Source organism: Erythranthe guttata, chromosome 13 (genome assembly GCF_056151865.1).
Source record: "Erythranthe guttata isolate IM_541 chromosome 13, IM_541, whole genome shotgun sequence".
NCBI lineage: Eukaryota > Viridiplantae > Streptophyta > Magnoliopsida > Lamiales > Phrymaceae > Erythranthe > Erythranthe guttata.
The window spans coordinates 11,573,057-11,635,119 of record NC_142545.1 but is presented as its reverse complement, the minus strand read 5'-3'; the positions used below and the strand labels follow the sequence as shown (position 1 = coordinate 11,635,119).

Genomic DNA, 62,063 nt, shown 5'->3' with positions numbered 1-62,063 from the left:
ATAATAGCCTCTAAATTGGCTTTAAACGGAGATTATTATTTCTCCAACTCCACGAGCATCAGGCTCGGAGTTAATCTCATAGTCTCTAAATCGACTTTCAACTGAGATTATTATATCTTTTACTCGACGAGCATCATACTCGGAATTAATATCTTGGCCTCTAAGTCGGCCCACAGATCTGTTAAAACTGGCACGTGCTTATAACACTGCTTGGGATTCACAAGCTTGCAAATATAAATTTCAACAGCAATTCAATAAATAAATAAGCAATAGATTAAGATACACGAATCCATCATATCCTTTGAGAAATGATAGCGTATAAAATACCGAAGTATTCGCTAATCAATTCTCGTTTGTCTTTACGACAATATATCGAGGATCTGGATTTTCGTAAAATAAAACATAAAGAAAATACGAAAATAACAAATCCCTATCGAGCAAAAACTCGTGCTGATAACGTGTTATAGAATAAAGCCTATAAGCTCACTAAATATAAATATGTATATTATTGGTAAGGATATGAAAGCTTTTGCAAGTATATTATGACTTGTGAGAATTATGAGTATTGTTGGCCGAAAACCTACACGCAAGTGCACGTATCGTACAAGTAATAAAGTGGATTTTTTAAGTCCAAGTATCGATCCCACAGAGAATATTTAATTATCTAATCCTAAACGCTAAATTCTACCAATTGCTATCAAGCCCACCCTACACAGTCGACTTTAGAGAGAATTAACTAAATTAAAGCAAATTAAAAAGACAAAGCAAGAACGCAAATCAAACACAAAGATTTATCAAAGTAAACAAGCCTAGGATTTTATTCTCCCCCCTATGTGATTATTACTCCCCCAATTCCTTCAATTATGCAAGCAATTAACCCGGATTATTAACATGAGATGCTAAAATAATCATAACCCGCTTCCGCGTGTATTACGATTCTAATACTCTAGATTCAATTACTATATTCCTATGCAATTAATTCTAGAACACAGCATTAAGCACAAATCTCAATAATGGATACCTAAGAGATTAACTATATTCCTATGTTAATACTACAAAGGCTCTTCTACCACAGTTCTAATTATTAACCCGATCTTCCGATTCATACGATTAACAATAACATAAAGGCGCATAAAGTGGCCAGTTTCATGAACTTAATAAAACAAGTAGAAGAAATAATCCGGAATTAAAACTTGCATAAAATCATAGAATTAAGTTCATAAATCCCACATAGGGTTCCAAATAAAATCCTAGAAATAAGACTTAGCTACTCGTGATTCTTATGATAAAGAAAATAAAATAAATAAATTAAATAAGAAAAACTATGCTTGAGTCTTCGTTGATCTTCGTTCCTCGTGTTTTGTGGTGTCCAATTTCGTAAAAAAGATCATCAATTGTGTGCTTGGCTTGGTCTTATATAGGGTGAAGAACTTGGGGAAGAAGGCAGTTTCCTTGTGCAATTAAAATCCCTTTACTGCGCAACTTCGGATTCTCGGACGGGGGTCCCACAATTTGCACTAAAACTCGGACGGGGGTCCGAGCTTTAAATCTTCAGAATTTTGATTTTTTCACTTTTGTCCCATATGTTTTCCAAAATTGCAGTTTTGACCCCATACTTTTCCAATTCCTCAATTTGTACCTAAAATACAATAAATCAACTTTTTAAGCACCAATTATCGTTAAAACACACCAAAAGCTCAAATAAAAAGGTACGATAAAGTGTAAAAATATACACTTAACAAGTATAAGTAAAAGAACCGAGGGAGATTGTAGATAGATTTGCTAATGAATAATGAAAGCTGTATCTTTCTCATTGCCAAAGAGAGTTATTTATACATAAAGAGTTATAAGCATTGTCATGCTTTATCTAAGATATTTATTCCACAAATAAGACAGGTAGCTTAGAAAACTTAGTCCACAAGACTCAATTGATTTATGGGGAAATTGGCTAGACACCCCTTATTCTGGACTTATATAGGTAGAGATCCTAGTTGCTAGATGAATATAGGCATAGGTCCTTTATCACATAAAAATAATATAAATAAAATTAAACAATTAGTATATGGACAAAAACACCCTCAATTAATAAGAAAACAAATCTCATACACTCTCTCTCTTCAATCTTACGTATCTTTCTTCCTATATAATCTCTCATATTTCTCTTCCTCTCCATCTCGTGTCTCTGGCTTTTTTCTTCTGATTTTTTTTTCTTTTCGATCAACACTTTTCGATTTTTTTTTCCGATCAACTTCTTTCTTTCTCTATACCCTTTCTCGATTACATCTGTTCGATTTTTTTTTCCTTTGGAATTCGAATTCTTTTGGATTATGTTGTAGGGAAGGAAAAAAAAAATTGAAGCTTTACATTATTAGATGATTTTTCGGTGAAAGAGTTAAAAGCGGACAACAAACATAAATCGCTCATTGCTTGCACAAGGTGAGTTTTTTTTTTCTCGTTTTGTATTTATCTATACTGAGTTTATAATGTTTGTTTGTATTTCTAATTGATTTTGGTTCAATAAAAAGCAAAAAACAAAATAATGAAACACGAAAATCAAATTGTTGTTGCAAACTGCAAATTGCAATCGATAACAGTAGATTTTGTTGCAAACTGCAAATTGCAATTTTTGCATTGATAGAATATTTATTTTAATTTTATTGTTATTTTTTGTATTTTTATGATATGTATGATATTTTTGTTCTGTATTTTTATTTTTATTATTTGCATTTAGATATTGCATATCATATTTTCATTTTATTGTTTGTAATTAGATGATGCTGATTTTTTTACTTGTTCGATTTATTGTTTGTATTTGGTGAATTCATAGGTAGTTTGTTGTTTTAAATTCAATAATGCAAGTTTTAATTATTAGTTTGCTATTTGCATTTTAGAGAGACAAAAGCGGGCGGTTGCGGCAGTGGCGCGACGTTCGTAGCGGTGGTGCGTTTTTTACAACCTGAGTTGTTACCGAACAACAAACAATTTCTAAACAGCAAACGACACGAATGCAAATTGGGAAACAACAAATCGAACGAAGGAAAAGGGAATGAAGGCAAACTGCAAACGATCTTGTAAATTGCAAACGCTCTGACACCCAAACCTATGGAAGGCTTCAAAATTTGTGGAGATTTTGGTTTTGAAAAAACAGGGAAGAATCGATATCAAGAGATTTGCAGTCCTGATTTTCGGATTTGCTGTATAATATAGGGAGAAAAATAGGGGATTTGATTTTGAAGATTTATTTTGCCATATATTGATAGGGGTATTTTTGACAAATTACAAATAATAAAATCTGCTGGAAATTAGAGTTTATTAGATGGATTTTAACACATATAATCTCTTAGAGGAGGACCTATAGCAAATTGCCCTTGATTTATATTATAATAGCAATTGGGTATTTAGTAAAAAAAAGTTAAAAAACATCGGCGGAAAAATAAAAATATTAAAGGTAGAATGAAAAAATGATTAATGCAGCTTACTTACTTAATGCATATTTTGAATTTGTTAGTGGAGGAACATTTTTTGAATGAATTTTATAAATAATATGAAACAAATGTTTAGTTGAGCTTTTCATTTATTCTAATAAGTTGTCACCAAGAATCTATATCTCAAGGCCCCATTTATTGCGGACTCCTATATTTAAGTACCTGAAATTAATATTTTATAAAAAAAAAAATTTCAATGTTCTTAAAAAATATATCATCACTAGCTCTCAATCAGTAAACATGACAATAGCTTAAAACAAAATCCGAATAAAAAAAAAAAAAAAAAAAAAAAAAAAAAAAAAAAAAAAAAGAAAATTAGCACATAACTTAAGGATGATTGAAGCAAAAATTTATTTATTTATTTATTTTTTTGAAAGGATTGAAGCAAATTGATACACTGATGAAATAAAAGGCATACCAGCGCACAGTTAATTTGCAGTGGGGCCCAGCTAAAATACAATAATTAATCTTAAAATAAAAATAAAATAAAAAAGAAAAACCCTCCATTTTCAAACTAGCCGTTGTGTATATTTGTTTTGTGAACCCAGCTCATCTCTCTACCGACGACGACGCTCTCTTTTCTCTCTCTTCTTCTGTGCCCAAATCCTCCAAGCAAGCATACATTCTTCTTATTACAGACAGAGTATAAACTACGCAAACTCCTTCACTCTCTCTCTCTCTCTCTCTCTCTCTCTCTCTCTCTCTCTCTCTCTCTCTCTCTCTCTCTGTCTCTCTCTGTCTCTCTCTCTCACCTACTGAGTGTGTGTTTGTGCGTGAAGAAATTAATCACCCATGGCTATGTTCACTGAAGGCCTAGATGAAAGCGCCATCAATTGGATCAAGAGGGTAACTTCCATTTTTCATTACCCACCATTTCATTTTGATTTTTTATTTTCTTCTCCCGAGATATTTCTGAACCTGTCTTCCAATTCATGTTAAATTCGAATGTATTTCGAGCAAGAATAAAAAAATTTGTTCAAATTCGATTGTTGGAGCCCTAATAATTTTAAAATGCGCAAGCGATTAATTATTTGTTGAATTATGTGTGCAGGGATCGGATGCAGAACAGTGCAGAACAAGATCACCGTTGTCGGAGAAGCTAGACACAAAGTACCCCCTTCCCAGATCGCCATTAGCCTACACTTCCAGTAATTACAAATCTTCCCACATACTTCCTCCTCTGAAATTTCACTCCGGTTTGCTGAAACCCCTCAACTCTCGAAGCGTCGATAGCAACGAAGAAGAAGAAGAATCGGATTACTACAATGACGATGAGAGCGTGGGCTCCGCGTCCGCCCCCGATGAAATGTGCGAGGACCACTCCGATTACGAAGATGATGAGGTGGATAGGCTGCCGACAGTTGGGGTTTTTAAAGATGGTGATATGTTCAACCTCAATTCGAGTAAGAACACGAGTGAGAGAAAATACGGGTCCACGATTAATAGAGGAGTGTTGAGAGAGGGTCTTCGAGTTGAAGTTCCGAGGAGTGTAAAGAGTTTTAGTGACGTAGGATGGGATTCGAGGGGATGTGGGCAGAGCAGCGCAGTTTCGGGTGGAAGTTGCCGGTTGAATCCTCGCAGTGCATATGTAAGTATCACATTATTTTTATTTTATTTTCAAGAACACGAATCGTCTACATGTAAAGTCTAATGGTAAAGTAATATCAAGTATGAAAATTAAACAGTTAATTTGAGAGTTCTCAGTTTAATAAGGTTAGAGTGTTTGTTTGCAGGGTACCCCAGTTGGTATATTAGGTACCCCGAGTGCACCACCATTCATGGATATTGGAAACGATCGTGACTCTGAGGTCGTAAGCGAGAAAAGTATCGATGGTCAATTAAAAGAACCCGAGCAGAGTTTTTCGGGCGATAAAAATTTTCCGGAGCAAAATCAAGAATCTGTGGAAACTGAAACAGGGATGCATAAAAGGTATGCTGACTATTAATAGCTTGGATGCGTTGGTCTTTTTTCTTTAATCATAATTGTTACATCGTTTGAGAGCCGATCATTGTAGGGACGACAAAGAAACACTTGGGGAAAGAGAAATTCCTGCGCCTATCCAGCGTGCTAGTTCAGTTGACCACATACCTTATTACCATGCCAGGTTATATGATACTAGGTTTCTTACATTTTTTTGGCATTGCTATTGTTTCATTTTTTGTCTTGCTTTCGCCAAAAAATAGTGTTCTGAAAAGCTACATTCTTTTTCGGATGACAGTGGTCAAAATGGTTGGCAAGCACTTATAGCTTATGATGCGTGCATTCGTTTATGTCTAAATTCATGGGCAAGAGGTTGTGCAGAGGCGCCTGAATTTTTGCGAGACGAGTGTCAGCTTCTTCGTAGTGCGTTTGGGTATGTCTATAAATATTCTATATTTATCTTCTATGATCTACAAGTTTTACATTTGAAACGGAACTTATGTATAAAATTTTCTTCTTTAGACTGCACAAACTCTTGCTTCAACCTCGAGGCGTACAACAAACTGAAAGGGATAACAAGATCGCTGATCAAACAATGACCTCGAAAGCGAAAAAAACTGTTGGAAAGATTCGTGTTGAAGGTTTATCCATTGTCCTTTATAACTGTTTTAAATTACTCTTTTGTGTGTGTGCCGCTAATTATTGGAGATATTAATATTAAATAATACATTTCACTAATAGCTTACGCTTTTGGTTGAGGTGGTCATTCAACACTAATAAACATGCTTGCCATTAATCTTCGATTAGTATCTAAGTACGGCAAATTTAGGTAGTCAGAGTTGATGAAAGCATTTGCTTCTGGAGAAAAGCTTGTTATATTTGATCTCTTTCTGTTGTGGCAGTGAAAAAGCTCCGCATAATACCAAGAAGAAAGCTAAAGGACACAAATTCGATGAGAAGTGCTATTTACCTTCAAGCTGGAGCTGAGTATGTTCGACAAGTTTCAACCATTGTGAAACACAGGATCAATTCTCTTAGACTCAGTCCGTTTTCGTTGCCATCCGAAGGTTTGTTATTCATCGGCAAAAGTACCTCTTACAATCAATGTTCAAACTACTAATCTGTATGTTTTTGAATATCAACAGAATCATCACTATGTATGATTCACCTGAAAAGTTCGGCAGAAGATAATGAAGTGGAATCAGTTTCTGCCATCTCTCTGCGCCCTGGAACCGGTGAATATCACGACTTGTAAGTCGGCATATTAGATTCACAGAGAAAATATTACACTGGTTGTTTATCATTAAAATGTCACAATTTTGCGGTTAAACTATGGTCTGGTAACAGTTTTCCCGAGAGCCAAGGAGATGCTCTATTACTGGAAGTCCAGGATGTAATGAAAAACGTTCAAGGTTGTGCTACAATTTCCGTTTCTTCTCTGACCGACAACCCTGTAAGCGTACACACCTTACGAGACTTAGGAGATCTTTATTTATCAATATATTTAATTTTCAGCCATTAAATGGCAACTGAACTTTTGCAGAATGATAGAGTTCGGTGGTGGCCCATTTATCACAACGATAATGAATGTGTCGGAAAGGTCTTGCTCTCCATTGGAAGCACTTTCACGAGTGACGAGACAGTGCTTATGAAGGTCCGATTTCCTTATTATTTTCTTCGCATATCCATTTTTCATTATTTTATATTCTGGTTTCGAAATGTTAAGTAGATGAGCTCATCGAGACATGATCGAGATCTCACGTGTATGTTTTTTCCTCTGTCATATATGTAATAGAGTGGATCTATAGTGGAGACCCTAGCATATGATCTACTGCTAGAGGCTGCCATGCGTGCACAACAGTTTCATGCACGGAATTTACGTATAGAGGGGCCTTGGAAGTGGATCCTCACAGTGTTTGCTGATTATTACGGAGTTTCTGACACCTATACCAAATTAAGGTATATGTTTAAATTTAGTTGGTATTTTTTTTCGATGTTTTGAATTTAAAAAAAGAAATTTAACGTCTCCCTTTGATTTATGTATTACAAATTCAGATACCTCTCTTACGTAATGAATGTCGCCACTCCTACAAAAGATTGCTTAGAGCTTTTGCACGAGTTGCTTGTGCCGGTCTTGAAAACCAGAAGTGACAGAAATTTAACACGACAAGAGGTATTCTTCTATTTACATTATTTCATTTTCAAATTACGTGAGTTGCTCGCACTTTCTTTTAACCATTATTATTACATGATTCGCACTTTCTTTTAACCATTATTATTACATGATTCGTCAATGCCCAGAAAAGTATTTTGTTGGACTGTGAGATGCAAGTAGAGAGGCTTCTCGCTGAGGTTTTTGAGAATTACAAGTCACTCGATGAAAATTCTCTGACGGGCTTAGCAGATATGTCGGCCCCACTATCGGAAACTGCAGCACCTGCTCTATCGCCAGCTGTACAGCTATATACACTTCTGCACGACATTCTTGCTCAAGATGCTCAAACCGTGCTCAGAAACTATCTACAGGTTAGTCTCGTTCGAATATCTAACAGAGTTCTTTTTCTTATTTCTTGAAATAGATTACCAAATAGATTAATAAATTAAATGGTAATTTCTTCAGACAGCAGCAACAAAAAGATGCCGAAAGCATATGCTCGAGACCGACGAGTTTGTATCGAGCAACTCCGAGGGTTTTATAATGGATGCAGAAGCAATCACTAAAGCCTATTCAAAGATGAAGATTCTATGCGTCAACATAAGCAATGAAATCAACATCGACATCAAGATCCATAGTCAGCATATATTTCCTAGGTAATTCAAATGAATCTATCATAAAATTCGTTGACAATCAAAAGTAAAACAAAGATCTTACGTAAGCATAAACATACAATTTGTCTAATTTTCAGTTCGATAGACTTGTCTACAATCACATCGGCAGTTTACAGCATAGAATTGAGCAAAAGACTACAAAGTTTTCTTGCTGCATGGCCTCCATCGAGTCCCATGCCACATGTTAATGAACTTTTAATAGCAATGTCGGATTTCGAGAGGAGTCTTGAATTGTGGCATATCAGGTTTGTTAATATAAGTGTCTGAACTAAAAAATTACTCGATAAAATCTGATTGTTTCTTAGATTTTTGACTAATGCTAAGTAAATTTATGTGGTCGGTCAGTGAGGTCAAAGGTGGTGTTGACTCGAGAAATTTGTTCCATGATTACATCATGGTCTGGATACAAGATTTACAGCTTACTTTGCTCGATCTTTGCAAAGCAGAAAAGGTACTTGTAATCATCGGTTGATAAAAGATAAATAAATAAATAAAAATTGCCAATTTACTGATATTCGGTGGATTTCATATTGCAGGTGCCGTGGTCAGGAGTGTGTACAAAATATTCGACGTCTCCATTTGCTGAGGAAATGTTTGAAAGGATGGCGAAAATGTTTAGTGAATATGAAGTTGTGATCAACCGATGGCCTCAATACACCTTCATCCTGGAAAATGTGAGTTCTTCTAGTTTTAAAATAATTTAAAATATTTAAATAAACAATTAATTATATCTTTCGATTTGAAAGGCTGCTGCAAATGTGGAAAGAGCGATAATAAAAGCATTGGAAAGACAATACCACGACATATTGACCCCTCTCAAAGACAGCATACCAAAAAGACTCGGTATGCAAGTCCAGAAACTCGCAAGAAGGCAATCGACCACCTATTATTCGATTCCTAGCCAGGTAGCTTAACTCATGCAATATTTTAAATGGTTTTATACAGCTTCATATTCTAATTAATCAATTTAGATGATGGTTAAAAAATAGTATTCAAGATAAACATTTCCCTCCTAAATAACTGGAGAAATGAGAATAATCGGGTGACAACCTGCTCCGTTTCTTTATTTCAAGGACTTGTCGTTTTGATCAGTAAATTGAAAAATAGTAACACTGCGTTTCTATTTAATTTCTCGAGTTATGCTAATTATTATACGAATGCCTTTTTTATTGTTTGGCAGCTGGGAATATTTCTGAACACTGTGAAGAGAATTCTGGACGTACTACATTGTAGGATCGAGGACAAACTGAAATCGTGGGCATCATATTTACCTTTAAATGGAGACAACAAATCGAATTTCGGGGAGCAAATGAATGCAATAACCGTTCTTTTACGGACAAAATATAAGAACTACATTCAAGCCATAGTCGTCAAGCTTGCCAGCAATGTAAGCACACACTACTCTTTCATGGAATCTCACATGGAATATTCTTATGAATAAGAAATCCCCGAGTTTCTCTAACAGTTTTATATGATTGAATTCAGATGGTAGCTAATAGGAATACGCGCCTTCAAAGAATATTGGAAGATACAAAAGAAGCCGATGGTGAAGCCCAGATACGAGAGAGGATGCAGCTGCTTAGCACACAGCTCTCCGATTGCATCTCTAACTTGCACGAAACTTTTACCAGCCAAATATTTGTCGCCACCTGTCGTGCTTTCTGGGATAAAATGGGACAAGTAAAAACTAAATAATATTTATTACCACTTCTACTTCCTTTCGTTCTTCCTAAATTTAGTTTTTTCATTCTTCTGACATGCTTCGCTATTTATTTTATTTGTTCATTTAGATCGTACTGAAGTTTCTTGAAGGCAGAAAGGAGAATCGAGTTTGGTATACGGGATCTTATCATGCTCTTGGGGTGAGTGATAAGCATTCTGACCGAAAAAAGAATAATTTTTGTTTTGCATGTATATATAACATATGTATGTATATCTTCATTTAATAATTTCTAATGAATTGATGTTATTATTATGTACAGATTCTGGATGATATATATGCATCTCAGATGCAGAGGTTGTTAGGAAATGCATTACAAGAGAAGGATTTGGAGGCACCGAGATCGATTACCGAGGCAAGATCTATTTTGTCAAGAGATACTACTAACAGAATGGATTCTTCTTATATATATTTCTAGCCGTTTTTTTTCCAACATCACACACATTTATTATTTATTACAAGGGTTTATTTATTTATTATATATATATTTTTTATTAAGTTGTATAGAAATGTAGATGATTTTATTATATGATTATTTTTGTATGTAGAACGATGATTCTTTAATAAAATTACTTGTGTAGAAATAGTTTATTTGTCTGAACTAAATTGTCCTCGTTTGTATTATGAAAGCTTATGCGTGTGAGTTACTCCTGGTTAGTTTCAAGTGCTTCAGCTGGTTCTTGTGTAACTTTTGAATTTTAACTCATATATAACCAATAAATCAAATATTTGCATTTTAAAAAATGTCGAATTAAATTTAAGAGGATATTATGCAAAAAAGAAAAAAATCTTAGAGTATATTGATTTAATCTAAAAATAAAATTTTGAACTCCTTTGGATGGAAATAGATACACAAGTATACTTTTGTATTATTAAAAAGGGAAAATTGGCTAAAAGTTTCTCTTAAATATTTTGTACAGCTAATAGGGTGGTGGGATATTTTGAATTTGCTATAAGTCCCTCGGGCAGCTTAGTTGGACAACTTAGACTGAAATAGACAGCTTAGAGGATTTGGACTAAAAGAAACAATTCAGACTGAAAGTGAACAGCTTAGTAAGAGAATTTATACTAAAAATAGAAATCTTAGACTGAAAATCAATGAAAATTATATGTTTCCAATGATGTGGTTGACGAAAATTAGGCGGTTGGCGGCAAATGACTGGTAAGAGTTGACGGAAGATTGGAAGAAATGTCATGTTTTGAGGACAATAAGCTGGAGGTGTTAAGGTATTTCCAATTTAAAATACGTATTTTCAGTCTAAACTCTCCAGCTAAGGTGTTCGAGGGATTTATAGCAAAAAGCAAAAACATAAATATCTTGATCTGAAAGAGTATTAGTGCACATGGATGTTTAACAAATTATCCCTATTTCAAAATATGAATTTTTTTGTTCAGAAGGATCCATCTGAAACTAATGTCTATACTATATTTCTTTGGATAAAATAAATAAGTATATTCTTATAAAATTATTCAAATATGGATAATAAGTTTAGTTGAACCATCATGATCTCTTCTAAAAACAAAAAAAAAAAAAAAAAAAGTAAATCATTCTTCAGTTTTGAAATGTATTTAGCAACTACGGTCCCAAATCTATGCTTCCTAGAGAGACGGCGAGAAAGGTAAGAATTACATGGGTTGGGCTTACGTGTGGAAATCTGAATTTAAATTATAGTAGGTGTCTAGAGTTCGAATTCTGCCCCTTCTCTCATTTTTTCAAATTGTAGCAAGATTTGAATCAACTAATTTCTATTTCTTAGAAGAAGAAAAATATCAATCGAAACGTACGAAACCCATGATTTCGGTTTGTTTCAAAATAAAAGTAAACATGATATGGATCAAAATCGGTAGAATTCACGAATTCAAGTTTTTCTAAACATATATTATAAATATATATAATAAATATTGATATTATAATTATCATTTTCGGAGTACAAATATATTTTTTGGAAATCAAATTTTTTTTTTCAATCGATAAAATAAATAATAAATCAATTTTTTTTCTTCAAAATTTAGAATAAACAATATTTTTCCAAAATCAAAATTTTCAGATTGAAATGGGATAAATTGGAAAATTTCATTCCAATTTCCTACTAGCTAGCAAGCTAGTTGCGTGACATAAATTGTTAGAATTGCCTTCATAAGTTGGAGATTAGATTAATATTTATAACATGTTAAACATATAAGTTTTTTTTCCGCAGAATACTAAATATGGTAGTAATTAGGGACACTAAAGATAAGAAGATGTTTGTAAAAGTTTATGTAAAAGTAAAAGTTAGTGATTTTTAGTAAATCCTCAATTAATCAACTTTAGATTATTGATTTAAAAGTTGAAGTAGTTGAAAACAACTCTATGTTTTCCTCAAAAAGAAAACAACTTTATTTATTTTTTATTTATTCTTTTAAATATCTTAAATTAGTGTGTTGAATCAAGTCACATTTTGTGGAAATGAAAACTTAAAGGTTAAAAGATAGTACAAATACATTTTATTAACATTAAATTTCGTCACCTAAAATTTCAAAAAACAATTTGAAGTATAAACTAATTTCAGAATATTCTATAACTTGTTAATTTATATAAACAAAATAGAACACTTTACAAATAAGCCCATTAATGGGTACTTATTCTATTATTCATAAAGAGGTCCAGAAAATCAACTATTTTGCAAAAAAATCCACACATGGTTTAGAGGTTTGTAAAAAACAATAGCCCCTCATATTTTAATATGCTCCAATTTCATCATTTAATTTAATATAACCTCAATTTGACCCAAAATTTCACAAATTATTCAATTTTGACCAAAAACACAATTTTATGGGCAAAACAGGGCACTTTTTTTTTACTTTGTGATTTTACCGCAGTCGGTTTCCGGCGTTGACTTTTTCGAATTTTTTTTCTTTAACATCTTTTTGCCCCCCCCTAAACAACAATATTGCTGTGGTTGACAATAATTTTAACTATATTACTGATAAACACAATAAAATTAAGTATACTAAAGTTTAACACAGTAATATTGCTATATTAATCTCTCACACAGTAATATTAACACAACAAAAGTCATTATTATTGTGTAATAGAGTAATATTAATATGCTGACCGTTCAACAAAGGTAAACATAATAAAAAAACCAAAAAGAATTAATATTACTGTGAGTGACAATAATATTACTATAATAACAGTAATATTACCGTCAACCACAGTAGTATTATTGTTTTTACAGTAATATTACAATAATAGACAGTAGTAATATTATTACGTTACTCCGTCAATAACTCAAACAAAAAAAAACCAAAAAATAATAATATTGATGTGGTTGACAATAATATTATTGTGTTTATAGTTATTTTACTTCAACGACAGTAATATAATTACTTTGACTTGTCAAAAAAAAAAAATAATAATAATAATAATAATTATATTGCCGTTGACTCTAATTGTACTGTCAACGGCAGTACAATTACATAAATATATTGTCAACGGCAGTACAATTACGTTAATGTACTGTTAGTGACAGTGTAATTACGTTAATTTACTGTCAGTGACAGTATAATTACCGTTAATGACAACACAATTACGCTCAATATTTAGCGGCAGACGTAAAAAAAAATCACTAAAAAAAGTCAAAGCGGAATCCGACAGCGGAAAAAACCAGACTATAAAAAAAAAAAAAAAAAGGTCAACGCCGGAAACCGGCGGCAAAAAGATAATATTTAAAAAAAGTCAAAATTGGTTTTTGTGATCAAAATTGATTAAATTTGGGTTACAATTAAGAATTGTGTATAAAGGGTTAGGGGTAATTTTGTCATATACATGAATTTTTCCTTTATTTATAATAAATATTAAAAAGATGAGTTTATTGGCGAAAGATATATAACCCCTAAACTTATAATAATAAATATGGTTGGTTGGAGTTTTATGCACAAATACCCCAACAAAATAAACTTATAAAAACTCTAAAATACAACCCTTTATTTGGTAACATTAATTCTCATAAGGATCAAACTAAGATGGCTTGAAATGATATCCAACCGAAGTTTGACAAATCCCCTCACATGCATTTTACAGGTATGAGAGGTTTAATATTTTTTTTTTACATATATATGTGATATGTTTAATTAGTCCAATCCAATGGACCTACGATTTGTTTATCTACTGGGGCACGAGCCCAATTCTGAAGAACACTACGACGAAGTCCCAATCATCTTCGAATAAGGTTTGAGTCCGACAATCTCAATTAATTAACTTTCACCTAATGAACGAGGTATAAATAAGAATTTTAACTCATTTGTTAAGGTACGTTCTATTATTATTATTATTATTATTATTCAAATACGACTTCCAGCATTCTCTTTACGACTATTGCTATCCACACGCTTGACTTGAGCATCAGAGGATTTTCTGCCGGATTAACCTCTGGCTTGGTTTACGTGTTCTTTGATCAACAGATATCTCGGGACCATCAAACTTGTGAGTCAGTGATCCACATTGCTCTTCCAGCTCATACTACTTTAACGATTTTAGGCGATCTATCTATATCAATAAGATAAATTCAAAACGTTCTTTAATCAACAAAAAAATAATACAATTTCAATACAACACTCTTTCCTATTTTTTTAACCTAGTTGTTGGCCATAGTAGCCGTCTATTTCTCCCATTTCTCTTCTTCTATCGCTCTTCTCTGCACAACCCACGCCCCGCCGGACGACAAAACCCTCTCCGCCATCCTTCCTCCTCCTCAGCGTGACATACTGCTCCACCGCCTCCCCAGCATCACCACGGTCATGGATCGCCCTTGCATGTGTTGTCGCTCTCAAGTGCCTCCTCGTTAGAACTACGCTCAAATTCTGGATCTTGAGGCTTCTTGAGTTCGATGAACTCATATTCATACGTCATTAATTTTGTATTGAGAATATTTTTTAGTGGATTTCGATAAGTTTGTAGTTGATTACATTAATATTAAAGTGGATTATTTAATTTTATAGTCAATTTTACGTTAATTTCATAGTGGTTTTCAATGAGTATATAGTGAATTTTAACTTTTCAGTAAACCTCATCCATTTTATAAAAAACTGAAATAAAATAAAAACAAGAAATAAAAATAAATAACCATTTTTTAAAATCTAAATTAAAAAAACAATTTTATTCTAAAAATAAAATCGGAAATAAAAATGAACAACATTAAAACTGAAATGACTTGAAATTTATATGGGAGTTATTTGATAGAGACATTATATATAATCCTTTATTAGAAAACACGAGTCACTGTATACTGTATAGTATGAATAAATTTAAAAACAAAAACACAAAATATATAAGTTTCTCTAATGAAGACATATTTGATTTCTAACTTCCACAAATGTATCTAACACCCACAACCACCTCCTCCACAGCCACCGCCACACCCTCTGCCTCCACAACCGCCGCCACAGCCACACCCACCGCCGTGACCACCACCACCACCACCGCCACACCCACCACCACTGCCACACCCACCGCCGTGATGACGACGTTTCTTTCGAGGATTACTGGAGCCATGATCGATGCAAGCAAATATGAGCACAGGCATGATTGAAATGGACAAAACAAACACGCCAACCATTAACATGAATCTCGCAGAGCCCTCAAACATAGAACCTGTCTCACTTTTCCCAATAGCTAAAACCCTAGTCATCTTATGCCATGGAGAGTATATCTTTTGAGAGTATATATAGATCTTATGCATGAATATAATGAGTGTATATATAAGAGGTATATTGATTATTCAACCTAGTTAAATTACAAATAACCCTTAATTATATCTAAAATATTGTTTATTTGTATAATTACAATTATATCCTCTTAAATTAGTGGACTAAATAAATCCTAACTAGACTATGAAATGTCTAAATTGCCCCTAAATAAAAAGAAAAAATACTAGAAAATTTAAGGGTGCCCCGTGGTTACAAGCTTTTGCAGATGACCCCATTTAAACCCGTAATATCAGCACATAACCCTCTTATGGTTGATAGGGGTAGCTTCCGTTAGTTTTTCCGTCAAAACAAAATTGACTGGGCATGTCAAATGTCAAATGCTATATTTTTGCAGATTACCCCTTTTGCTTACATTTTTCCTTTAATTCTTGCATATGACCCCTTGAAGTTCGACACGTGCGTTTAAGTTTGACATAGAAACTAACGGGCGCTATCTTTATCAACCACAAATTAAAGGGGGATGTGCTGAAATTACAAGCATAAGAAGATCATCTGCAAAAGTTTATCACCACAAGGGAGTTAAGTTCTATTTACCAAAAATTTAAATCACAAATAAGTAATAACTCTAATTATGTCTATATTACAAAAATCCCCATCTTGTTTAAAAATTACATTTATCCCCTCAAATTAACGAGCAACCACCAGCTCTAATAAAAAATTAAAATAACTAAATTGCTACAAAATATTTGCATGAAAGATTGATAAAGGCAATGCATTTATATATCATGTCTTAACTTATTTATCTTAACTTATTTATCTTAATTTCATCTTTGATGAATTACGGAGGAAATATCTATTTTAACAAAAGACACTAGTAGAGGTGGAAATCGGACGGATCGGATCGGAATTAGCGTCTTTGGTCGAAGTGAAAAACTAATTCCAATTCCTTTAAAAAAAATTAGAAATTAGAATTTCAGAAATTGGGATGTGAAAAATCGTTCAAAATGAAATTATCGGATCATAATCGGCAGATTTCGGAAAATTCCATTTTTTTAGTCACTTAATATAAAATGCATCATAATAATAATCATAATAATATTATAAGTGTAATTTTGGTTACAAGTAATGGAATTTTTAGAAATTAAAATCAGATCGCAAATAAATATCTCATATAAATTCCAATTTCGATCTTACGAGTTTGTAAAAAAATCAGAATAGGAATTTTGGATTTTGGAATGTAAAATATTGTTTCAAAACCAAAAAAAAAAATGATGAGGATCGGCAAATTGAAAATTGCTTAACAATTAATTTCCGTCCCTACTACATACTACTAAAAGGCTAAGAGCCTGGAATTCTTCACATTTTCGCCATTCTCATTCAATTATTAAAACTCTCCATGGTCAAATCGAATATTCCCTCCATAATCAATCAACCCCAATATGATTCCAATATGTTCATAAATCCTGCAAAGGAAAATTTTGTAATCTTCAATTGGAAGCAGATTGCCTAAACTCTATTTAATTTGCATTCTTGCATACTGGTCTTGTTGGCCAAAATGACATTAATTTTAAGTCTATAAACCGAAATGCGAATTTTGCAGCTCACAATCTAAGTGTGCATACAACACTTGTGTGGAATATATATATATTTCTTCTTTTCCTTGGTAATTAATATATTTGCTTTTCCTTGGTAATTAATATATTTACTTACATATATCTACTTCTAGCCAATTTGTCTCCATCACAAAATTTTATTTACAAGTTTTCAGTTGTTTCCAATAATGCCAAAAGAAAGTCAATTTATTATTAGGAGATTGAGAAATAACATTAATAGTACACAAGGAAGGCACTTTATTCATATAGTAAATACATCAATATGTTACATATATATACAAACTAGGCTAACTGCAGCCGGCCAAGTATATTATAAATTCATACATCTGAGTATTCCTTACTATATAAAACAGCAAATTAATCAAACATTAAAAATCATTTTTAAGTTGACCTAACATCAATTCACAACATCCTCAAAGCATACATATATATCTAACACCCACCACCTCCACCGCCGCCACCACACCCTCCGCCGCCGCCACCTCCACCGCACCCACCACCACCACCACCACCACCGCCACCTCCACCGTCTCCACCACCACCACCATCTCCACAGCCACCACCACCACCACCACCACCGCCATCTCCATCACGACGTTTCCGGGGATTGTCGGAGCCGTCATCAGCGCAAGCAAATAAGAGCAAAGACATGATAGAAATGGACAAAACAAACATGCCAACCATTAACATAAACCCTGACCCTTCAAATATAAAACCTCCCTCACTTGCCCCATAATTACCAATATTGCCTATAACTCTAGTCATCTTATTGTTATACTATGGATTAGTTTGTTTTGAGAGGATATATATATATATATATATATATATATATATATATATATATATATATATATATATATATATATATATATATATATATATATATATATATATATATATATATATATATATATAGTTGAATGAGTATTGGGATTGTTTGGTTTTGATTACTTCCATTGACCATTAACTATATATATGTTTAGTCAAGTTTGGAATTTTCCATCAGAAATTTCTTGTGTTCATCCTTTCTTCTTCGTCATTAATATTCTTTAATTTAATTTAATCTTCTGGAGTATTTGACCCACTTTTATTCATTAATATTGAGCTAATAGCACATATTCCCTATGTTATTTCTAATTGGTGAAAAAAACCTCATGTTAAAAATATTAGCAAAAAACCCCTATATATTGTTTTTCAAAGCACACCAGCTCCTATTTCGAAATTGAATGTTGACTTCTATGAAATGACTGAAGCACCCTTACAAAAGAAATATTAAAGAAAAAAAAAAAAACAAAAACCCTAACAAAACACTAAAATCAATTGCAACAAAACCCAACCCAAGTCTTCTTCTCCAACGCTGTGGAAAAATAATGTTCATGCCTCACATCTTGCCACAATCAAATCTCAGCTGACCGGGAAGATATGCAGTACGAAACCACCTTTTCCACTCTCCGGTGGGCGGTCCAACACTACCGTGGAGATAGATGGGCGGGGAAGGAATTTCGAGAATTTGGCGGTGGAGGGTCAGGGTTTCTGTGGCGTGGCGAGAAGAGCGGAGGAGGCGGGTGGTGGAAGGAAGGGGTAACGGCGGCGGCGTAAAAAGGTGATTGCCGGAGGTGGTGTTGTGAGTTTGGTGGTGGTGGTAATTTCAATGGGGAAGAATGAAGAATTTTAGGGAGGACATGTTCTTTCTCTCTGTTTGGTGGCGGGAGCTTGGTGAGGTGATTGCCGGTGGTGGTGGTGGTGATGGGAGTTTGCTGGTGGTCTCGCTTCAACAGAGGAAGAAATTTTGGGAAGATCAATTTTATAAATCTTCTTTTACATGAAAAAATATCTGTTGTTTTCTTTATTTAAGAAATTTTAAAAATTGCAATTTGATCCAAAGTTTTGGATTACTTATATTTAAATCAAATTGGAATTTTTCTTTCTTTTACAAAAAAATCAGAGGGTATTTTCGAGTTTACAAGTAAAAATACACACTCCTACTCGCACTATTCGCGCGTGCATTGTACGTTGAGTTGTTAGGTTGGGCTGACTTATTTTTATATGGGGTTCTTTGCTAATTTTTTTAATATGATGGGATTTTTAGCAATTAGAGATTACACAGGGGTAAATTTTGCAAAAAACCCCATTAATATTAGTATTTCTAAACGATTTTAAAGCATATCATAAAATTGGGTAAATGGCAAATAGGTCCATGACAAGGGCACTTAATTAAAAGAGGGACATCCAACTTTTTTGTCTTTCAAATAAATCCAGCTCATTCAAACTTATTTGCAACTAAGGAAAATCCTTTTATATATACCAAAATTACCCTCAATTCATTGAAAACCCAATTCAACTCCAATTTCATGATTTATACCCCAATTTAGCCCAATTTCATCAATTAACAAATTTTAACCATAATTTCAATTTTGACCCCATCTGACCCGCCACCACCGGAGACCGCCGGTCGCCGCCGTTGACCGGCGCTAACAACCGGTCTTCGGCGTTAATTTTCTTTTTTCTTTTTTTTTTTTTTTTTGAAAACTTTTTTTTTCCGGCAGGTCAACTGCCGTTGACCGCCGGGTCTCCGGCGTTGACTTTTTTTTTTTTTTTTTTTAATTTTGTTTTTTCTTAAAAAAAATATTTTAATTAATATTACTGTCTTGGCTGCTAAATTACTGTCTCCGGCAGTTATTTAACTGTCGGAGACACTAATTTAAGTGTTAATTGATTTTTTTTTCTCTTCAAAAATATTTTAATTAATATTACTGTCTTCGTTGCTAAATTACTGTCTCCAGCAGTTATTTAACTGTCGGAGACAGTAATTTAACAGTTAATTGACTTTTTTATTCTTAAAAAATATATTTTTAATTAATATTACTGTATTCATTGATAAATTACTGTCTCCATCAGTTATTTAACTGCCAGAGACAGTAATTTAACTGTTAATTGACTTTTTTATTCTTAAAAAATATTTTTTTAATTAATATTACTGTATTCATTGCTAAATTACTGTCTCCAGCAGTTATTTAACTGTCGGAGACAGTAATTTAACTGTTAATTGACCTTTTTTTTTTCAATTTTTTTTCTTAAAAAAAATTATTTTAAGTAATATTTCTGCCTTGGCTGCTAAATTACTGTCTCCAACAGTAATTTAACTGTCTTAGACAATAATATTAATAATATTACTGTTCGGGAAAATAATATTCATAATATTACTGTCCCAAACAGTAATATTACTGTTTGAGACAGTTATTTAGTAGCCAAGATAGTAATATTAATTAAAATATTTTTTTCTAAGAAAAAAAAAAAGTCAACGCCGGAATCTGGCCGAAAAAAAAACATTTCAGAAAAAAATTATTTTCTGAAAAAAAAAATTGGGGGTTAATGTGATATATTTGTTTAAATCCGGGGTCAATGTGTAATATTAAGGAAGTTAGAGCATAATGGGTAGAATTGATAAGAATTATATTATGGATGGTATTTTAGACTAAAAACATGGGGATGAGTTTAATTGAGAGACTATTTTTTTTTTTGACAAAAATGCATTTAAGTCCCATGTGATGGACACTTTTGCTATTCGCCCTAATTAAAATTATATAGCTGCCCATATCAAATACATCGATAATATATAATCTAGAGAAATAAATATCAATAGTAATCACAAAAGTATGTACTAATATCTTCTATTTATTTATCTAAATAATTTTTAGAGTAAGAAAGAAAGTTATTTACTTTATTGAAAGTGGAAAGTGAGAAAAAATATATTTGTAACATTGAAAGTCGGATGGAATAGATGTGAATTCACCTTTTCGGAAAATTTCCAATTTATTTTGAAGTACATAACTAATTCCAATTCAAAAAATTCAGAATGTAGAAATTCATTCCAATTCCAAAAGCTATGGAAATTTCGGAAAATTTCGGAAATCATATGAGGTTTAACATTTTTTTAAAAGTTTCGAGAACTCTCATTGATTTTCAAAACTATTCAAATACTTTCATCAAATCACAAAAATAAAACTACTAATATGATACATTCTAATATTTTAAAATTAACTATAATGATTTCAATTGCACTAGGCACCTATTTTCTTTTGTTTGTAGGCACCTATTTTCAAATACCACAAAATGATAAAAGTAAAATTACGGAAAAAACTAGGTATTTTTTTACGTGAGAAATAATAAAGGAAATACTTTGGCTCTCCAACATGGCCCATTAAAAATATGTAAACAATTTATTTATTGTAGATTCTTTCTAGAAAAAGTCGGAATTTTTGAAATTAAATCGGATTGAAAATCAGAAAATCTAAATATGTTTTATATAATTCCAATTCAAATTTCAATCCAAAAAATTCGAAAAATATCAGATATCGGAACTTTTAAAATCGGAATGAAAGAAGTTGTTCTAAAATTGAAACTTTTCGAATCGGAACTGGCACAGATTAAAAATTTCGTTCCAATTTTCACCCCTAAGAATATGCATTTATTATAATATATTTCTACTAAGTCAGTACCTTCGCCCCGGCCGGTTCTATCGCAAATAAATTCGAATACAGTCACAGTCTATGCAAAAGAAAAAAGGGGTTAAATTTCCTAATTTTCATAAGCATTAAAAAATGCATGTAAATAACCATCCTAATTTCATAGTTTTGTATCGTTTTAAGATTTTAGTTAGTTGCATTGACCCGTAAGTGTTTAATTTCGTTTTCAGCAAGAAAATTATTAGGTACCACGAAGGCAAATATTTTGTTTGCAGAGCCGGTCCTGAGGGAAGCCAGAGATGCCATCGCTTAGGGCCCCATTTTAATCTGGGCCCCCAAAATAAAATAAAATAAAAATAAAAGCCTAATATATATATATATATATATATATATATATATATATATATATATATATATATATATATATATATATATATATATATATATATATAGATAATTATTTTTTTAATAGAAAAGAATATTGCAAACAAAAATTTATAAGATCGGGGCCTCGATTTTTAATCTCGCCTAAGGCCCTGGGAACCCTAGGGCCGGCTCTGTTTGTTTGCTTCTTATAGTGTACCAGTTTGTTTAATTTTCTTCCTTCACTATACCAAAGTCTTCTAATCCATATAAAAGAATCACCATCTTAATCTAAAAAAAAAATGAAAAAAAGAGAGAGAGACTTTCTAAAACATGCATGCCTTTCAATTTTTTTAACAGACCACGAAAATATCTAAATTGCACTGAATTAAAAAATAAATAGATAATATAAATTATAAATAAACCCAGTAAGTATGTCTAAATTACAAAAAAACTCCCTTTTGTTAATTGAATATTTGAATTATATTATTTACGTGCCCATCAAAATATCGGTATAGTTCAAGTTCAAACATTTTAATGGGAATCATGAAATACTAAATTGTTTAAACTCAATATATTATCCACTCCATCAAGATATATATATATATATATATATATATATATATATATATATATATCAGATGCAGAGGTTGTTCGCATTACAATTAGATCAATTACTGAGGAAAGATCTAATTTTCTCATCACGCACATTTAGTACATTTAAATTTTCATATTACTTTTAATAATTTTGAGGCTTAAACATTGGGGTTCGATTACTTTTGCCGATATGAATATTAGCTGTGTGGGTTTTACTAACTTGCAGTGCAACTTTATTTCATTTGTAACTTTTGAACAAAAATCTCAAGCTTCTCTCGAATTCTCTCAGAAAAACTTAAATCGTCTCAAAACCTTTTTTCTAACTCTCGGGAATTAAATGAGCATCGACGACGATGATTTGAGATAAATAATTTGTTTACGTAAAGTTAACGTCGGTTTGTTGTTAAATAAACAAATCGCATCGATTAGATCATGTTTATGGTTGAATCAATCGTACGTATTTAAAATAAATGAATCAGAACTGTTTTGTGCTACGAAGCAAGATATGCATAGCTGCATTCCGTGCATTGTAGCACGAAATAGGGCATTATAAATAGGTTTTTTTTTTGTTATTTTTCATGTAGATTTCTACGAAACATAAGCTTATATTTTGTGGAAATCTACACGAAACGGTTCAAATTTTATTGTTATTGTGTAGATTTCCACAAAACAAAAGCACAAAATAGTTCAAATGCTGAGGAGGAGGAGACGATGGATCTCATTCCGGTGATCGAGGTTTTGGTACCTTGTGGTCATGATGGTCGGGAGTGCGCAGACCGATCCGCATGTGTTACATGGTCCACTTTTGGGTGGCCCTCTTATTCACCATTTGATTCCGAGTTTCAAGTCGCATATATAGCGCCATACATTTGGGAAGGATCGGTACGTTTTTAATTGCTTTTATTTAACGATTTTAATATGTTAAGTTAATTTAATTAACTAGTATGTGTACTAAATGACTAATTGTATGGGCGTCAAGTGGGACGAGTGGTGTCCTGTATCACCTTCTTGACCTAGTTATCGCACGAGAATATATTGCACAAGCTTTGGCTCACGCCGGCACAGATGTGAGTCATGACAAGTAGTTTTTGCAGATGATCGGCTTGTTCCCCTTAGCTCGCTTCTTCATATCAAGCATAGATGTTCCGTTGTTGTTCTCGTTTTGGAGCGCAGCCTAAGACGAAAAACTTCCATATATCGTATAGAGAGATCATGGCCATCACTCTCTACAAATTCAGAAGATATTCGGTGCTCCGGTGGAGTGATATGTGGTTGCTCCTAAGTTCAGGGAGGATATGGAGCGGGCGAACTGCGTGTATGATGAAGAGGTGATGGAGGTTGAATTACGGCATGATGTGCGATGGATTTTGGCGTTTCGAGGTCGTTTAAGCCCTCGAAACGACGTTTTTGCCATTTTAGAAAAGTTTTAAATAATTCATAATTAATTCTAGAAAATTTGGATTTCAAATCCGCAAGTTGGGATATGTCCAATTTTCAGTATTCTATTAGATTTAGGAGTTATTTCGTTTTTTTTTATTCTTTTTTGGTAATTTTTTCGTTTTTCTAGTCTGATTAGGGTTTTTCCGTTTTTGCACCAAAAAAGGCAAAATCCCTCGCCCCAGGGCCCCCATCCCTTAGCCCGACAAGTATTTGATGGAGGAATGTAAATCATGGTAACTTCGGGAGTTGCTACAAGGATTTGCCCTCAATGGCAATAATAGGAGGGGCGAACCTACTGTAGCGCGCTGGGGGATTAGACCGAGGTGCACATGTTAGGAATCAAATTCGTGACCAACTCCGTCTTCAACAAGACACTGATGAAGACTTGGATAGAGGTAGTACGACGATTTTCAGACAGGGTTGAGATTCCACATTTTCATGGAAACCTTTTCATAGAGGATTTTGTGGATTGGGTAGTCTCATTCCGGTGATCGAGGTTTTGGTACCTTGTGGTCATGATGGTCGGGAGCGCGCAGACCGATCCGCATGTGTTACATGGTCCACTTTTGGGTGGCCCTCTTATTCACCATTTGATTCCGAGTTTCAAGTCGCATATATAGCGCCATACATTTGGGAAGGATCGATAAGTTTTTTATTGCTTTTATTTAACGATTTTAATTGTTATATGTTTAAGTTAATTTAATTAACTAGTATGTGTACTAAATGACTAATTGTATGGGCGTCTGGTGGGACGAGTGGTGTCCTGTATCACCTTCTTGACCTAGTTATCGTACGAGAATATATTACACAAGCTTTGGCTCACGCCGGCATAGATGTGAGTCATGACAAGCAGTTTTTGCAGATGATCGGCTTGTTCCCCTTAGCTCGCTTCTTCATATCAAGCATAGATGTTCCGTTGTTGTTCTCGTTTTGGAGCGCAGCCTAAGACGAAAAACTTCCATATATCGTATAGAGAGATCATGGCCATCACTCTCTACAAATTCAGAAGATATTCGGTGCTCCGGTGGAGTGATATGTGGTAGCTCCTAAGTTCAGGGAGGATACGGAGCGGGCGAACTGCGTGTATGATGAAGAGGCGATGGAGGTTGAATTACGACATGATATGTGATAGATTTTTGCGTTTCGAGGTCGTTTAAGCCCTCGAAACGACGTTTTTGCCATTTTAGAAAAGTTTTAAATAATTCATAATTAATTCTAGAAAATTTGGATTTCAAATCCGCAAGTTGGGATATGTCCAATTTTCAGTATTCTATTAGATTTATGAGCTATTTCGTTTTTTTTTATTCTTTTTTGGTAATTTTTTCGTTTTTCTAGTTTGATTACGGTTTTTCCGTTTTTGCACCAAAAAAGGCAAAATCCCTCGCCCCAGGGCCCCCATCCCTTGGCTCGACAAGTATTTGATGGAGGAATGTAAATCATGGTAACTTCGAGAGTTGCTACAAGGATTTGCCCTCAATGGCAATTATAGGAGGGGCGAACTTAATGTAGCGCGCGCTGGGGGATTAGTCCGAGGTGCACATGTTAGGAATCAAATTTGTGACCAACTCCGTCTTCAACAAGACACTGATGAAGACTTGGATAGAGGTAGTACGACGATTTTCAGACGAGGTTGAGACTCCACATTTTCATGGAAACCTTTTCATAGAGGATTTTGTGGATTGGGTAGTCTCCCCCCACCTCACGCAACCCCCCCCCCCCCCCCCCCCCTCCCCACCCACCAACAACCAGTGTTCTAAAAATCGGTCGAGGCGGTCCAAAACCTTTACGATTTTAGTGTAAAAGTTTGAAAAATTGGTTTTTTGCCTGTGAGGCGGTTTTAGGCGGTCTGAGGCGGTCAAACCTTTAAGGCGGGTCAAACCCCGTGGCAAAAATGGGTCAAAAATCGGTTAAAAATCGGGTTTTTTTTTTTTTTTTTTTATATTTATAATTCAAAATAAAAATTGGATTTTAATAAAAGAAAATATGAGTTTATGCCTTATTTTGTTTATGTTAATTATTATTGTGAAAGAACTGAATAAATGTTAATTCAAAAATTTTGCTTTTTTATTTATATTTTATAAGGATATTTATGTATTATGATCTTATAATTATTAAATTTTTATTATGTTATTAGGATATATACATGATGGAGATATAACTATGTTGAAATATCTTTTTATATATGTTTGGAGTATTTATAAATAATATTTAGAAATATATTATATTAAATTTTAAAAACCGATTTATTTCCGATTTATCACCGATTAATCACCGCCGCACCGATTAATCGTGAGTCGGTGCCTAACCGACTCGGACCCGATTACCGCCTTTTACAACCTTGCCAACACCCCACACGCCTCTTCCTCCCTTTCTCTTCGCTCATACCTATTTGTCTCTCAAGCCTCTAGTATTGTAAAATTTATTTTTCATTTCTTGTAAAAAAAAACTTTAATTTTATTTCCATATGTTTTGAAGGGCTATTAGTGAAAACCCCCTCTAATAAGGATGGATCCATCTCCTTTTCCTTTATTAGTGAGAGACCCATAGTTTTTGTATTTTCAAATTTACCCTCCCACTACTCACTACCCATTATCAACTAGTTGGATGTATTTTTTTTAATATTCGTTTATTTATTTATTTATTCTTTAAAAAATAATAATTTAAAAAAAAATATTTTTTAATTTTTTTAATATTTTTCTTTAAATATTCTTTTTCTATATTTTTTTAGTTTTGAGTTAAAACACCTATATATCAATAAAACTACTATTATTAAAACGAATGTTATTAAAACAATTGGTATTAAAACAATGATATATCAGTTTCACAATTTATTAAATTAATTATATATTATATTATTTCCATTGTAAGATTAACTAATTATTTAATCAAAACATCTCCTAAACAACTATTTGTTAAAATCAACTATTTATTCAAACCAACTAAAAAGTAATGAAAACAATAATATTGTTGTCCGAAACAACTATATTGCTATACGAAAACAACTATATTGAATCAACTACCAAATTATTGAAATCAACAAAAATAAAAGCAAAAGTACACTGTATCAACAAATTCTTATCTGCGATTTAAACAAACAAGAAAAACTTGCACAAAGATAATTTATTGAATTAAAATAAAATATTGCGGGTTACAAACTCTAATCTAATCCTCTGATTCTTCTCTCAAGAACAATATTTGTTTGACTTTGAATTTCGGAGTCGGGTCGTTGACTTGATCTTCTCCGGATTTGATTTGGATTTGAATAACGTCTTCCAAGGGTCTTGCGACTTGAATCTCGGATCGAACGCTGAACTTTGACGGGTTTTGACATGAAGATCTTGGAGTTCTTGATGAATTTGGCCCTTCAATCTTCCTTCGATCTTGATTTGTTGAAGAACACCCTCGATTTGATGAAGAACGCCTTGAATTTGATGAAGAACGCCTTGAATTTATTGAAGAACGCCTTGAATTTGTTGAAGAACGCCCTCGATTTGATGAAGAACGCCTTGAATTTGATGAAGAACGACTTGTATATTGTAGAGATAATTTTCTCTACGGTTTTTTCTCCTTCTTGAGTTGTGTTTTGAATTGTGTAGAGAGGGTCCCTATTTATAGTGGTAGAATAAGAGTCCTACTTAAAGTCTACTTGATGACGTGGTGCGATTTGATTGGCTCTATTTAAATTGATATTTATCTCTTATAACTTGGAAGAGAAGAAATAATCTTATTGTCCAATAATTAATTGATAATTATCTCCATAACTTATTTTGTAAGATAAATTATAATTTAATTTAGACACAATTTAATTGGCTAATTTAATTAACCAATTAATTAATTTTATGCGTCTACAAATGCCCCCTCGAGACTTGTTCACGGACAATGCATCTTGGAGTGGATGAGTCTCGATAATTGCTCAACTTCGATTGCAGCTTGATCTAGTAAAGAACATATATCTTTTGAAATCATGACTGAACTTAGAGAGATTCTAAGTTGCCTACGTACCCTATAAAGGGATCAAGTCATAACGTAGTTCAAAATATATCGTTTTAAGGGATGTCGTGCACAGTTTATACTCATGTGGACAAGGAGAAACATTTGCAGTTTAAGCTCGTACAGAAGGAGCATTTGACTTGAATTTGTAGATAGTTTATGCTCGTATCAAGGATCCTTGACTTGATTTCGATATATAGATATATAGTTTATGCTCGTATCGAGGAGCCTTGACTTGATTTGGATATATAGATAGTTTATGCTCGTATCAAAGAGCCTTGACTTGATATGTATAGATAGTTTATACTCGTATCAAGGAGCCTTGACTTGATTTAGATATATAGATAGTTTATGCTCGTATCAAGGAGCTTTGACTTGATTTGAATATGTAGATAGTTTATGCTCGTATCAAGGAGCCTTGACTTGATTTGGATATATAGATAGTTTATGCTCGTATCAAGGAGCCTTGGTTTGATTTGGATATGTTGACATTTTAAACTCGTGTCAAGGAGTACTTCGTTTGTTTTGGACATGTAGACCTTTTAAACTCGTGTCAATGAGTACTTTGTTTGATTTGAGCATGTAGACCTTTTAAACTCGTGTCAATGAGTACTTCGTTTGATTTGGACATGTAGACCTTTTAAACTCGCGTCAAGGAGTATTTCATTTGATTCGGACACGTAGACCTTTTAAACTCGTGTCAAGGAGTGCTTGATTTGATTTGGACATGTAGACCTTTTAAACTCGTGTCAAGGAGTGTTTCACTTGATTTGGACTTGTAGACCTTTTAAACTCGTGTCAAAGAGTATTTCACTTGATTTGGACTTGTAGACCTTTTAAACTCGTGTCAAGGAGTGCTTCAGTTGATTTGGACTTGTCATATTGCATAGGATGTTGTTTCTTCAAAAGACTTGCCCCCATCCTCATGATCTTCTTGTTCTTCTTCAACATGTTCTTCTTTGAGATGATACGACTTTTGGAACGAAGGTCCTTCGACTTCATTTGCAGTTATGCTCAATTCCATATCATGTGCTCGAGTGGCCAACTCTTCAAAACTTTTAGGTTGAATTCTTTGAAGGATATATCGGTGTCCCCATTGCATTCCTTGGATGCACAATTCAATAGCTGATGTCTCAGGCAGTCGATCCTTGCAATTAAGACTCAAATTTCTCCAACGGTTGATGTAGTGGATGACAAGTTCCTTCTTCCATTGGCGGAAATTGGTGAGCTCAATCATGCTGACTGTTCTTCGAGTGCTGTAAAAGCGGTTGAGAAATTCTCCCTCAAAGTGCTTCCAATTATCAATGGAGTTTGCCCCCAAATCAATGTACCAATCAAACGCGTTGTCTTTGAGCGATCGGACGAATTGCTTGACGAGGTGATCTCCATACGTCCCGGCATCATTGCAAGTCTCGACGAAGTGTGCCACATGTTGCTTGGGGTTGCCTTTGCCGTCAAATTGTTGAAACTTTGGAGGTATATAGCCCATTGGCATCCTTAGATCATCAATCCTTTGCGTGTATGGCTTGACATAGGTTGATGGAGACTTCGAGCCTCGTTCCAACTTGTCTTTGATGGTTCCACTGATCAGCGTCATCACTTGATCTACATGAATCATCCCTTCTGGAGAAACTTGAAAATCTTGAGCTGGAGCCTTCTTGTTTTCAACTGGCTGTTGCATTATGGATGCCTCGACTTCGTCTTGAGCCTCTATATGTTCCACAATTTGACTAGCATCGGCTATGTTCATCTTCTCGATCAACTTGGCAATTTGAGAATCTCGTTGTTGAACATGCTTTGTGAGTCCTTCAATAGCCTTGGTCAAACTTACAATTTGTTCTTCCATAGTTGTAGCGTTTGTTGTCATGACGGATGCCATCTCTGAGTAGCTTGATGTTGAATGAGTCATGGGCTGTGACATCTCTCGTTTTGAGCCTTCCACGTCTGCGCTTGTGTTGACAAGAGGTGGTAAGCCTTTCTGAACGATTTGGGGTGTCGAGCTAGTCTTGGAGGATGCTTCTTCCATAGTTGTAGCGTTTGTTGTCATGACGGATGCCAACTCTGAGTAGTTTGATGTTGAATGAGGCATGGGCTGTGAAATCTCTCGTTTTGAGCCTTCCACGTCTGCGCTTGTGTTGACAAGAAGTGGTAAGCCTTTTTGAACGGTTTGGGGCGTCGAGCTAGTCTTGGAGGATGCTTGCAGCTTCTTAGCCATACTCCTTGTAACTAAGCCCATACTTGATGAATCCGAAGTAGCAGTCTTCATTGCGAACGCAGAGCAGTCACTGCAACACTTTGAGGATCTTCGAGAGAAAGAAGAGATGAGAGGTAGAGATGTCCCACCGGGCGTGCCAAAATTTGTATCAACAAATTCTTATCTGCGATTTAAACAAACAAGAAAAACATGCACAAAGATAATTTATTGAATTAAAATAAAATATTGCGTGTTACAAACTCTAATCTAATCACTCTGATTCTTCTCTCAAGAACAATATTTGTTTGACTTTGAATTTCGGAGTCGGGTCGTTGACTTGATCTTCTCCGGATTTGATTTGGATTTGAATAACATCTTCCAAGGGTCTTGCGACTTGAATCTCGGATCTAACGCTGAACTTTGACAGGTTTTGACTTGAAGATCTTGGAGTTCTTGATGGATTTGGCCCTTCAATCTTCCTTCGATCTTGATTTGTTGAAGAACGCCCTCGATTTGATGAAGAACGCCTTGAATTTGATGAAGAACGCCTTGAATTTGTTGAAGAACGCCCTCGATATGATGAAGAACGCCTTGAATTTGATGAAGAACGACTTGAATATTGTAGAGATAATTTTCTCTACTGTTTTTTCTCCTTGAGTTGTGTTTTGAATTGTGTAGAGATGGTCCCTATTTATAGTGGTAGAATAAGAGTCCTACTTAAAGTCTACTTGATGACGTGGCGCGATTTGATTGGCTCTATTTAAATTGATATTTATCTCTTATAACTTGGAAGAGAAGAAATAATCTTATTGGCCAATAATTAATTGATAATTATCTCCATAACTTATTTTGTAAGATAAATTATAATTTAATTTAGACACAATTTAATTGGCTAATTTAATTAACCAATTAATTAATTTTATGCGTCTATATACACACCAAAATACCAACAAAAACGACTGTTATTGAAACCAACTACAACCATAACGAAAACAACTATATCTTTTTGATTAACACGAACACAATTTCAACAAACCAGCCTTCCAAATAATACCTCCTCCTCGAGGTCAATCTATTCCATTAAAGCGGTGGTGGAGGCGGTCTTCCGACAAGGATTGCAGGAATGCTTTCAAAAATTGAAAATAAAATAAAAAATACCAGCAGATCTGCCCATCCCTCGGAAAGGAACGGGGGAGACCGGAAATGCCGCTGTCCGTCCTTGATATGGCGGCATCGCCTTGTCGTTGTCGAGACATGATGGTCTGCATTTTGTTGTTCTCTAGTTCTGTTGTTTATTATTATTTATTTGGTTTGCAATTTGCTATTTGTTTATAATTGAACCAGCATGTTCTTGTTTGCAGTTTTTTATTTGCAATTTGAAGTCTCTTCTTTGCAATTTTTTGTTTAATATTCCTTGTTTGCAATTTATTGTTACTTTAAAATTATTGATTGCAATTTTTGTTATTGTTTGTAATTTGTTTTTTCATGTTCATCTCTGCAATTGAAAATCTTATTGATTGTTTTTTTTTGTGCCCGTTGAAACAATTAAGTCAAAACAAAAGGAGAGATAAAAATTAATGACTCCTCAACATCTTCCCAAAGGACGAAAACAAGAGCAAATCAAACTGCAAACAAAGCCCTGAAAAGCAACAACCTTCGTTGGGTACACTGCAAGACACCACTGCTTGCAACAACCTTTGTTGATTGAGTCTGGATAAATAAATTTGAAAGTCTTTTATTCATTAGATCTTAACATCAATTACATCAATAATTTTGATTATATAATTGTAATTATTGGCTTGTATCTTGCAGTATTTTGTGTTTAATGCACTAATTCGTTACTAGACAAAAATTAATTTGTTGGTTTTTGTTATATCATCAATTGTTTCATATTTTGGGTTTTAAAAATATTTTCATATTGTTCGAGAAATATTGCACTTGAGTAGTGTATTTTGAACATAGAATCATTAGTTGCATATTGTTGTTTCGTAAAGACATTTGTAAAATAACATTTTAAACATAGCCTAGCTAGTTTCATATTTTATTTATTTTGCTATTTATTTTGATCTTGCAATTTGTGTATCCTTTTATTTTGTATTTCTCGCTTTGTTGTTGCAATTTGTATTTTGCATTTTGTTGCTATAACTTGGAAATATATAAAATTTGGTGGTTAAAAAATTGGATGATAAAAAATAATGTCGAAAAATTATGCAAATATATGTATGTAATCCTACAAAAAATGTAACAAGTAAAATACACATATTACAAGGATTTTGTGACGTTAAATATGCGTTTTTTTTTTTGCTGTTTGCTGAAGTATAGTTAATTAGAAAATGTAAATAAATAATTATAAATCTACACTACAAATAAGTAATAACAAATAAATATTGAGATCGAGAAAGAGGGGGAGAGATATTTACTTGACATAGGGGCGAGAGAGGCGGGAAAAAGAGAGGGACTCACATGTGATGTAGTTAGAAGATGGGGAGTGACATGTGAGATTTGTTCCCTCATTTTTCATAAATAATTATTTCAGATAAATATTAATTGAGTGCATTTATGTTTATATGACTATATACTATTAATTTAATTTTACTTATATTATTTTTTTGGATGGTAAGACTTAAGCTTGTATTCATATAGTAAATAGCAATACATAGTAAATAGGATATCCAACTATATAACTTCAAGAAATAGAACATCTAGCCAATTTCCACTAAATTTTATTATAATTGTTATTTTCATGTATTATTATTTTCAGTTTTAAAATGCTAGTTATATTATATCAAGAAATATATACGCGATTTTTTTCCTCCAAACTAATAATGATAATCTCAAGACTCAAGCAATAAGCTAATAAGGCAATAAACAAAAATGAAGGCGTGGACTATTCCTGTATTTGGGTCTCCGTCGTATATTTTTCAGCAGAAATTGCATAATGTCAGGCATGTTCTTAAGCGGTGGAATTGGGAAGTGTTTGGTGACCTACGAAGTAATATCAAAGCTTCTCAACAAACAATTCAAGCACTTGAAAAATGAGCTTCAACAGGGCTAGAATGACGAGATTTTGGAGCAGCTTGTGGAGACTAAGAAACATCTTAATCGTCTCGAAGATTGGGAAGCGGAGATATTAAGTGCCAAGGCTCGACTTGCATGGGAGAAGGATGGGGATCGCAACACCGCTCTTTACCAAGCGTGCATCAAAGATCGGTGCAAGCGTTCGGCCATTCAAATTAAGAGAGAGGATGGATCCATTACGACTGATCCTAACGAAATAGGTGCTATAGCGGAATCTTTTTTCGCTAATGTTTTCAAGGCGTCAGACTATCATATGAACGAGACTTTATTCCATGAGGTTACTACTGTGGTGAGTAACTCCTTAAATGAAATTTTTTGCAGAGTTCCGGATCTAGAAGAAATTCTCAACGCTATTAAGGGACTGAAGGCGTCTAGTTCTCCCGGCAATCACGGATTCACAGGGCACTTTTATATAGCATGTTGGGAAATTATTAAAGATGAGCTGGCAAATTTTATTGTTGATTTCTTTCGCGGGGGTTATTTACTGAAGGAAATGTGTCTATCCACAATTATTTTGTTGCCAAAAGTCGAGAATGCATGGAGTATGAGCGATTTCAGACCCATTAGTTTGGGTAATTTCTCGGGAAAGATTGTTTCTAAAATTCCTTCGAACCGATTAGGCAAGATTCTTCCTTTTATTATCTCTGAGGAGCAAGCTGGATTTGTACAGGGAAGAGATATGACTACTCACATTGTTATGGCACAAGAGTTGATGAGAGATATTGATCGAAAGTGTTCGGGTAGGAACATCATTATTAAACTGGATATGGCGAAGGCTTATGACCGATTGGAGTGGAGGTTTCTCTTGAAGGCCATGCGCTCGTTTGATTTCTCCCATAAATCATGTGATTTGATTTTCGAAATATTTGCAACATCTCATATTCTTTTAACATCAACGGACTCCTGACCGGAAACTTCAAATCTTCTCGCGGGGTTAGGCAAGGCGATCCCCTCTCTCCTCTTTTATTCATCTTGGCACAACAAATTTTGACCATCAATCTTAATCGGAAAATGGTGACGAAACAGATTATTCCATTCAAGGTTGGTCGAAATGAAGAGGTGGTTTCTCATCTTTTGTATGCGGACGACATACTTATTTTCTTGAATGGAGGGCAACAATCTATGCAAGCTCTTATGGAGGTTTTAAAATCTTACGAACGCTCTTCAGGGCAATTGGTGAATGGTTCTAAAAGCCACATGTATGTGGGTAAGTGGGCTGAATCTGTGGGTTAGTCTATTAAACAATTGACAGGCTTTCGTCGTAAATCTCTGCCCTTTCGATATCTTGGCATACCGATTTATTCTGGTCGTACCAAGGCTGAATACTTTGAATATTTAGTACAAAACGTTCGTGGTAAACTTCAGGGGTGGCACGGTAAACTTCTCTCATTTGCGGGCAAACTAACGTTGATTAAATCAGTTATGGGAAGCATCCCGATTTATTCGCGTGCTCCAAAGTCCCGGCCTCTGTTCTTGTTCGTCTAGAACAACTTATGTCTTCCTTCTTGTAGAGCTCTGGTGGAGAATCGCGAACCCAGTGGGTGAGGTGGAAAACGGTTTGTACCCCTATTGACGGAGGGGGTTTGGGTATTCAAGATCTCAAACAAGTCATGCGGTGCTTACATGGTAAACTATTCTGGAAGGTGCTGCAAAATTCCTCATTATGGTCCAAATTTGCTCGAGCGAAGTATTGTGATAAACGAGTTCATATAACAAGGAGATCCGCCTCTCCATCATGGATGTCGATTTGTAGCCATGCGGAGAGCTTAGCGGACTGTACTCAATGGTTGGTGGGCTGTGGTGCTATTAAATTTTGGACAGATAATTGGCTAGGAGAGGTGTTAGTCGGACCTTTACCAAGCGATAATAACTTGACAATTGCAGAAGCCTGGCCCCAATTTGCGGACCTGCTGCAAATTATACCACAAGAATGGCATGAGAAGTTGAAGAAGATTACTTTAGAGATGAATAAACCGGATCGTTTGATTTTTACCCTCACTCAATCTGGTGAATTTTCGAGTAAGGAATATTGGCGTCATATTAATATGCCACGTTTGCGCGTCTCGTGGACAACTCGTATTTGGCAGCCTTACTTACCTCATCGAACTAGTGGATTTTTATGGAAGTTAATTCATAATGCATTACCGGTTGATCAACGAATAATTTATCGGGGTATTCCATTGGCTTCTAGATGTGTTTGCTGCCAATCGCCTTGCCCGGAAGACATTGCTCACCTATTTTTGCACTCAGAGATTGCGGTACGGGTTTGGAAGCACTTCGGCCCCCTTTACCAAGTCCAAGATCGGTTTGAGTCGCCCAAACATGTTTTGTGCGTTTGGGTCCCGCGGCCATCCGATCTCTATCTTTTTGCGATGATTAGGAATTCGGTGGTATGTCACATTTTTCGTGAAATTTGGAATGCTCGGTGCCGGGTGGTATATGTTGATGGTGATATGTCAAGTGCTGAAATTATTTGTAAGGTTTATTACCACACGCAGAACTTGGTGGCTTTGCATCGTCCCAGGCAATCTTCTACCAAGATTCAAAGTCTTTTTATTCAAGCCGCTGGTCTTCCGGTGGTGCAGCCGCCTCATAAACGGGGGGCATGGCACAAATGGGAATTTCCTCCGGCAGGAAAGTATACGCTTAATACAGATGGTTCGGCAAAAGGTGGGATGAGTTTAGGAGGCGGTATTATTAGAGATTCGAGGGGGAATATGTTGCTGGATATTCTTCATTTTTCGGGCATGGCACGAACAACTCTGCAGAATTTTGGGCTATAGTTTATGGATTAAGAATGTATAGGCACATGGGGATCCTTCATGTTACGGTGGAGAGTGACTCGTTGTTGGCTATTAATGCAATTAAAACCAAGGTCGTTACATGGGAGTTAGAATATATTCTTGGGGTAATTTTCTATAGACCCCCCATTACTAGATTCTATAGGTATTAACCCAACTCATAAGTCCAATTTTGCTAGAACCCCCTACAATTAATTATGGCCAATATACCCTTAAATAAAATAGGAAATTTTTAATCTTAAATCAATAAATAGCAAATTTATTCCCCATGAACCCATCTAGCAAAAATAGGGCCGCGATTATCTCGATCCTTGAATCTCTCCCAGAAACAAAAAAATTCTCTCCCTTTTTATGCGAAACAAATACTGTAATCCAAGAAAAAATCGTGAAATTGATTTTTCTAATATATCGTTGTTCTCGACGTCGTGTAGATGTAAATCTCAAAAAAAAAAAAACGAGAGACAATGATTAAAGATGGAAAAAGTACAGGTAATTTGCTCTTCTATATCTCTTCTTTTATGTTTTTAATGGCGAATTATTCACGAATTGTCATGAAAATTTTGATCAATGGATCGAAAGATGTTGATATTGATTCTTCGACCTCAATTACCATATTTGTTTTTATGTAAAAATTATTGGTTTCTTGCTTTTGATTTTGCTGTTTTTGTTACATAATTTTTTTGATGTCGATTGCAACATGTTATAGGTTTTTTCGCATCATAACAGCAAAGTGCAAAATAAACAGCAACAGGTTATTGGTTTCTAGCTTTTGATTTTGCTGTTTTTGTATATTTTGCACTTTGCTATTTATTTTGGATTTTGCTTATATGATGCGTATTTTGCTTTCATATTATATTTCATTTCGACTTTATTGTTATCATAGGGTAAGTTGCATTTTACTAAAATATTTGCAGTTTGGTGTCGTAATAAATGGTTTCATCTATCATACCAAAATACTTGTTGAAAATAACTTATTGTTACTGTACCATTTGCATTTTGCAGTTTGTTGTTGACAATTGCATTTGAAAATAGTTATTTGCATACTATTATTTGGTTGTTATTGCCACTATTTTGTTGATGTTGTTCAAGTTTATATTTTTTATGTTGTTGTCTGCAAATTGAAGTTTGTTGATGTTGTCCCTTTAGACGGTTTTTATTTTCACTTTTGTAGTTCTGCATATTTTAATTTGCAGCTCGTTATTGCAAATTAATATTAGTTTTTTCTTTCTTCATTGGGAATAACTATAAAAGGTTTCACATATTTTTTGGTTCTCTTCCTAAACTCGTATTAGAGTTAATGTGTGTGTGACTTTTTTTTTTCTTTTGTATTTTGTCGTTTAATAATGTATTGCATATTGCGAGTAATTGTATTTTTTGCATCTCGTTGTTGCAACTTCGAACATTGTATTTCTCTATAGGGATTCAATGATGCCTTTTGAGATTGTAATATGCATTGATGCAAATTTGTGCATATTTTAATTGGAAGCTTTTTTGGTTGCACTCGTAGCTTACTGTCGCCACAACTATAGGCCAGAAGAAAACAAACAAGAGATTCATTAGAGGTTGATGCTACTGACACGATCATGTTTCTAGAAGATCCCCGATGACGTTTGGAAGTTGTGAATTCAGTCGGACGTCGAGACTATGTCCGTTATGACATCAACCCAGTCATAATCAATTATGATAGATTGTAGTTTGTTCATTGACTATAATGCAACATAACTTGTATCTATTGATTTGTATCTTACAATATTTTGTATTTAATGTACTGATTTATTCCTAAATAAAAATGGTTTGTTGGTTTGTTATATCATCTTTTATTTCATATTTTATATTTTAAAAATATTTTATATTGTTCGAGAAAGAATAAACGTGAACCTCTAATGTTTGAGCAAATTATCATTAGTTCCATATTATGTTGTTGTGAAAAGACATTTGTAAAATAATATTTTTGCCACATGGTAGGTGATTCCGTATTATATTTATTTTGCTATTTATTTTTGTTGTTATAAATTGCAGTTTATATGTTTGTAATTGTATTTTGCAATTTGTTGTTGTAACTTGACACAAGTATTTTGTAATTTTTCTATTTACTTTTGCTGTTATAAAATAGAAAATTAAAAAGAAAAAAAAAAGGAGAGAAAGAGACGTGATTGAGAGGAGAGAGAGAGAGGAGTTAAATGAGAGAAAAGAAAGGGAGGGGGAGACGTGAGGGAGAAGAGAGAGAGAGAGAGGAGTTAAATGTGAGAGTGAATTGTAGGATTTTATTCATATTTTCCATAACTAACTACCTTAATATAAATAATAATTAAGGGTATTAATGTCAATAGAAAAATAATTTAATTTATATTATATTATATTTATTGCTCAAGGGACCTATAGCTATAATCAACTAACAAAATGGACCCCCAACCATATAAGTTCCAAATAAGGGGGTTCCAGATAATTATCCCTATATTCTTCGCCTTTGTTTGCAGGAAGTGGATTCTTCTTTTCAATTCAAGCACGTAGTTCGTCAAAAGAATACGGTGGCGGATCGATTAGCTAATTGGGCGTATAATCACCAATCAAGTCAAGAATATTTTACCGAAATTAGTCTTCCAGTGGAGGCTCGGGCTGCTTTGATCAGTGATAGGTTGGGGATTGCTAATTTCCGCCCCTAAGTTGATTTTGACCAATGATGACATGTGGGTTTCTCAATTTAATAAGGGGTCGAATTGCAATATTTGTATTGGTGGGCAGGAATATCAACTTACACATGGTTCTTGTGCGTATTTGCATTTTCATCCACACATGGGGTTCTCGAGCAATTTCCGAAGATTTTCCATATTAGGCATAGTAATTTTTGTTTATTTCTTTTTTAACCCGTTTTTTGGGCTTTTCTGTAATCGATTGTATAGGACTTTGATTGTCCCGTTTTTATTCCGTTCCGATTGTAGGGGTACTCTTTTCCTTGTGTAGGCCCATAAGGTTTTTAACGAGGCCCCTTGTACTTTCACAAGTATTAAATGGAATAAAAACATTTTGGCAAAAAAAAAAAAAAAAAAAAAAAAACAACTAAATTTAGTTTTAATTATATAAAATAGGATCTTATAAAAAAAGTGAAAAATATAACCTTGTATTAGATACCATTTATTTCAATTCAACAATGGAGTAAATCAAGATGCATAGCTAGATATGATATTCACAATAATAATTTTCTTCTATATAGAAAATACAACTCTTTATTTGGCATCATGTACAAATAATTTTGATAAATAGAAATTATATAAATGTTTCTCACTTTCACAAATATCTAACACCCACCGCCACCGCCACCTCCACCGCCACCACCACCACCACGGCCGCCACCTCCACCACCACCACCCCCACCACTAACTAAGAATATTAAACCGCCACGGGGTTTCTTCTGGGGATCGTCGGAGCCGTCATCAGCGCAAGCAAATATGAGAAAAGACATGATAGAAATGGACAAAACAAACATGCCAACCATTAACATAAAACCCGAGCCCTCGAACATAAAACCTCCCTCACTTGCCCCGTAATTCGCAATATTGCCAAAAACTCTAGTCATCTTATAATTTATATGTTATTACGGACAGAATATATATTTTGAGAGGATATGAAAATATGTGCACCAATGGGTATGTATATATATATACACACATAATAGAGTTGAATGAGTATTATTATTATTTTGTTTTTGATAACTTCCATTGCCCATTAGTTATATGATTATTCATGTCTCTCTGTGTACATTCTTTTCTAATTTTCTGATAGTTGGCCTACTTTTAATTAGTTAATATATGGAGATAATAATCTTGATAAATAAGTAATTATACTAATTAGCCGGTTGAAATTAAAGTAGTTGGAAGATTATATCGTAAAGAGTTGAGGTGGCTAATTACTGTGTAGCACGGACACGGAAAGGACGATAAGGGGAAACTAGCACGGACATGGAAACGACGATAAGGGGAAACTGGGAAACGAACACTAGGAAACGACATGCCCCAGAAATGTGGAAACGTATAAATATTAAAAGTATAGGGGTATATTTATAACTATTCTATAAAAATATATATAAGTTTTTAATATGTAAATTCTTTTTTACATATTTCAATACAAATATATCCAAAATAAATATTATTATCAACTATCAATTTGCAATTCATCATTAATTATATCATGTAATTAATTATGGAAGCAACAAATTTTTTTGGAAGTTTGATATTCATACATGTTTCTAACTTCGTAGAAAATTGCAAAGGAACCTATAAATTGTCCGACAGGTGTCCTCGAGTACCAGACGAAACATGTCTGAAACATTGAAACGTTAAGAAGTTGAACTTTTCATGCGACATAGCTAATTTATGTACTCACAAAATGTATTACTAGTTATCTTCTATTTAGGTACTTAATTTTGAGAGTAAGAAGCAACTTTTTTTATTATATTCAAGGGAAAATTTGTCCAAAATCCCTCGGTAGAGAGGTAGTGGTACGATAGGCCCAAAAAAATATCCAGATTTTAAGTAAAATTCAAAATGTATTTAATGAATAAAAATATATTAGGATTCACTATTATACCCTTAATTCAATTTAGCACATCTTATGGTTGAAAATATGTAATTATGTAATATCTTTTTCATAATTAATAGATCATGTAATCACATTTTGAATGATGCATGACCACAAATCTTTCTCCTTAATTGTAGATATATCGTTTTGTGGAGGTAGGAAATTTAATTTCAGAAAAAGGGTCCCAAGATATTGAGTTAGGAATAGCGAGGTTTGGGTTCAGATTCTACAGAGTGGTTTTCACAACCCTTGGTTGTATTTGCGATTGTAAGTAACATATTTCATATATTTGATAACTCATTTATTTGGTACAAGAACATGTTTGTTATTGTTGCAGGATTTGAAGTATTTTTTATTTAAATGTGTTCTTATACATACTGGTTTTCAAAACTCTTTGATTATATTGTTTGAATGTCTTGTACAGAGTGGTTTTAGTCAATACTTTGTTCAGAGTGGTTATATACAGAGTGGTTTTCGCAACTCTTTTCGCAATTCTAGTAAAATACTTGCAATATTCAAATAATCGGGTTAAATCAAAAAACACAAGGCCGTAATGATCACTTATTTTTTTTATGTCGATTTTTTAACCATTTTGCAGTGATACAAATCAAGAAAAAATGTGTTTTCGTGAATTAAAAAAAATGTGGTTTTAGCCTCTAACCACTTTCTTCCTTAAGAACAGTATCCATTGTTGGATGGGCTTTATAAGCGGTGCGCAGACGATGATGTTGGAGTGTATTTCGGGCGTGATTTGGGGCATAATTATGAGGAGGATTTTTCGATGATGTGATCTAGAAGTGATTTGTATATATCGACCGAATTTTTAATTTTAAATTAATCGAAAACTAATTAGTTGGGGCATATAGGGTATTTTAGATTGATTGGATTTATGGTAAATATCAACTCATAAAATTGGATTTATTAAGAAGTCAAAATGTAATGAGGGTGTTTATCAAATAGCCCCTATATTCAAAGTGTAAATTAAAAAGAATATTACATTTTGAAAGGATTAGAAAGCAATCAAAAGAGAAAATTATAACTAAGGCGTTAAATTATGAAAAGATAAATACAACGATTTTTAGTAAACACGTGATATTTTACAATTTGAACTTTTAGTTCAAGCCAATCCACCGTTTATTATAGGGTAAATTACGGCCATTCCTTGAGGTAAGGTCTTTTCTGAAAAGCTCTCATGTTTGGGTAATTATAATCACCCTCCTTAACTATGAATATTCTTACACGTTCAAATTTAGTAGAATCTTCTATATCATGTTGAATATTCTTCAGTTTGTAGTTTGTACCCGTTTTATCCAATCAGAGACTGTATTTTTTAATGTGTAAAAAGATTCATAGTTGAGGGGGTAGCCGTAATTTACCTGTTATCATATATCGGAAACTTACATAGAAGGTTTTGAAAGGATTAAGAGGAGGTATATTTAAAAAAGTAAATAAAGTGCCATGAGTTGAATAACGGCCGTGATTCATTTACCAAGTCCCTTAAAAAAATAATTAATCATCCTAATTGCACAATTTGATATTGTTTTTAAAAGTTTATTGCCTTCAACGCTCCTATTTATGTCTAATTGCTAAAAATCGTCGTGTTATACGTATTAGCGAAAACAAATCCCTATGGTGCTTTTTTTAAGCATAATGAGTTTTAAGGGGTAGTTTGCAATAAAGTTGAATTATAAGGAGAACTTTGCTAGTGTTTTTAACTATTAGAATAATTACAAGAGGCATTGTTGAATGCATTTAACTACTTTTTTTTTTTTTTTTTTTTAAGAATGCAACAAAAATAATACTAGACATAAGTAACGTGTGACAACCTCAACCTAGTTGAAAAATTGTTGTACAAGGAAACTGTCAATCTAGAGTTATTTGACTTGCAAATATTTTGCTCTAGTAATTGAACCACCGTTACGTGTCTAATCCGGGTCTTGACAAACGATGTCAAGTTGACAGTTAGAATCAACTCAATCAAGTAACACGTAAATTAGCATTTTGTTTGCATCAAGTGTGCTACTACTTTGTTAATCTTTTTTTATTATTGGCAATAACAAGTCTTCTTAATGGTGTCAAAAATCACACTCATAATAAATACGACTTTTTGAATATTCAACTATTATATTGCATCTTCCTAAAAAATTGTGCTACTTCAAAAACTGATTGATATAGTGTTTCTTATTTTGAAGTTTTAGTTCTACAATCTAAATATATCTTGTTTAATATCACACATAATCATCAAGAATAAAATTATGTTTAGTCAATACAATCTTATCAATCACATCATTGCAACCACTATTATTCTTGTAAAACTAATTTAATCGTACTTGAGTTTATGAGCTGGGTTATTTATTTATTTATTTATTTCATATAGGCTAAAGAATAATTTTTAGAGCATCTCACATCGATTTCACTAATTTTTTCATCAAATCTCATTTTTGGTAGTCGAAAAAGGGGTTCATCATCCACCGGTAGCACATCATTTTATCCTTTCACTGTTTTTGGAGCAAAAATTCTGTTTTTGGTGTCCGATGTATTTCACAAAATTTTAGACCAAATAATAAATAATAATAACATTTCACCATTTTACCACTTATAGGCAATGAGATTTGGTTTGGTCTCCCATATCATTTCACCATATACATCCCAAAACAGTAAATTTAATGTTTATCATATTTCTAGTATATTTATTTTATAAATATTAATTATTGATCCGATTTTAAATAATAATTATGGTGATATGGGGGTTGACCACGACGGAAGGCTAAAACCACGATATAATTTTAATTGTAATAGTGATATAAGAATTATGGATATAAATTATGTAAAAAAATGCCGATATAGAAACCGATCGGAGATTTGAGCATGAGTATAAATTGCCAAATGTGAAAAAAAAGCTAGCACCTTCAATGCGTTAAGTTTTGCAGAGCAGTTGCTAACAAATGCGTTAAATTGTTTCAAGAAGGCTTAACGAAGGAAAATGATTAACTTTGTAAGGATCTGGTGACAAATAAACAATCATCGGGATTTGAAATTTGCTTTAAAACAAAAATCTTGGGCAAATGGCAAATAGGCCCATGACAAACGTATATTTTATTTTTTGTCTTGCAAATATAATAATATATCCACCTCATTCAAATTTATTTGCTATTGAGGAAAAAATTTCATATATACCAAAATTACCGTAAATTCCTTGAAACCCTAATTCAACTACAATTTCATAATTTACACCCCATTTTAGCCCAATTTCTCCAATTAATCAATTTTGACGCCAAATTTGACCACCACCGCCGGTGATCGACTCTCTCTGGCGTTGACTTGTTTTTTTTCGGACAGGTCACCCGCCATTGACTGTCGGTCTCCGGCATTGACTTTTTTTTAAAAACATACTTTTTATGAATTCTTTTTTCGGTAGGTCAGCCGCTGTTAACCGCCGGTCTCCGGCTTTCACTTCTATTTTTTTTGAAAACATTTTTTTAAACTTTGTTTTTAAAACTTTTTTCATTAATATTATTGTGTTGGCCTGCAATTAAAGATAATAATATTATTGTCAAAGACAATAATATTACTGTCCTAACTGTAATATCACTGTCTCATACAGTATTTTGTTGTTAACACAATAATATTTCTGTATTAATTAATTTTATCGTATTGGCCTGCAATATTGATGTATTAATAAATTTTATTGTCTTGCCCTGCAATATTGTTATCTTCGACCGTAATATTACTGTTTGGGATAGTAATATTATTGTTTTGGCATTGAATATTAATGTCTTACGCATTAATATTGTTTTTAACACAGTAATTTAGGGAGAAAAAAATAAAAAATAAAAATAATAAAATCAACGCCGGAGCCAACGGCGGCTGGACCAGGCGGAAAAATTATTTCCGAACAAAAATATTTTCAAAAAAAAAAAAAAAAAGTCAACACCGAAATATTGCCAGAAAAAAAATTATTTTCTAAAAAAAAACATTTTTTCAAAAATAATGTGAAAAAAATAGGGGTTAATATGATATATTTGTTCAAATCCAGGTTCAATAAGCAACATTGATGAAGTCATAATGGATGAAATTGACTAAAATGGGGATGAATATATTTGCTAAACTATTTTATGTCTGAACATGTCCCTTCTCATGAATCTACATGCCATTTGCGAAAAAAACTTATTACGATAAAAGCTCCAAAAGTCCCTTGTAACACCTTCAATAACTTGTAACCAAATCCCCTACCGCACTAGTAAAAACTCTTCTTAGCGTGTGTGTGTACATATATATATATATATATATATATATATATATATATATATATAGAGAGAGAGAGAGAGAGAGAGAGAGAGAGAGAGAGAGAGAGAGAGAGAGAGAGAGAGAGAGACCAGTTTGATTCGCTTCTAAGGGTATAACCAATAACAAAATGGCTGCGGCTATATGCAATACTCATTCCACTTGTACAAGACCAAATTAAAGAAAGATTCCAAAAGATTCTATTTTATTAAGATGGAATGACAAGTATGCCCATAAATTAAATTGGATTTTTTTTCTCATGTAAGACCAAATACAAATAATGAGGAAAAAAAAAAATCGACACCAAGGTGTCGAAAAACTATGCTACAAATCGACACTTAAGCGTCGAATTTCATAGGTAAAAATCGACATTGACATGTCGAATTTGTAGCACAAATTCAAATGTCGAATTTTATACCTAAAAATCGACATCTAAATGTCAAATTTTATACCTCAAAGTCGACATCTAAATGTCGATTTTTACCTGTAAAATTCGACCTGTACATGTCGAATTCGTTTGCGCGGGATTTTTTTTGGAAAATCGATATTCTAGCTAAAAAAAACCCATAAATGCATACATTCTTGGATTCTTCCATCGTAGAATCTTCTATTTTGATGTCTTCTGACTCCATACTTGCCATCTTTGTAAGATTTGTTGAGTTTTGATGATTTTGAATTTCTAGGTTTTGTGGGTTAATGGAGGAGGAAGGAGAAAGGTCTTGTGAGTTTTGGAAGATGGAGAAGATGATAGTTGGTCTTGTGGTTTTGTGGTCTTGTGATAGAGGTTTTTGTGTTTTTTGAATTTTGGTCTTGCATATTTGGATTTTTTTATTTTTTTAATAAATAAGGGTATTATAGTATTTATACATTGAAAATTTTAATTTGGTCTTGCACAAGTGGAATTAGTCTTGCATATAGCCGCAGCCTAACAAAATTTCTATAGCATTCAGCCCATCTTCCTCAAACTAAAGGGCATTATCGAAATGTAAAAACAAATGATAATACGCAGAATGCAGACCTATATGTTGAAGTGCAAATAATGTCCCACATCGGTTTAATATGGGAAAGATCACTTATTTATAAGGAATGGATAACAACTCTATTGGTACGAGGCCTTTTGGGGAACCCAAGAGCAATACCAGTTGGGCTCGGCCCCATCGGACAATATCATATCAATTTGGAGTTTGTGCTATCCCAATTGGACCCAACAGTGGTATCAAAGCCATGGCCCAAACATAACCATGTGGCGGAAATTGCCGAAATCTGGTGGGACCCAACAAGCTCCTGGTGCGCAAAAAATGGCAGGCTGCTCGACGAGCTCCAGGTGGGAGGCTCGGTGTTCCTTTGTTCGAGGTTCGGTGCCCTTTGAAATAAAGATGGTGTGAGAGAGCCCGAAACAATAATCTCATATTTTAACACCTGCTTTAAACTGATTTCCAATATCTCATATTTTAACACCCTGCTTTAAACTGATTTCCAATATATTCTTTTGCGAAAGAACATATATCAAATTCCTCACATTTGATTCACTATGGGATACAAATAAACAATAATCTCAGATTTTAACACCCTTCCCTTAAACTGATTTCCAATATAGTCTTTGGTTAAAGAACATATATCAAATTCCTCACATCTGATTCACTGATTGACACCTCCGTCAATTTTCACTGATTGACACTCCATCAATTTTGGACGAACGAACTTTTCGAACGCCTCACTCCGCCAATCTTCTTTGACTGACACTTCGTCAATTTTGGACGATTGCAACTTTTGTAACGTCTCCCTTAGTCAATCTTCATTAAAAGACAAAATGATTTCTTTTACTCAAGAAATTTATTAATTGTTGCTAATATCACCACTTCTGTTTCAAAGAAGTATTCCACAATGTTCTCATCTTGAACATTGTATTCATTAGCTACGGCTGATTCTAGCTAGCACACTCTTTAGCCCTTGATTTTCAAACAACATGATTGTATTCATGCACGTTATACCAAAGACTTTATTTCCTCTAACAAACAAGTAGCCTCATCTTTAGTGCATGTCTCACTTGGAATGATGACCCATCCTAAGATTGCTTGAAATACTTTTCTCAAAGGATTCAAATTCATCCGAATCCTAGACGCCAAATCATTACTATTCTTTTCAAGATTTCAGCCTCTTCTCCTTTTTATTTATTTACTAGTAAGTACCACGTGCTACACACGTGATTTACGATTTTACCAAATAGACGAAGTAGAAGATCAGATGAGAGAAGTTAAACCACTACAAAAAAATTCAGCTTGTGATGAATTGCGAATTTGTCACAGTAGTAACAAGCTATTGTGAAGAAATACAAAGTTGTACATAACCAGAAACTTTACGGGACAAAATTACATCTCGTCACATAAAATGTGATTATATGACAATTATAATAATTTTTCACAAGAAACAAGACTGGTGATTTTTGGGATAGGTGTGTACTGTTGTTCATAATTCATTTTGTGTTATGATGAAGACTAATTCAGTCATTAAAAATAATTCATCTAATTTTGTTCCTTTCTATTAATCCAGAATAAAATTTGTTTCCCAGAGTTTCCCTCTCAATTTTTGAACACTTTATTTACTATTTATGTGACAAAATGATGTTGTCTCCTAAATATGAGACAACATTGTTTGGATTTTAGGTTAACTTGTGACAACTGATATTGTCACTATATAGAAAAATCATATAAAAATAATTATTTTTGATAATGATTGTATCCGATCCATCAACATTGAAATTAGGGATGACAATTTAACCCGCCTCGCTCCGCCCTATTTGCTAATAGGCGGGTACGGTTTTTTAAAAATTTCACCCATAGCTGGTACGGATTTTGAACATACGCACTCTTAAACGCCCTGTATCTAACCCGCTTATACATTTTTATTAAACAAAAATTTTAGGGTCAAATTCATTTTGCACCCCTATACTATGCGAAATATATCTTTTGCCCCCTGATGTATTAAAAATATCAAACAACCCCCTGCTGTAAGTTTTTTTCCTAATTCTGTTAGTCAAACCTTTTGACCGGCTGTTGCTAAGAGTTATTGATTTTTTTTTACGAATAAACCCCAAAAACTCTCTATTATATATAGGTTGCTTAATTTTGGCCATTATTCACCATATTTTTCGCTCTTTTCAACCCTTTAATTTCACTTTATTCAGTCATTTTTTTCACTCTTCTCAACTTTTTTTATCTTTTCTTTATGCATAAAAAATTGAAAAGTCGAACCAATTAAAATGAAGCTTTGCAGATGATGAATGCAAAACCCACAAAAAAGAAATGAAAACCCCTGAAATAAAAAAGAAACCCTAAAATTGAAATATAACCTTATGAGAGAATTGCAAATAAAAAACAAAGGTTTCATATTATAACGTCAAAACCCCCAAAAAACTAAAATTGAAAACCCCAAAAATCAAACACTAAAATCAACAAAAAAATCCCAATTTAAATGAACGTAAAAATCGTTAACAATTCACAAAAATAAACTTTAAAAAAATTAGGAATTATATCTTACATAAAGCAGGGTAAAATAGTCATTTCTCGCTCAAATTTAACACCGTTCAAAGTTTGACCATTGACCATAAAATATGGGGCATTTGATGTTTTCTATATTTCAGGGAGATAAATGATACATTTTGCATAGTACACGGGTACAAAATGAATTTGACCCTTTTTTATATTATAAAATACTAATTTTTAAAGATATATTAATTACATAAATTATTAATATAAAAAAATATTTTTGGAAGTGGAAAGTATGAAATATAACAAAAGTAACTTACCAACTTTATTAATAGAGGTTGATTTGAGTTTTGATTAGAAGGATCTGTTCCTTCAATTATCTGTTAAAACTTATCTAGTTACCAAACTCTAGGGTTTAGGAACGGGGAGAGAAATGAAAGGAGGGAAACATGGCTCCCGAGTTCTGATCTTTTTAATTCAAGGGACTCTTTGATATACCCCCCAACCCCCCCCCCCCCCCCCCCCCCCCCCCCCCCCCCCCCCCCAATACTTATTTTAATAGGGAGAACACATTTCAGAAAAGCCCCTTCCTAATTTCAGCCATTCATTTATCCAATTATGCCTCTGCCACCTCATCAGCACTATCACCAATTGTGTCTCTGCCACCTCATCAGCCATTTTTTTACTATTTTTCTCTATCGGGTACATTAATCGACTATGAAATATCATCATATATATTCGATTAAGGAACTGGCTACTAAAAAAAAACACAATTATGCAAAAACGAAAATCGACATTTGTTTTACATAACAAATTAAGATACATAAATTGTAATTGATTTAAACAACTCGGAATCAATACACAATAAATAAATAAATAAATGAAATTAAGTAACCTTAATCGACTACCAAAACAGTCGATTAACATTTAATCGACTACCAGTGCATAGTCGATTAACTTAATCGACTACGAGAGCATAGTTGATTAACTTAATCGACTAAAAAAAATACATAGTCGATTAAGGGTCTAGCCTGCGCGAATTTCTCTACCTGCGCCGTCCCCCGCCTAATCTAGCAAAAAACCCTAAATTTGCTCCTCCTCGTCACCACGCCGCCGTCACACCACACTTCCATATTATGAGGGTTTTTAATGACAAATAAAGTAAATTACAACCCGCACCATCAAACCAAACAAAACCACCACCATCAAAACCACAAACAAAAGCCACTCAAACCCAATTTTCTTCATGACCACCGCCATATCCAAAAAGAGGCAGCAAAATTAAATAAAAAAATCCATAACTGCAGCGTTGAAGAAGAAATTTCGCAAACTCAAGAAACTGTGTGTAAGGGGAACGCTACTTGGGGTATTCGCCAGCGCGGGATCCTCCACCGCGTCGTCCCCATTGTCTCTGCCGTGGATTTCTAGAAGTTGTTCGTGATTTAGGCCATGGTGGTAGTTGTTGGGTTTCGGGCACGCATACGCAGCGGAAAACAAAAATTTTACGTGATTTAAACGACTTTAAAACACACAATTACATGCCCGAAGAATTAAATCAATTAATTGCGTACCTTTGCGCTTCCAGCGAAATTAAAAACAACATACATGCTAATAAATTTAACCGAATTTAAATCAATTAACATGCTCGCATTTAAACCAAATAACATGCTTGCAACGATTTAATCGATTACACATAATCACATAAAATCATACATACATAAGCATGAAATCATAGTTTAAATTTAAACCCTAAAACGAAACAAGGGTTTCGAGTAATTACCTCTTGACGCGTGAGGTAGGAGCGAACGATACGTCGTGATTACTACGGAAACCAATCCGTAGAATCGGAGCAGCAGCGGTGCGTGGGCAGCAGCGGCGCGTGAGGTCACGGCGGCGCGTGTAGCGTACGCGCGGCTTCGGGGCGGCGCGTGGGGCAGCGTGCGGCTTCGGCTCGTGCGTTGCTCCTCGATTCTTCGATCTACAGTCTTCCTCCTCTCGGATTTCACCTCGTATACTTCGATCTACTAAATCGTGGCACTAGACACGAAGTAGTTAGAATAAAACGGAAAGAAAATAAAGGAGAAAGAATACCGAACAAAAGCCGGCCGAGGAACGGCCGTTTCCGGCGACGGAGCGGCGACGGCGGTGCGGTGGTGGCCGCGCGGAAGAGAGGGCGAGAGAGAGAGGGTGGCCGCTTAGGGTTAGGGTTTTCTTCTTTTTTGTGCTAGGGTTATAAATCATATATTTATAGTCCCTTGCATGAAACCCTAGCGGGCTTAAGTTGGACTGGGCCCAACAGCTTAAGCTCGTTAGTTTCTTTAATCGCTCGTATCTCTCAATTCAATGATCGAAAAATTGTAACGATTACATTTTCCGAGTCATCATAATTTTCTCGTCACTACGAGTGCCATCTCTTATTTTCCAACTTTCCAAAAGTGGAAACCCTAGTTCAGTGGACTTTCTAAATTTGGAAACTTCCCGATTTAGAAAGTTCACTAACACGTTCGCTTATTCTTTTCCTTTTCTTATTCTCATTCATAATTCCAAATTACGAACGTTGGACTCAATCATATTGACTTCCAATTATGCAAAGATAAACTATTTTATCTCTGACCGTTTATTCAAAGATCTCATGTGCACGAGTAGTGTGACCCTCGATGGTTCAGGTGTAAGCTAGCCGTGGGCCCACAACCCTTTGTGGTCAAAACTCGTCCCCTTCGAGTTACGATTAAGATGAAGCTCGTTTCACCTTAATCACCCAACGAATCAAGATTGGCGTCTAGCAACTACGCGTCATGATTCCCTAGATACAAATGAAGTGCCTGCAAGAACCTTCAGATATAGTTAACGTACAGTACGGTCCCTTCGATTCATATGTCCCGATCGAACTAGAGGCATTGGTTCATCGAGACCTCTTTATATGTTCAATAACGGTGCGATCGTTCTAAGTGTTGTAATCCTTACGTGCATGACTTAAAGAATCGAATTCTCTAATCATCACTTAGTCAGCTCTGGCCAGAGACTTAGAATGATTACAAACTTTCAGAACACACAGGACATCCAAGACTATTCTAGCGATCGAATCCCCGACTACAATGCACAGACCTCCCACTAGATTTCGGACTGCACGAACACTGGCCCTTGGGATGGTCCTCGGTGGAACTCAGGGACAGGTCACGATACAGCTGGTCCTCTAGTGAAGTCACGGTGATGTCTAGGTCATAAGGACTAATGGTGTACAACTATACCATAGATATCTCTACTCGATTATTGGGAACCACTTAGAGATTTCTAGGGTGAGGGAGTTCAGTGAACTCGTCAACTTACGAGCACCCACTTATGCATGCCGATATCACAATACCGTTTACTGATGAGATGCAGTACACATACACTAAGTGCTAGTCTTAATGGGAAAGGCCGATATCCTCATTCGTGGCGTAACCCTTCGACTAGGAACACGTTTAACAGTTATAATACTTAAGTAAATATCTCACGATCCTAACGATCAATTACTAGTACTTGTAATAACTGTAAGGACTATATCTATGCTTGTGACAAAGGGACAAAGATATAGAATGCCAAGGTGTTTTATCATTAATACGAATAAAGGTTCGTTTATTACAATAATAAATACGAAAGACCACAGCCACAGGTTGGCTTGTTGGTCACCTACTCTAACAGTAGTGGAGGGGGAGAGAGTGGTTTGAGAAATGGCAGAGAAAAAAAAATATTCTGGGAAAATGATAAATAATTAGGGTTAAAATAGTTATGATCAAAGAAGGGTAATTTTAGAATTATGAAAAATACCAGGTGGAATATTAGCTAAGGGGGTTTTCAATTATATTAGAAATTTCGGGTTTCATGTCTTAAAGTTGCAATTTTTTTAATTAAATTTTAAGTACTTTGGGTTTATGGTATTGAAGTGCTATTTTATAAAAATATGTGAATTCCTTCTGACAAATTTGATTAATATTGTGTGATGATTTATATTTTGTTTGTGTATTATAAATACATGATAGTTTTTTGTGACGCTTTTTATTTTGGGTCTTTATAGGGTGAGACCACCTGTGTTCTAAACTTATATGAGATATGTATTAACCACCATTAATTTTCTAAGATTAAATCTGGACCCTAGGAAAATAACATGGCTTATGTTCTAAAAAATGAAGTACTTTACCAAATTATCCTTCGATTTTTTTTTTATTAAATTAATATAAAATTGATTAACATTGAATTGTCTAATTTACCCCCTACTATATTTTAATTAAATAATTAATTTAAATTCATTGTGACCGAGTTTTATTTGAGAAATAATCGAAAAAAAATGCATTCATTAGGAATAGAACTTGTGACATCTTAATACATTCATCACTCCTAACCAGTGTTCTAAAAATCGGCCGAGGCGGCCGATTAATCGGTCGCCGAGGCGGAGGCGGTCCAAAACCTTTACGATTTTAGTGTAAAGGTTTGAAAAATCGGTTTTTTGCCTTTGAGGCGGTCCGAGGCGGTCTAAGGCGGTCCGAGGCGGTCAAACCTTTAAGGCGGGTCAAACTTCGGTGGCAAAAATCGGCAAAAAATCGGTCAAAAATAGGTTTTTTATTTTTTTTTATTTTTATAAATCAAAATAAAAGTTGGGATTTTAATAAAAAAAAAAAAAAAAAAAAAAAAAAAAGGAGTTTATGCTTTATTTTGTTTATGTTGATTATTATTGTTAAAGAACTAATGATGTATGTCAAGAATGTATGTAAATTCAAAAAAAAATGCCTTTTTATTTATATTTTATAAGGATAGTGATGGATTATGATCTTATTATTATTAAACTTTTATTATGTTATTAGAATATATACATGATGGAGATATAACTATGTTTAAATATTTTTTATCTATGTTTTGAGTATTTATAAATAATATCTACAAATATATTATATTAAATTTTAAAAACCGATTTATTTTCGATTTATCACCGATTAATCACCGCCGCACCGATTAATCGTGAGTCAGTGCCTGACCGACTCGGACCCGATTACCGCTTTTTACAACCTTGCTCCTAACCAACCAAGCACATTTACTTATTATGATATATTTACCATAATTGTATAAATATTGTTAATTAAAATATTAATTGCAACATTCATTATTATTAAATGATATTAAATAAATTATTAACAAATTTAATATAATAAAGTTTGAAAAATATAAAGAATTGCAGTTCAATACGCGAAACATCTATCATTAATTATATAATATTAGAATTATTAATAAACTCCACCATTTAAAAATGTAAAGAATGCTCAATTAAATATAAAAAAATGCATAACTTAATTCAAACACACTTATGTTATTAAATCGACACTATGACAAATCCAAATAAAAAATAAAATAATATGTTTATTTAGAAGAAGAAAAAATTATAACTCATTCCAATTAGTGGTTTTCTTACTTTAAAATAAAATTATATACTACAAATACTATATTGCGAATTTCCTTTTAATATTTAATTTAATCAAATAGTAAGATTTGAATCGATTAAGTTCAAATCCTTTTAATTAGTAAACATTATTCAAATATTTGAATCGGTTTCTTAACTATTGACATAACGTGTTACATAATTGATTTAACTATTTATAAGTAATGTCTAATATCTTTTTAATTCAATTTCGTCATAAAAAATAATAAATTTAATTCCTAACACATGTAAGAATCTAATCGTAAATCGTAATATTTTATCAAAGCGTAATATTTGAACCAATTAAGCTCAAGTCCTTTCAATTCGTAAACATTATTCAAATATTTGAATCGATTAATTAGCACGCTCAACTATTGACAAGAACGTCTTAATCAAATTAACTATTATTAATTAAAGTGTAATACATTTTTAATTCAATTTTATCATAAAAAAAATAATTCCTAAATTACGTAAGAATCAAATCATAAGATTATTAAAGCGTATGATTTGAATCAATTAAGCGCAAATCCTTTTAATTTGTAAATATTATTCAAAAATTTTAATCCTTTTGGTGATCCCCAACATTCATCGGAATAATGATTTCCACCACATGCGGAACAAAGCGGAGGCATATCATAGGTGTTTTGGAGGTATTCGTCAGATGAAAGCCATTCATATCCCGTTTGAGGTGCCCCAATATTGTAACCAGACATGTAACAAAAACAAAAAAAATAAAAATTAAAATTAAATGGCTGAAGTAAAAAAAAAAATTGCTCAAATTTGATATTAGAATAAATAGATAATTTAGCCGTATTCCCCGGCAACGGCGCCAAAAACTTGTTGGGTGCTAAATACCTAACACGCAAGTGCACGTATCGCAAACAAGTAGTAAAAGTGGACTCGTGAGAGTCGGATGTCGATCCCACAGGGAATACGTAAATTACCTAATCCTAAGTACCAAATTCTAACAATTACGATTTTTATCCAGCCTACGCAAGTTTGTCAAATAAAATCAATCAAACAATTAAACTAATTATGAAAGCAATTAAACACGAGAAAATATCAATAAAAACGGACCTAGGATTTTATCTTCCCCCTATGCAAGAATTGCTCACCCAAAACCCCTCAATTATGAAATATATGATTCATGATTATTAACCCGAGACACTAATTTACTCATAACCCGCTGTCGCGTGTATTATGAGTCTATTATTCATAAACGATTCACTATATGTCTATGCAAACCAATTATAAATAAAACATTAACTAACAAGTCTCGTAAATGGCTACCTAAGGTGATATCTGTATGTCTACGACACCACATGCAATTGACACACTCATCCGGTGAAAACTACTCGAAGGCTCTTCTACATACCGTCTAATTATCAAAATAGCTCTGTCGAGTCAATCCCAATAATCACAGATAAAGCACATAAATTGATCAAGTTCATGCACTAACAATCATAACAAGTAGAAGAAATAATCATAAAATCATAATTGCATAATCTCAAGAAAAAGGGTTCGCAATCCCTACATAGGGTTCCAACAAAATCCTAGATTAAAAACTTAGCTACGCATGTTCTCTACGAAAAACATAATAAAAACATAAAAAGAATAAATTAATAAAAGATAGATAAAAGAAGAATTGTGATGAAGAGTTGTCAATTCTCCGTCTTCGATTCTTCGTTCTCTCGCTCCTCTCGCTCCAAGGTTGTGTCAAAAGTCTCCTTGATTCGTGCTTGGTTTGGGCTTAAATAGATGTCCCAACTTGGTAGAAGATTCTAGGTTTCCTTGTGTGTTTAAAAGTCCAAAATTGCCACCAGCGTGATTTGGCACGGCCGCGCAAAAATCAGTGCAATTCTCGCACGACCGCGCGAGAATCGCCGAACCTTCTGCCCAAATTCAGCATTTGGCACGGCCGTGCCAAAAATAGGCTAATTTTGGCACGGCCGTTCGGGCCTGTTTTCAGCCAATTTCAGCATATTTTTGATTATTTCACTTTTGGCCCATATTTTCTCCAAATTTGCAGTTTTGACCTCAAACTTTTCCAATTCTTCAATTTATACCTAAAATACAATAAATCAACTTTTTAACCACCAATTATCGTTAAATCACACCAAAAGCTCAAATAAAAAGGTACGATAAAGTATAAAAATATATACTTAACACACCCCCAAACTTGATCTTTTGTTTGTCCTCAAGCAAAAACTAGCAACTTTCACAGCAACACTCTCAACAAATGCCTCTCATCACATAGATTAATGGTCAACTTTCATTTTTTCAGAACTTGCAATTATCATGACAATTCTCAAAAAATTACAAGCTCGTAATTCAAAGATACGTATTCACTCACCATTGCTAAAAACCACAAACCATGCTATCGCTTCAAGTATCCCATATTTACAAATTAAAAATGGAGAAAATTTATACTTACATGATAATATTCAACTCCAAAGACTCACCAAATTTCTCTACTCGGCTAGTATCAAATAATTGAGCTATTGGGATCATTGGGACTTTTTGGCTTTCAAATGTTGGGCTTTTTGGTTCGAGGTAGGAAATATGGGTATATGTGGCTATGCTTCTTGAATTGAGGTGATTGCGCCAAATTTTGAAAGATAGGCGTTTGAAACAATGAATTCACCTCTAAGGACTTTAATAAACTCGATTCTTAAGAGTTCAAAAGTCTCCACTTTTGCTCTTAAGACAATGGATCGAGCTTTCAAAACAATTCAACAACTAGTCCTTACTTCCCCTTCTAGTCTCTTCTTCTTCTTTCTCTTTCTCTTTTTTTTTTTTTCTTTTTTTTTTTTTTTTTTTTTTTTTTTTAGAAAAAGAAGGACCTTATAAATTTTTTTTTCGACCGAACTCCAAGGGTTAATTTTTCAAAAATCTCCACTTATTCTACCTTATACACATTGGCTAAAAGAAAGAACACCGTTTCTCCAAGGCTCAATCAAGGTTCGAATGATAAAAAATTAAAGGTAGGCTTGAAAGGCTCAAACGGTTCAAAGATGGCCCAAATCACTTCCCAAATTGCTCAACAATTTAATATTTCACTTTGTAAATTCATAAGACAAGTTCTAAAACCGAATAGCATATGATATAACATAAATTAACTCAAATTTTAAAACACAAAACTTTCAACCAAAACAACGCATAATTCGAGATTCCTAACAATGACTCCTTCTTACGACACTTTGAATCAAAAGCTCACCAAAATTCGATCAAAATCAAGATAAAACAAGCAATTTCATCATTAAACATCGACCATCTTTCATCATCATGATTCATCGAAGCATTTATCTCAAGCAAATTTTTTTTTTTAAAGAAATAACTAAAATAAAATAACTCAAATAAAAAAAAAAACTTAAGGCATGCAAACTAAAAAATTAAAGCACATAAAAACAAGTAATTTTCCACCCCCAAACTTAAAATTTACATTGCCCTCAATGTAATTAGAACAAAGTTCAAGGATAGAATACACCTGATTAGTCGGAAGGTCCTTCTCCGGGATGCACTCTTTGATGTTCGTTTAATCCACATTTAACGTCTGATCCCTTAGTGTTTGATTTTCGACCTAAAAATTAAAACAAGATTAAATTATTAGTTTGCGCATGCTAAAATCCTAAGAAAATAAAAATAATAAAAATACGAAAATCGATAAATGCTTGGGTTGCCTCCCGAGAAGCGCTAAGTTTTAAGTCTTCAGCCAGACTTTGCTTCTTAAAACTGTTATGTCCAATCCAAAGCTTTGTAGATTGCGCATCCATCCATGAGCTCTATCACTTCAATTGAAACTAAGGCATGGATAACATTGCAATATATCAGGGTCCACCTTAACTTGTAGTCTTTCTTGGTTGTAAACAATCGGTACGAAGCTAAGATGGGATCTTCATCACCCGCTCCCTCAAATCGGTACACAAAAACCTCACGTCCGCGTATAACCTCCACTTCAAACACATTCGTCTTCTCATCAACCTCTATTGATGCCTTCAAATCTACATTTATATCAACGACAGGGTCCACAACTAGAATATCTTCAATCATTACATCCATCTCCTTCTTCTCTTGTTCTGAGGCATCTTCGTGGTTTAGCTCGATTGCCTTCTCAGATTCATCATGCTCAAGTGTCTTCGTAATTTCAATTTCTCTCATATCGACACTATTTTCTGGACATGGAAGATTTTTCTCACCGCAGGCTTCACCCGAATTTTCTTTGATGTAATCATTGCCGATTTCGTCTGGAATATTTTCAAGAGACTCAGATTTTAATTTGAGCGTCATCTCTTCCAGTTGTATCTCCATGTTTCGAAATGATGCTTGAGTGGACTTCATGAATTCGCCAATGATGGATACCAAATCAGGTTGGTCATTAGTGGTTTGTTGCTGCAATGGATAATAATTTTGAAGATCATCGAATTGTGGCTCTCTATGTTGAAACTCGTTCAAATCTTGGTCCTGAAAACTTTGCTCGTATGTGTTCGTGTAAGCGTTCCAATAACTTCCGTTGGTAATTTCGACGAAATTTGTCGCTTTTGGTGATCCCCAACATTCATCGGAATAATGATTTCCACCACATGCGGAACAAAGCGGAGGCATATCATAGGTGTTTTGGAGGTATTCGTCAGATGAAAGCCATTCATATCCCGTTTGAGGTGCCCCAATATTGTAACCAGACATGTAACAAAAACAAAAAAAATTAAAATTAAAATTAAATGGCTGAAGTAAAAAAAAAATTGCTCAAATTTGATATTAGAATAAATAGATAATTTAGCCGTATTCCCCGGCAACGGCGCCAAAAACTTGTTGGGTGCTAAATACCTAACACGCAAGTGCACGTATCGCAAACAAGTAGTAAAAGTGGACTCGTGAGAGTCGGATGTCGATCCCACAGGGAATACGTAAATTACCTAATCCTAAGTACCAAATTCTAACAATTACGATTTTTATCCAGCCTACGCAAGTTTGTCAAATAAAATCAATCAAACAATTAAACTAATTATGAAAGCAATTAAACACGAGAAAATATCAATAAAAACGGACCTAGGATTTTATCTTCCCCCTATGCAAGAATTGCTCACCCAAAACCCCTCAATTATGAAATATATGATTCATGATTATTAACCCGAGACACTAATTTACTCATAACCCGTTGTCGCGTGTATTATGAGTCTATTATTCATAAACGAAACATTAACTAACAAGTCTCGTAAATGGCTACCTAAGGTGATATCTGTATGTCTACGACACCACATGCAATTGACACACTCATCCGGTGAAAAACTACTCGAAGGCTCTTCTACATACCGTCTAATTATCAAAATAGCTCTGTCGAGTCAATCCCAATAATCACAGATAAAGCACATAAATTGATCAAGTTCATGCACTAACAATCATAACAAGTAGAAGAAATAATCATAAAATCATAATTGCATAATCTCAAGAAAAAGGGTTCGCAATCCCTACATAGGGTTCCAACAAAATCCTAGATTAAAAACTTAGCTACGCATGTTCTCTACGAAAAACATAATAAAAACATAAAAAGAATAAATTAATAAAAGATAGATAAAAGAAGAATTGTGATGAAGAGTTGTCAATTCTCCGTCTTCGATTCTTCGTTCTCTCGCTCCTCTCGCTCCAAGGTTGTGTCAAAAGTCCCCTTGATTCGTGCTTGGTTTGGGCTTAAATAGATGTCCCAACTTGGTAGAAGATTCTAGGTTTCCTTGTGTGTTTAAAAGTCCAAAATTGCCACTAGCGTGATTTGGCACGGCCGCGCAAAAATCAGTGCAATTCTCGCACGACCGCGCGAGAATCGCCGAACCTTCTGCCCAAATTCAGCATTTGGCACGGCCGTGCCAAAAATAGGCTAATTTTGGCACGGCCGTGCGGGCCTGTTTTCAGCCAATTTCAGCATATTTTTGATTATTTCACTTTTGGCCCATATTTTCTCCAAATTTGCAGTTTTGACCTCAAACTTTTCCAATTCTTCAATTTATACCTATAATACAATAAATCAACTTTTTAACCACCAATTATCGTTAAATCACACCAAAAGCTCAAATAAAAAGGTACGATAAAGTATAAAAATATATACTTAACACACCCCCAAACTTGATCTTTTGTTTGTCCTCAAGCAAAAACTAGCAACTTTCACAGCAACACTCTCAACAAATGCATCTCATCACATAGATTAATGGTCAACTTTCATTTTTTCAGAACTTGCAATTATCATGACAATTCTCAAAAAATTACAAGCTCGTAATTCAAAGATACGTATTCACTCACCATTGCTAAAAACCACAAACCATGCTATCGCTTCAAGTATCCCATATTTACAAATTAAAAATGGAGAAAATTTATACTTACATGATAATATTCAACTCCAAAGACTCACCAAATTTCTCTACTCGGCTAGTATCAAATAATTGAGCTATTGGGATCATTGGGACTTTTTGGCTTTCAAATGTTGGGCTTTTTGGTTCGATGTAGGAAATATGGGTATATGTGGCTATGCTTCTTGAATTGAGGTGATTACGCCAAATTTTGAAAGATAGGCGTTTGAAACAATGAATTCACCTCTAAGGACTTTAATAAACTCGATTCTTAAGAGTTCAAAAGTCTCCACTTTTGCTCTTAAGACAATGGATCGAGCTTTCAAAACAATTCAACAACTAGTCCTTACTTCCCCTTCTAGTCTCTTCTTCTTCTTTCTCTTTCTCTCTATTTTTTTTTCTTTTTTTTTTTTTTTTTTTTTTTTTTAGAAAAAGAAGGACCTTATAAATTTTTTTTTCGACCGAACTCCAAGGGTTAATTTTTCAAAAATCTCCACTTATTTTACCTTATACACATTGGCTAAAAGAAAGAACACCGTTTCTCCAAGGCTCAATCAAGGTTCGAATGATAAAAAATTAAAGGTAGGCTTGAAAGGCTCAAACGGTTCAAAGATGGCCCAAATCACTTCCCAAATTGCTCAACAATTTAATATTTCACTTTGTAAATTCATAAGACAAGTTCTAAAACCGAATAGCATATGATATAACATAAATTAACTCAAATTTTAAAACACAAAACTTTCAACCAAAACAACGCATAATTCGAGATTCCTAACAATGACTCCTTCTTACGACACTTTGAATCAAAAGCTCACCAAAATTCGATCAAAATCAAGATAAAACAAGCAATTTCATCATTAAACATCGACCATCTTTCATCATCATGATTCATCGAAGCATTTATCTCAAGCAAATTTTTTTTAAAGAAATAACTAAAATAAAATAACTCAAATAAAAAAAAAACTTAAGGCATGCAAACTAAAAAATTAAAGCACATAAAAACAAGTAATTTTCCACCCCCAAACTTAAAATTTACATTGCCCTCAATGTAATTAGAACAAAGTTCAAGGATAGAATACACCTGATTAGTCGGAAGGTCCTTCTCCGGGATGCACTCTTTGATGTTCGTTTAATCCACATTTAACGTCTGATCCCTTAGTGTTTGATTTTCGACCTAAAAATTAAAACAAGATTAAATTATTAGTTTGCGCATGCTAAAATCCTAAGAAAATAAAAATAATAAAAATACGAAAATCGATAAATGCTTGGGTTGCCTCCCGAGAAGCGCTAAGTTTTAAGTCTTCAGCCAGACTTTGCTTCTTAAAACTGTTATGTCCAATCCAAAGCTTTGTAGATTGCGCATCCATCCATGAGCTCTATCACTTCAATTGAAACTAAGGCATGGATAACATTGCAATATATCAGGGTCCACCTTAACTTGTAGTCTTTCTTGGTTGTAAACAATCGGTACGAAGCTAAGATGGGATCTTCATCACCCGCTCCCTCAAATCGGTACACAAAAACCTCACGTCCGCGTATAACCTCCACTTCAAACACATTCGTCTTCTCATCAACCTCTATTGATGCCTTCAAATCTACATTTATATCAACGACAGGGAACTAGAATATCTTCAATCATTACATCCATCTCCTTCTTCTCTTGTTCTGAGGCATCTTCGTGGTTTAGCTCGATTGCCTTCTCAGATTCATCATGCTCAAGTGTCTTCGTAATTTCAATTTCTCTCATATCGAC

The 62,063-nt window shown here is 33.9% G+C and overlaps 1 protein-coding gene and 1 long non-coding RNA gene across 2 annotated transcripts; both read left to right on the top strand.

Annotated features, from left to right (window-relative positions):
• The first annotated feature begins 4,224 nt into the window (after nucleotides 1-4,224).
• On the top strand, nucleotides 4,225-10,434 carry LOC105966755 (portal protein). The gene is made up of 22 exons (XM_012991338.2): nucleotides 4,225-4,331; nucleotides 4,537-5,073; nucleotides 5,219-5,415; nucleotides 5,501-5,590; nucleotides 5,705-5,839; nucleotides 5,929-6,047; nucleotides 6,309-6,473; nucleotides 6,552-6,657; nucleotides 6,754-6,859; nucleotides 6,950-7,060; nucleotides 7,202-7,365; nucleotides 7,462-7,579; nucleotides 7,708-7,932; nucleotides 8,027-8,217; nucleotides 8,313-8,480; nucleotides 8,581-8,686; nucleotides 8,772-8,909; nucleotides 8,982-9,140; nucleotides 9,416-9,622; nucleotides 9,721-9,915; nucleotides 10,026-10,097; nucleotides 10,218-10,434. Exons 1-22 carry the CDS (start codon nucleotides 4,278-4,280, stop codon nucleotides 10,371-10,373), a joined length of 3,519 nt encoding a protein of 1,172 aa, XP_012846792.2. The 5' UTR covers nucleotides 4,225-4,277; the 3' UTR covers nucleotides 10,374-10,434.
• A 25,869-nt stretch (nucleotides 10,435-36,303) lies between these two features.
• On the top strand, nucleotides 36,304-37,993 carry LOC148765908 (uncharacterized). The gene is made up of 2 exons (XR_016029053.1): nucleotides 36,304-36,674; nucleotides 37,693-37,993. It is a non-coding gene; the product is annotated as an uncharacterized LOC148765908 (long non-coding RNA).
• Nucleotides 37,994-62,063: the final 24,070 nt, after the last annotated feature.

Excerpts from the sequence above, each read along its gene's own strand:
- LOC105966755 (XM_012991338.2), top strand. The coding sequence starts at position 4,278 with ATGGCTATGTTCACTGAAGGCCTAGATGAAAGCGCCATCAATTGGATC. Across the intron at positions 4,332-4,536 it reads CCATCAATTGGATCAAGAGG|GGATCGGATGCAGAACAGTG; the intron begins GTAACTTCCATT and ends TTATGTGTGCAG. Across the intron at positions 5,591-5,704 it reads ATACCTTATTACCATGCCAG|TGGTCAAAATGGTTGGCAAG; the intron begins GTTATATGATAC and ends TTCGGATGACAG.